This window comes from Dreissena polymorpha, chromosome 1, assembly GCF_020536995.1.
Source record: "Dreissena polymorpha isolate Duluth1 chromosome 1, UMN_Dpol_1.0, whole genome shotgun sequence".
Lineage (NCBI taxonomy): Eukaryota > Metazoa > Mollusca > Bivalvia > Myida > Dreissenidae > Dreissena > Dreissena polymorpha.
This window is the reverse complement of record NC_068355.1, coordinates 97,687,902-97,759,990: the sequence shown is the minus strand read 5'-3', so window position 1 is coordinate 97,759,990 and position 72,089 is coordinate 97,687,902. Positions and strand designations below refer to the sequence as shown.

Below are 72,089 nucleotides of genomic sequence, written 5' to 3'. Positions count from 1 at the left end.
AATTTAGCGGAATAACAATTGACAATCACGTTGTGATGGTATTAATGAACCGTACACAAATCGTTGAAAAGCATTCTACATGTACTACTGTAAAATTCATAATATGAACAGTTGATAAATATTTATACATTCATACACTTTTATGTACAATATTTATATGCTTTGTAGAGCTAAATGACTATTGAAACATAAAAAAGGAGGGACCTCAATGATGTCCTGTACTGTTGTTACTTAAATTATTTTCTGATCTGGCGTTAACTTTTGTTATTTAACCCTATTCCACTTGGAAGCACAGTGAAAACAGCATAAAACCAGAACAGCATGCTAGTAACTCGCAGTCTGTTCAGGTTTTATACTGTTTGCTGCTCATCAGTATTTAAGGGTTGGAAATGAAGCCTTTAAAACTTAAATTTAGTAATAAAGGTACTTTATTACATTTAACTTTTTAAGGAACTACAAAAGCTTGAAAATACATATTTAAGAAGTAAAGGGTTAATCTCTAGAGAAAAGTGAGACATCAAAATTATAAAAACATATTCTAGGAGCAAGGGTAAGCTTGCGAGAAATTCACAATTGTGATCTTAAATTCATATTTGTTACTATTCTTTAAAGATTGCACTCAATTTCTTTTAAATCTTTCAGTCTCTTGTTTCAGTAAAATTACTTCACCAAAATTGGATGCAGTTACACGTAATTTTCTTTCATCTTCCCAAAGTACGTTCTTTCCCTGACCTCTGGTTAATTTTTCAATACTTTGGCATTCAAGTTCATCCATTTGTAGCATATCCATCATTTTCGACATTTTATCCTTCACAGTTTCACTATTCAGATCTACGCTATCACTAAAGTTATATCCAATTTCTATAAACTTTGGTAATTTCACCTCTTCCTTCTCTTCTACAAAGTTCAAAAGCCATCCAGCTGTTGGGTTGCATATTTTCGAGTTTTGAACGGAAACTGTTCTCATTTACAGAAATCGCAAGAAGTTCTTTTCTGGTGTTATTTTCGACTGGCTCTAATTTTGACTCAAAGGTATGTTTCCGAAATGTAAATTCGCTAGACTTTTTAGGCGTTCGCTTTCTTTTCCGGGGATTATTAAATCTGTCCCACACGCATTTTTTTGAGGTTGATCTTAGAGTGCCGTCCTTCTTTTTAGCAGTGAGATCAGAAAGGGCATACATAAATGCACCAATATGGATACATGCTTCTCCGCTCCTGAAAATATATAAACATAATAATTAGACATACTTTCAAACTGCACTTTTTTTTTTGCTCGAGCATCTAAATTTTGATGAAAATTTCCCAGAAACTGGTCCATCCCGAGAATAGCTTGTGACCAGTATATAGATCTATGAAAATGATTGGTATAATGCCGATTCGGGGATCGTAACTACTAGTTCTTCTTGAATGCTCTGAGGGTTTATGAGTACATTCGTACACCTCACAACCCAGAGGGTAAATATAGCTGGGAGTTGGATTATTGCAACTAGGATTGTAACAGAGGCATGTCTCTTGATAAATTATTTATAACCTCGTTTCAATATTGCAAGAACTTATATGAAAAACTGTGTACACTCACCCGGCTGTGCAATTACATTCCGCTGAATGAACCTGTCCAGTGACCTTTGACAGACAGAGCCACACACTGTGATCTGGGTTTTCTTTCACATTTGCACTCGGTAGTGATGGTAATACTTTGCATTTAACAAAACAATGTTCCCATTTGTCACTTATGTCATGGTACAAAATACTGTGTTTATGTCTGTAAACATAATACAATTTTTTGATCTCAATTGTTTTTGTGTGTTCATTTTCAGCACAAAATAATTGTAGATGTCACTATCTATTAATGTAGGAAAGTCCATTAAGTCACTACTCAACGTTTTTAATACATCTGGATGTGGCAGCTTTTCACCGAGTGGCGTAAAAAGTTTTTCTGTTTTCCTTTTTTCATAATTTACTTCCGCATTCCTGTGCAGCTGTCGATCATTTAATCCTAGCTTTTGTACGCCTTTTGTCCTCAAGACAAGTTCATTCTTATTCCCTGACACATAATGATTATGAAATCGTAAATAATCCTTCAATTGTGCAACACTTAATTTGTCAATTTCGATGTCAGACAGATAACGATCGTTTTCTTTCTCATTCGACGCCATTGTTACTGGAAATCAATACTACCCAGCGATTCAATCGCACATTCTCGGCCCTTTCCGTCAAACATCGGATAAGTATTATGATAATCTGCGAGGGGGGTACCGAATGCCAGCGATTGAGAACCTCCAATTCCGGAGAATACTCAGGGGAGATATGCGACTTTCCGAAAGGGCTCAGTGGCCCTCCCTTATTCTAGAAGATGCCCAGGGAAGTAACTGCCGTGAGGAGTTTGATCTAAAGTTTGCGAATGGGAGATATAGGCCCGACAATTCGCGTAAAATTACATACGCAAATTTGAATAAAAAATAGTCATGAGGATGTTAAGCAGCTTTTATTAAGTGGGTCTTCAACTGTCGGGTCCAAGTGCCCGATAATCGACTTGGGACCCGACAAGCGACTAAAGACCCAACAATACGGCGGTAAAATGGACGTTTGACCCACCATTTTACCCAATCTGAAACTATATATATATATATAGAATATAGAGATATATAGAGATCTATATATAGATAGATAGATAGATTTACCAATATATATAGATAGTATAGAGATAGTATATATAGTATAGATCGATATATGACCATATATATATTTACCATATATATATATATATATATATATATATATTTACCATATATATTTACCATATATATATATATATATATATATATATATATATATATATATATATAAATTGATATATATATCAATTTATACAACATATATATGCAATTATACCACACACAAAATGAAATGGAAATATAGGACATATATATTCAAATATATCACATAAATAATATTCATAAAACATTATTCAAATAATTAATGAATAGTTCATTGGTGGTTTAAGATTACTTAATTCCATAAATATTCTTCATTTATACTCAAAATATATATGAATAATTCATGGGTGGTTTCAGAATCTTAAATTAAAAAAATAATCATAAAACGTTCATAAAAAAATATTTTATGAATAGTCCATGTGTGGTTCAAGAATATTAAATTCAAAAAATATCCTTAATTTATTTTTAAAACATTCGTTCTTACTTACGTTTGTTTGCAATTTCTTCTGTTTAATGTCAGACTTCGAATTATATTCCAATGATTTTATGAGTTGTCTATACAGGTCTGTAAAACATCCATGTTATCGATAACATAGGAATAAATCACATGGCAAGCTGTGAAAGAGGAACACAATATTCGTATTTAAATAAACATTTGCTAACACATACAAAACTATTCAAAACTACCGTTATTATCATTTATTTTAACAACGTCCCGTATCGTCAACAAACTGTGAAAAGACGCCGTAACCGTTGTAGTTATGACGCCGTATCGCGTTGTCGTACAGACGCACCTCTCATTGTAACGTAGATCAGCAGGAGTGAGATTACTCAAGTAGAACGTCAATTAATGATGTTTTGAATAGATTTACCGATAGCATTCGCAGTGTTGCGGACCCATTATTTTGTAGATCACGTGTTTATAATACTAACCCTAGTTTAACCCATTTTTATACCGACATTGATAGTAGAACACCTTATCACGCCGGGTAAGTGGATACTTTGATAACAGAAGGCACTTCGATACCAGATAACAACAAAAGCCACGCGCGAGAGTTGAGTTCTTCAGCTTTTTAGCATATATGTTCAGTTCATTTGGTTTTCAGACAAGTAACATTGTTTGGTCGATTAATGGTATAGTACTTCGTATTGCGGAGCAAGAAAGTCGTGAAAAAAGTGGATTATAAAAAAAGAGATAAAGTTTCATCGATAATCGTCATGATTTCGATGATCAGTACGTATTTCAACAAAATAAAAATACTTGGAAATAAATCAAGAACGTGCCAACTAATCGAAATAAAAGATCAATATGTCCATCAATATTACAACATGTTAAATTTTAGTTGAATAACGTATTTGAGGAAATTCAAATGTTTTAAGAGTCGGATGCCAAAATTTCATGGACACTTCTTTTACCGATCATCTCAAAGACAATGGCATTTCGATTCCAGATAACTCGACACTTCTTACCAGATATAACACAGAAATGCAGAATTCGCTGTGGAATACTGCTATAGTAAGCAGGCAATAAATAAAAATGTATGTACTGACGTAAATTAAAGACGAATTACCGAAACATGTTCTTATCCCTTTGGAATGTGATAATAAATGGAAAGGGAAGTGTAAAGGTAAGAGCTTCCTATAAGTAGAGCTCAATATAAAGGGAGTTTTCCAATCTCTTTTAAATTTTGTGGCTACGCACTAGTATCGTCTTCATGATGCGATTCTAATGAGCACCAATGACAAAGAATTTTATGAGGTGCATTGGCCGCATTAAGACCCCTTGTTCCCCTTATCTAGATTCCTACTATTAGTTCAATTGAACACATTCGTGTAAATCCACATGATCCGTTGAATTTTCAATTCTCTTAATCTCAATTTACCACTTAAAGACAAGTTTATTATTTAGACAGTTATTTTCGGTCTTCACTTGAAATATATTACTTCAGAAATAAGCATTTGAATGTTATTAAAAATATGCACTTATAATATTAATAATATAAATTAATAGTAATAAGATTTTTGAAAACGAACAACGCCATTGGTTATATTTTACATGTGTATGTAATTACGTTATGCATTGACAATGCAAAATGATTCGTACTTCAAAATGTTTGGTAAGAATAGCCATAATATGCATAAATGCATTTCGGGTGGAAGATAAAACTCGGTTATCCGAGTGCCCAATTTGTTGAAAGTCTCTGTTATCCGAAGTGCCCTATATCGGGAATCAAATATCCGCAACTTCATGAATACCACATATTAAAACATGCTCTATCTTCGTTTATATTTAATTGAATACTATCAAAATGTCAGTATTTGAAGCACAGTGATTACTCTACATGCAGAAATATGAAACAAATTCTTGCAATATTTCTAAGTAGTCTTATTTTGTTGAAATGTTTACTCTTTATCCAGTTTATGCTGTTATCCGACCGATTTTTCTATTTTTAGGGGAAAAATCTTCCATTCTTCCGTGATGTTCTTCTTTGCAATATAAAAGGATACACCATTTATAAACTCGACCATGCGCCTTGTCTAAAAAAACTAATATTTATAATATAACTTTTAAAAAACCTGATGAACTTACCTCTCGCGCGTGGCTTTTGTTGTTATCTGGTATCGAAGTGCCATCTGTTATCAAAGTATCCACATACCCAGCGTGCTTATGGAATAAACTAGCCTGTCTCCCACCTTGTTGAATATACTTTCGCATGCACGGACTACTTTTAATTCTACCACTGAATGATTATTCATAACAAATCTCTAGAGTCGAAAAAACTTTAGCTTAAAAATTATACGACCTTCATCCTTTAAATCTAGATTAAGGACATAAGTTTTCGCCATCCGTATAATGAATCAGCTGATTGATGGCGTCATAAAATGACATACTTGTTGCGTCATTTTGTGATGTCATCTTTTGGTGTACACGAAACTAGTAATACTAGCAGTGTGTAAACACCGGTCTTACTGACCTGTGTACTAACGCAAAAGGAATTGTGGGTAGCACTTCTTATACTAGTGAAAAGTGGAAGAAGGTCATGTAATCGTGCTTCTGATCATCGCTATCAGTCTTAATAGAGATTCAAAATCACATTTAAACATAATTAAATAAGATTTCTTTAAACCACATTCCGTTTTAAACATACAATAAAAGACGATTTTTCTTTCACTATTAACATTTTCATTCCTACGCAGAACTACTTTGGCGGAAGCATAATTCCCCAAACCAGGGGAATGTGATGCGTCTTAGCATAGAGGTGACAATAACGTAGTGACGTCACCATCTATGTATAGAATAGTAATACAAGAAGTGGTCGATTTCTGGGAATAAAACATCGAAGACGTGCATTTTTTTCGTGTTCATGTATCGTGGATGTTATTATGAAAAAATGCATATTCTATGGGCTACTTACCTCAGATGGAACCGGTGAGACGAAGGATTTAGATCTACATGTAGATCTAGCTTACTAGTATTCGTGTCATTGACTTTCAGAATGTGCGCGTGCCTATTTGGATGTAAAAGTGTGTGTGTAGAGTATAGTGATGAGTGTGTATTTTGGTTCAGTAGTCTATTCGAATTGTTTTGCTTATGGATGTAAGTAAACGTTAGGGTATTTTCTTTTAAGAATACACATTTTCTTTGTTATTTTATCAAAGAAAGTATATTCAGTAAGAATTACCCGTTTGCAACAAGTGTTTCAAAGCTTAATACTAAAATAATTATTACGGATAATCTTGTGTTCCGGTCGCAAACTACACGATGTGAAGGCTAGATCTAGACGCCATCAAAATCTGCGGCGTCCATGAACAAATTAGGCGAGTATAGTGTTTTTGATAATTTATGTATAGAACAACTCTGTGTGTAAATCTACATGTATGTTGACATCGACATCATTTTGTTAGGAGCTATCGCCGCCATATTGGATTTCGAAAATTTTCTTTCGAAAATAAATTGAATAAAATCTTCTTTTCGCGGTCGTAATGTGTTACAATTTGCATGCTGCGTAAAATTGAATCGAGGCATATGGTGATTTTTTTCTCGTTTTACATATTTCTTGTGAAATTTATTAAGACTATTTTGCGTACCAGAACAAATACATTCTATGAGTGCGTTTCACTAACATAGCGTATATTTACGCATCTCTAAGTTTACGCACAGAGTTTACGCCGAATGTAAATTAATGCGTACGCCGTTTAACTAAAATGTGCGCAAATTTTAGGCTGCGTGTAAGTGTTGTTTAGCCTGTCAGGTGCGCGCGGACGCTTAAGAAAGTAATCGTCTGCAAAAGTATCTACTGTAAAGCGAGATAATACGATATTTTACATGTGTTAAATTGTAATATATTAATAAGATATGTCACAATAACACAAAATAGGCAATACAAAGTATACATTGAAGACGAATTTCATAACATGCAGCAAAGACAAATTAGCGCCCGAGCCGATATTGCCGAATGTATTTCGTACATATTTTCCTACAATAACCGAAGCATTCGTCTTTTTAGTTAGTTTTCGTGTGTCGTATGAATAGATATCGTTGAAGGAATTTGAAATAAACCGTTAAACTAAATTTAGATTCAAATCGTACATGCATGATATACATGCTGGCGAATTCGTTTGTACAGCCTGGTTTAGTTAGCATTTTTCGACATATGTTCTTCTTAACTTTTATTTTAATTTATATAAAACTATATGTTTAATAAGTTTTTTACACATTTTATATTAATTAATAAATATTTGACAAGATCGTATATACTCGCTGTAAACAATCGTTACAATGGACGTGAAAACGAAGAAAAAGAAAACGAATTGGTCAAAAAACGAGTTTGAAACGCTCGTTTCCGAGTATGAAAACAAGTTTGACGTGCTCGAGGGTGATCTGTCCGTTTCCCTCACTGGTTCGGACAAACGAAAAGCCTGGTAAAGCATAATGGAATGGACGCGTAAGTGGTTGAACATGCAAAGCCTCAGATTTATCATTTCAACACAAAAATTCAAGAAACAAACGAAAATTCAGACATTAATTTAGATATAAACTTTTTAGTAACTGATGATCGATCAATTTTTCTGAAGCCCCTTTTTGAAATTAAACTGATACAATTTAAGCATGTAGTGTCATTGCTAAATTTAAGTTACAGTGTTAAATCTGTAAACATGTATTTATTATTTATCGTTTGTATTTTTTCATTTTTGGAGCTTATAACTGGTGCTGGTGGTAATAGTATAACATGTTATGAATGTTTGCTAGACTGATATTGCATTTTCTAGTGAAAATATATTTGCAACTCAAAAATCTGCGTATCAATACAATTCTGTATACTGCAGTTTTGAAACATCATCATGAACACAAGCAATCACGTTTGATCATAATAGGGATATAAAATACGTGCGTAAACTAAATTAAATGTATTGATTTATGGTATCATAAAATGCTAGATTTGTAACGATCATTATTACTAGTAAAGAGTTTTCAATATTGATATACATGCAAAGACAGTTCAATTTGCAATATATGCAGGTACCGGATGCACGTTTTTTTTATTTGAATGTTCAAATTTATTAATATTTTCATTCATTGTAAACGAAACGAAAATTCATTCAGTGTAAAATACAAAAAAAAAATATATTTGAAGATTGCGCTTTTTAGGGCTTTGTTTTATAACTGATTAAATGCACCTCTTACACTAAATTTCGATTGCTGATAAAAAATAACACTATCGCATCCACACCAATCATAATTATAATCAAATTGTTAAATGTTTTATAATTTTTGAAATATCATTTATTACAGTCTTACTTTAAGAAAGAAAACGGGTATTTATATTTTTGTTTTGTGAAATTGTCAGTATTTTGTCTACCGACGACCTTTACTCTGAAAATATGTAAATGGCCGCGATCGAGAGGTGTGACGGCCAATCGATTTTTAGTAACGGAAAACCCCTCTTGTGACGTCACGCCAAAACCTCCTATATAATGCCCTCCGGCGACAGACGATACCTTTCAACGATTTCCTTTTCGCTTATAACTCAGTCACAAATAGACACCGATCACCGTCCGATCAGCGGCCGACGTATTTTCCGTCATCGTGCTGGCGACCGGCCAATGATCGCACGGAAACCGGGTCAATTTGTAGCATTTGTAGATTAATTTTAAGTCTCACTTAAAATTTTAACCGACGTCGGACCCGGGAAGGAATCGAGTTGAGATCGAAACAAGATCGGACGATCAACGCACGGGTATTGCCCGGCGATCGCCCGACATCGGATGCAATGAATGTGTATCGGCAAAAGTAAAGGTATTTTCCAGAGGCATATACATCGGCCGGCGACTGGCTGATTGCCGGAGGACCTCCGCACGATGCCCGACGGACGCCGGACGATGCTCGTTATGATACACGTACAATGAATCCGATGTCGGGCGCACGCCGGGCGATAACCGTTCGTTGCTCGTCCGATTTGTTTTCGATCTCAACTCGATTCCTTCCCGGGCCGCATGTCGGGTAAAACAAACTGTGATATAAAATATTAATACGGACGTCGCCCGATGCTAAAAAATGTTGCTCGGATCGAACACCGAAAGCGCTCGCCAAGGCTCGCGCTCTCGGCGTTCTAAGCCTCGCAACATAAACATCTCTGTATTCAACGCTTACCTAGTATTCTCTATTTATCCCACTTTTACAGAGAATTCGGTTGATTAAAGCCGTGTTTATTAAATTTCGGCTATAATCAACGACACGGCTATAATCAACGGCACGAAATGACGTCATCAACTGCCGAACCGGGACTACTTTTTCCCACGCACCTCGTCACCTGCATTTGCCAAGTGCATCAATAATATAAAATCTCAAATGTTTGTTAATGACCCAAAAACAATTAAAAGTAGTAAAAAAACGTGTTTGTTGTCATTTATTGTCATTAAACTTCTAGTATAAGGTAAACTTAACACTATGCTGCAAATAGGTTCTGTTGGCGTTTCTCCCCTTTGACGGACTCAATTCCAGTTGCTCCCCTTTGACTATAGAAGACAATCGTCTGCGAAATTGTAACACCTCAAAATGTTTGATGAATTTAACAAAGCCAATTTCTCATTAATTTGGTATGAATTAAATAATGAAAATGAGCAACAAGCAACTGAAACAATGGAATTAACACTAAGCCAGTTCCAGGAACAATATGGGTTTGATCCATCTATTTTGTTTACAAATGAGATTGAATTGACAACTGAGATTGAAACCAGCCCCAGTAGTAACTTCGGTTCTGATGCACCATCCAGTAGCAATGCCATCCCCCAAACTTTAAATCCTATTCCAGACATGCCTGACAATAAAGAGTTCTAAGATGTTAACCTCACTGATGTTGGTGATTTCATTGTCCAAAAGGAAAATAAAAAGACCGTAGCGAAGACCTTGTCTGAAATAAACAAATTTAAAGGGTTTCTAATGTCAAAAGCTGAATCAAAAGAAATCCACCACATAGAACCAACTCTTCTTGATGAGTATTTGGCCACTTTCCTCTTGTCCCTAAAAAAGTCAAATGGCACAGATTTTGAATCATGTTCCCTCCGTTGCATCATCGCTAGTGTTGGCAGGTACCTGAAACGACATCGCTATGGATGTTCAGTCATGACAGGGACTGAAGCCCAATTTGCACTCACAATGGACACCTAAAATCCAAAGAAAAAAGTATCGAGAAACAAGTTTAATTAAGATGAACGGTTATAACTAAAAGAAATTGTCAAAATAACATATTGTATCATTTATGACAAAATTGGGATAGTATGTACGAAACTATTACGCTGGCGACATAAAGTTGCAATAAATAAATAAACGTCGAAAAGTCACATTAGCTATAATACTGTAAGCCTACGAAAGATAGCAGAGGCGTATCCAGAAAATTTTCAGAGGGGGTGGGGGGGGGGGGGCTCAACAGGGGAGGGTGCGGGAGGGGTGTCCCCTACCGTCGTCGAACTTTTTTTGAAATGGCACCTTGAAATGATGCGAATTCCTGCTATCTAATCAGCATTTTGCATGATAAAAGTGCATGTAAAACAAATAAGAACTTGAGTTCACACATCAAGTGTGACAGACACACGGACAGACAGACAAACAGGGGTAAATCAAATGTCTCACAAACCACTAAAGTGGTGGGAGACATTATCTTTATCTATAACTTTTTTAACAGAGTTAGATGGGTGGACCTCGTATTTAACCTTGTTGGATATCCTACTAGGTCAACTAAGGTACAACATTATAATGTTGGCGCCATGTCCATATGAATGGAAAGCAGGCACACAGCGGAAAACCTGTCCTGACCCATTGATGATCTTAGTTTTGTCTTAACAAGTCCTTGGGCACTGATACTCCTTTCACACTCGCATGATGTGACAGGGAACACACATGATATGGACAAAACAGTGTAAATGATGTGATATAGCTGGGAATCACAATGTGCAACAGAGCCATGAAGGGTAGTAGGTGGGTTGTGTACACCCTTCCACCTAGCCTGCCATATAAAGTGCAACTCAGCAGGCAGGGACTGAGGGGAAGGGAGATCATCATTGAACCATTCAAGGTCACTAGCACTTACAGGAGAGGAGCACATTTGTTCAGGTATAAACTTCAATCCCATGGCTGCCTTAGTCTGCAAATAACTGAATTGGGTGTCCATTTCGTTCACAAAAGTGTCAACAAAGAGAGTCGTTAGGTTTCTTGTGTAGTTTAATTTGGGTGTTGCTGCTTTCACGCTTTTAGAAAATGATTTAGTTTCATATAGCAAAGTAATTCTTCATTTTTGAGTCTTTTTAATTTCAAAAACTATGGATGAACATCAAAGCAGTAAGCCCGATTTGTAAAAAAAATAAAATAATAATTGCCATTCATTAAGTGTGCAGTTGAATTTCACTGGCAATAACTTGTTACTCAAAAGGATTATCACTCTAAAGAGCTAAAACCAATTAAATTCATCAAAAAAAATACCGAAAAAATAATTATGATTGTCCATTGCTTTCGTCTAAACTCTTTAATTGCTACAACTTGAAATATTGTTTTTCACAAGTCTCATGTGGCAGCCACTTGCAAACATTTACCTATAGCTAAATGTATGGATGAATTTCATTAGCTGAATGTATCTTCTTCAGCCAATCAAATAGCGCAGTTTATTACTTACAGTCAATGTAGCGTGCACTTCTGCTGACGAAGGTTAGATCGTCTCTGTATACATGCCTGGGGGCTAATCACACAAATCGACAGCTGTTTATGGCTTAATTAGGGGCATATGACAGTAAATACACAAGTGGATCGAAACTGTAAGGGGCTCATTTTTATTAAAAATCGTGTCTAGCCAGCCAGCTGGGGGGCTTTAACCCCCTAGCCCCCACCTAAATACGCCTCTGATAGAACACATAAAAATTTATTTGAATTAAAAAATATTGTCAAAAAGTTAAATGAAACAGTATAAGAAATATAAATCACCAATTTAGGGTTAGGGAAACCGTCCTAGGGCGGCCCATCCGCTCAGTGATACCGACATCGATCTGCTCTGGGAGAATAGTCGAATCGGTTTCTTTCTTTGCTTAATATGGAACCTAGAAATGAAGAGTACAATCAGGAAATATTTTGTTGGTGTAATCAATAGAGAAACAAGCATACCATAGATTTTAAGGATTTGCCACCTTGACAAATTTGGGAATCTTGCCTAATTTGCATAAATCCTAAATGGCCGCCGGTCACTAAATTGAAAATTTAGACTTTTATACTTTTCAGTGAATATGGCATGTGAGGTGTCTTTTTGGAGGTTTTAAGGTATGCTGAGTTCATTTCTGATGTATTTAAAATGATCGGGACTGTCAATGACAAAAATAATAGTCCAAAAATGGCTGTTGAAAGCCATTTTCGGATCTTTTTTACAGTAACATTACATGATTATACCGCATAGTGATTGATATTGCAAAATGTACGCATTTCGTATGCGTGTGTTCTTAATCCATGCTGTACCTTAGAAAATGTGCAAGGAATGACAATATACTGAGTATTCTACAAATAAATCAAAGGAACCACCATACTATATCAGATGTCAAAGATACAAATTCGACATGGCCGTCAATCTGACATGACCTTAATCGTCTCCCATTTGAGTCTCGCTACTGACCACTGGATATTGCCATAAGTATTCAATCCTTTGTATAATTCAAATTGCATTCCGTTTATAATGCCATAAAAATATGGAGCCTCCCTCAATAATTATTTTCAAAACCCAAAATACAATGAATGCCACAACATGACCACCATACTTTGTGAAGCCCCTAGCGATCATGATCAAAGCTTCTATTGACATTTCGTCTGCTTATCATCTGGTTATAAAAATGGAGTTTTATGGATAAAAGGTAACCTTTAAACATTCTTCATTAAGCAAAATCCAAAATATGGATTAAAGATTAATTTAGAAGAAAAAATAATTTTCACATGTTTTCGCGCAATTTATGTTTTAAGTTTAGTTTATGTTTAGTTTAGTCATGTCTCCATATTATGAACCCAAAATTTAAATATATATATATAGACGATTGTATTCAATTATTATATGAAGTTTCCATTTATATTTTTTATGAAAATTATGTAACATCGCAAAAAATATAATTAGGATTTTAAACAGGGTCCTGTATAATTTTAAAACCTCGGAAGCTCAAAAGTGACATGAAAATTAATTGGCTTTCTTTTTGTAAAAGTTGGTCGCCTTGTAGAATGAATGCTTTGTGTGAACATGCAGTTGCCAACAAAGAACAACTGTTAATACATATCAATCCTATTTTCAGTAATCCACAGGCCATGAAGTGGGAGGAGTGGCCCTTTTACAAAGCTGCTAGCAGCTGAGAGAGTAAAGCATACGCTATCTAAACACAAAAGAGTCTGGCTAATCCATGATGTCAAGTTGTATACTGACAGTCTGCAACAGGACACCGGGACGTCTGGAAACAAAGGCATCAGAATCAGTACATACGTTATTAAAGAGTGCTGTAGAAAGACATGATTGTGAAATTCGTGACAGAGTACACGCTATTCTAGATGCTGAAGGAGAAAAGGCAACTGTTACAAACCATCATAATTGCCATTGTACTTACACGTCGAAGGGTCACATTAAGAGATATCTTGGGAATAAAAGAAAAGACGGCGCACTTGACTATGATGATGCGCCTGTAGTAAGGAGACGTAGATCACAAGAAATAAATTTTGACTTTAAAACACATTTTTCACTTTGCAGTAAAGTTATCCACTGCGAAAAAATCGCACTCAAAGACACAATACGCTTCGAAGACATTATACTTAAAATTTGTTCGGAACGGAGAGATGAACTTAGGCGAGAGGTGGAGTTACGATGTCACGGTGTACAGGACTTAGCTGCAGAGGAGGCACAGTACCACCTTAGATGCTTGAATTACTTCAGAAAATTACCAGGTTCCTCCTTAGATTAACAGAGCGAGTGTGGCGATCAAGATATCGAGCTTCTTCTGCAAGAAATGTATCGAGATCAAAAGTTGAAAACGTGGACATCAGTCGAGCCTTGGTGGGACGTTGACTGGCAAACAATTGAATTAATTATTAATTGCAAATGTTCTAGAGCAGCTAGGAGACAAAGCTGTAGTTCTTAGAATAGCTGGTTGTGCTTCCATTGTTGGAATGCGTGACTCTGTGAGAAAAATCGTTAAAATTTCGGAATGTAAAGATGGTGAAGCCAATGAAGATGTGACTGTTCAAAGGATAAAGACCGAAGCATGTGGTATCTCGTACAAAAACAAGGACTATGACCTCAGTGAATTTACAACTGACAAAATAAGAGAACAGACAAGCAGTACTTTGTTACGGTTTATTTCTAAACTAATATCCAACGGAAAAATCACAAAGTTTTCCATGAGTCTCTCGCAGGTAATTCAATATTGCATCACAAAGCGATATAACCAAAGCACTCTTGGTATAGTAATAAAACTGAACCATAAGTTTAGAAGCAGGAAGTTGATTGATACCCTGAACGCACATGGATATACAGTGACATACGAAGAAACATTGAATTTCCGTAAGTCAGCTGCAAATATGTCAGCGAAAACAAAGCAACTCTTCATCTGATGACTGGACTTTCTAGAAGAATAGGGCCAGTGTTTGGATAGTATGATAACTTTGACCTGACCATATCCACCCCAACTGGACGACGCGAGGCCCATGCCATGGCAACAGAGTTTCAAGTTCACCCGGCAGGCATAGTGCAAACCACTGAAAGTAACAACAGCATGATGTCTCTGACGATTCAACGTCTAACTGCTAAACAGTTAAGACATGTTGAGAGTTACAATACATTGAAACTACTGCACTATACTGGTCCTAAGAAGGTTTTACTACCAAAAGTACCCTCTTCAGATAACAGTGTGGAAAACTATGCTGATCTAAAAGAACAACATGACGACTTGCCAGGTCGACTTTGGTTATATTGATGTTATAAAACTTTTAGATTTGCAATTCAATGTGAATTAAATTTTTATTAAAAACGCGACACTCTTTGTCACAGAACAATATTCTGATTTTTAAAAATGACAATTTGATTAGCGGTTATTTTTGGAACCCGGAGTAATACACTGACCTTGGTTACACTACAGTCGAAATAAAAAAGTTTACTGAATAAAAAAGTGGGATATATAGAATAAAAGGTTAGTGTTGATTATAGATCAGGTTTATCATGCTCGCCACGAAAACGAAAAAGCACTCGCCAAGGCTCTTGCTTTTTGTTGTCTAAGCCTCGCATGATAAACCTGATCTATAATCAACACTAACCTAATATTCTCTATATACTATTTTACAGCGCGTTCATAATACAGGACCAACGTATTCATAAATATTTAGTAAAATATAATTTTATGTTTGCAAACCACACCAGAACATAACAGCCTTAACTTATTTATGCCTAGCGTCTAGAAAAAGGCCTTGACAAACAGCGTAGACCCAGATGAGACGCCGCGTAATGCAGCGTCTCATTAGAGTCTGCGCTGTTTGCTTAAAATAATTTCTGTGAGAAATATTCTTAATATAGAAATAAATATACCAGACATCCCTAATTTTTGGAAATAAATAGATCCAATTTAGAAGAATTGGAGAGTCCACTAGGCATATATGGGTTAAACATGCTTCTGTCAAAGTTTGCGTACTTATACTTTGCGTTTCATGGCACATTTCTTTAGCTCTAATTTGCCGTTCTCGATGTTGGGATCTGAATTTTAGATTTTTACCGAATGTCATTATCTAATGACGATATGAGTCGCGTTCTGAGAAAACTGGGCACAAGGCATGTGCGTAAAATGTCGTCCCAGATTAGCCCGTGCAGTCCGCACAGGCTAATCAGAGACGACACCTTCCGCTTAAAATAGATTTTCGGTATAAAGGGACTTTCTTAAAACGAAAATTACCACTTAAGCGGAAAGTGTCGTCCCTGATAAGCCTATGCAGACTGCACAATCTAATCTGGGACATCACTTTACGCACATGCATTATGCCCAATTTTCACAGAACAATACACATATGGTCATCAAACAATTTACAATCTGTGACGAATTTCAGTGCACGTTTGTTAATCATGAGTTCTAGATTGGATGATGTAAAACCAGTTGTGGCTTGGATAAAATCGAATCGGGACAAAGTTGACCCAAATATTGATTTGATGGCATAAAGGGAGTTGTTGAAGATTACATTCTGCACTCGTTTACATGACCAGAGTGTTATATGATCTGATAGCGACGTAGCTGTTTATTTGGCTGGACTGTTGATAACTAACTGTAACAAACCTTACCGAATAAACATTTAATATATTGATAGAACATCGCAAGACCTTTTTAACGCTATGAATAGCACATATACCCACCACAATGACAATGATGTCAACAAATATCATCGTAGGAGTATCGGTGCCCATTTCGTTTTTCTTGTGGGTATACTCAGCAAAAACGATATAAAGAAATAAGTCACCATAGCATTCAGTATTTAATTTCATATTTTTTCTTCCGTGTTCAAATTCTACCAGTCACTTTAAAGACGGTGACAATATGCATATTTCATTAACGCATGGATCTTTCATACTTGGTGACTCGTGTGCTTTTCAGTCTTAAAGTCTAAGAACGTTTTTCAATATGTTCTTGTACGGATGTAATTTTGCATTGCACACTTTTACTTGACCGTTTTCTTTATAAGGGGAGTCCTTTTCACATAATTATAAATATACACTGATTTATAAAATGAAATATCTTGGGAAAAATGTGTCATTTTCAACGGCGGTAAATATAAAGATGAAAAAAACAAACTCGAGCTCGTCTTAAACATGCAATGCTATCTTCTGTTGTGTCATTAAATAGAATATTAAAAAAACATAATACACACTGGGACAAACGTAATCATTAAAAGAGAACTGTTTATAAATTTGAAAATATGAAGTGTATCGTGATGCTTTCGTATAGGTCAACATCAGTGGAATAGATAGAACCCGGGTTTCAAAATCGTGATTGCCTAATCAAGAAATTGTTTTGCAGCACCACTTACTGACCCTGTCGTCATATCATCAAAAACCTATAAAAGACGTTAACATTCGGGATAATTAGCATTAAATCGTCTTAGACAAAGGATCTCACGTTGTCAGCATGCAAGCTCTGGTCGCCTTCATCTCTGCCATTGTGGTGTGCCACGTGAGTGAAACACATTTTGATTTATAATTTTAGTAGTGCTTTGGGTGAACATGAATTGTGTCACATCCTTACATTTTCATATGCAATTAACGGGCATGTTTCCTTTTTTGATAATCATGCTTTAAAAAAGGAATCAGTTTGAAATTTTAAAACGAAAAAAATCGTATCTTATTTTAAAAATTATACAAAATTTGAGGAATGAGATAATATACAAGATCATCGCAACTGTGTTTGGCGTACATATTAATGTTATGCATACATTTAAATAATTCAATTTGGAATTCCTTGTTTACATCAGTGTTCCGTTGTATTCGTTGTTTTGAATCGTCGCCCTTAAACATTTATCAATGACAATTAAACGCTTTGCAAAGATGCGAAATCACGATATGAGAACACGACATAGATGCTAGATCGTTATTCATATATTCATAAGTATCATTACGAACTCCAATTGAAATGTCGTTTCCTCGTATCTTGACATCACGTTATCGCATCGTGATTGTTCTCCTTCGTAGTGTGCCCTCATGATTTCGATCTTGTAATCCATGGGTAAATAAACCTTCATACAACACAGCTGTGTGTTGACCATTTACAATCCCCAAAAGTGTGCGTTCTTGTGTAGTATGTGGACATATCTTGATCCTTTACAAGGCCGCCACCACCCATCGTCCCCACACCACCGAAAGTCACCACGGCCACATTGGCTCGACTGATGCCCATTCAACTCACGAGCCCCATGAGTACGAGACCGTATCGTTTCAGTTCCAGGGTGTGACGGTAGGTTACAAACACTTGGAATGTGCTCAAGTCTTGATATAATACAAATAAAAACTTTTGCCAACTTGAAGATAAATCCGGAGAAAGGCTGATAGTGCAGCAGTTTGATTTGATCCAAACGGTGAAGTCACTGCAGTTGTTCTATGTTGTGCAATTACAAGATAGAGGGGTTTCGCTGATGTTAGTTTAAGATCGTAGAGCATGTAACCATTTCATTAGTGATCACATTAACAAATATTCATAAGCGGATGAGCCATGCATGAAACTATTTGCTCAATAGGACCTCTCATCTAATAATAAGAGGCCGTACTGTGAAGTCAATACTTGTTCTGTTTATTTTATGCTTCTATTATGCGCAAAATATGCATGCCAGAACATGTCGCGTACGTTTACATCATTAATTATTACGTCATATATCACATTGAAATAAACACAGTGTTTAATTTAATATATTTAAATGTGTTGAATAGTATTAACAAAATTAACAAATGTTCAGTTCCACTCAGCAGGTGACTCAATGCATGAGCTTAAAGCTAGACTTAGTATCGCAATAAGATTATTTGTTGTTTGTTAACCCATTTATGCCTAGTGGACTCTCCCATTCTTCTTAATTAAATCAATTTATTTCCAAAATTAGGGATATCTAGTTTATTTATTTCTATATGTAGAATATTTCTTTCAGAAATTCCTTAAAGCTAACAGCGCAAACCCTGATGAGACGCCGCATCATGCGGAGTCTCATCTGGGTCTTTGCTGTTTGTCAAGGCCTTTTTTCTAGACGGCAAATAATCCTTTTAGCGTATAGGTTCAATTAATCCATGTTAATGTTAAGCATGAATCTTACCGATGGCTACGTGCATATGTTTATGAAATGACCTGTTAACATAAGCACTTGTTATGTGTACAGTTTAGCTATAAGTCTGTGCAGTTCCTCTTCCTTAGAACTATTTCTAACCATACACATTAAATATATGTATCAGAAGAATTTATCAAAAGTAAATAACCTATACACATGTATTAAAAAAAGAAACATACACTGGACGCGAATTAACAATCAGTTCTTTACTTAAGAACTAAACCTAAGAACTCTTTACCAATGAATTCTTTATTCTGTTCTTTTCTAAGTAGGTCGATTCTTTATCGGTATTCACCAAAACTATTTTAGCGTTCTTTACAAAGAATTATTTGTTATTGATGTAAGCGACAATGGTACACGGAATCGAAAACGCATTGAAAATCGGAACCGTTTTCGTGTCTCGTGCCCGAGACAATATAAATCCTTAATAAAAAAACAAAAAATCTTCATAACATCGCTAAATAATTATCCCTAAATTTCAATATTTGTAAATTGCACCACAGAGACTTTATATTCCATCATGCATAAGCTTAAAGGGACCGTCAAAAAGCTTGACAAAAGAAAGAAAAGCTATAAAATATCGATTTTTTTTACAAAAATAAGTTTAGTTTGATTAAAATATCACGACTGGTATATTACATTACATGACAAAAGTTCATTGTTTCAGTATATTCGGAAATAAAATGTCGCGATGTGAAATCGAAAGAACATCGCAAAAATAGGTAACATAGCAATATACACACTATAAATAACGCAGGTAGATTGATCATTATATATATATATATAATATATACAATTCACTACGCATGTACAATTTGCATTCATAGGTTTACCAAGTGACGATGATGATCTACTTGCGTTATTTATAGTTAACTGGTAGTTACCTGGTGCACTTACTCAGTTAAATTTTATTACCGAATATACATAAAATATAGAAATTTAACAACTTTCTCAAGTAGATCTAATATAATATACCAGTCGTGATATTTTAATCAATATAAAATAATAATTGTAAAAAATACGTTATTTTAGAACTTTTTATCCCGTCAATCTGGTTGACGGTTCCTTTAAAAAAAACTCATAATGCACATATTCCCATTTAGAATGTTTCTATATTACCACATAACTGTATATGAGCCTTGCTCTGGGAACACGTGGTTTAATGCATTTGCGTAAAGTGGTGTCCTTGATTAGCCTGTGAGGTTTGGAATTTCTCGGAAAAAGGTCTCGTCTGAATGAACAATCTGTTTGGGTGGAAAGCGCCGTCCCTGGTTAGCCTGTGTGGACTGCACATGCTTATCTGAGATGACTCTTAACACACCAGAATACAGTCTCGTTTTCCTAGATTAGGGCTTAAATGAGCTGTACTTTTTTATTACAGGGTCACCTCCTTGTAACGGTGCAGGCCGACAAGACAACGTTCAGCTGCTACATCGGCACCCTCACTGACGCTGAGCATGCGCAGATCCACACCGACGCCGGCATGAGGGCCGTCGAGGTAGGCGAATGAAATAAAATGGACTTAATTATGGTATCGTCGTTTACCAATATTGCCTTCTCTTGACAGACATAACGAGGAAATCACACTGTGTATAAAACAATACAATAAAATTAAGTAATATTTAGCGTCATGCTAAGATATAACTACTACTACTACTACTTCTACTACTATTACTTCTACTACTACTACTACTACTACTACTACTACTACTACTACTACTTCTACTACTACTACTTATACTACTACTACTACTACTACTACTACTACTACTACTACTACTACTACTACTACTACTACTACTACTACTACTACTACTACTACTACTACTACTACTACTACTGTTGCTACTACTACTACTACTACTACTTCTACTACTACTACTACTACTTCTACTACTACTACTACTACTACTACTACTACTACTACTACTACTACTACTACTACTACTACTACTACTACTACTACTACAACTACTACTACTACTACTACTACTACTACTACTACAACTACTACTACTTCAACTACTACTACTTCTTCTGCTACAGTAACTACTACTTTTTCTTCTTCTTCTTCTGATATTTTTTGTTGTACCATCGTACATAAATAGTCATACCTGTTTCAGTTGTGACTTCTCGCCCGGCTTTCAAGCGCAACCTTGGTAACGGACTCGACGACGCTGGACCAACATGACGTTAAAGGGTGCGGTACTCATGGCAGCATAGCAACTACTTTTTATACCATCACGGCCTGATTCGACTACAACAACAATGAAAGTCACAACAGTGTATTGTTAATTTGGAATCGATTTTTGTTTTGTCTTCAACAGAAATCGCAAAATTGTAACAACTTTCTTTTGATAAAGACGTAAAATATACAGTCAGCGTTGTGTTTATCGTGATTTTGTTTCCAACTCAATCTGAAACAATCAAATATTTTATAATTTTATTGGCGTACATTGTTTAAGAGGTATATATTTTTATTAATTAAATTGATGTCGAATGGAGAATTAATTTTCCTGTGCGCGTGGTAACAACATTATTGTACGTCGTATGCATCATCCGCAATATAGTGTAGCGTGTAAAGAAAGTATCCTTCATATAAAAAAACAAAACCATATCTAAAGCGTGTAGCTGTGTTGTCTTGTCGTTAAGATGCAAATAAGAAACATTAGATAGAGATGTGTTTTTATAATATTTTTTGTTTGTGCCTGACGCATTTTTAGCACACATTAAACATCGGATGTTAGAATGATACGATTCGAAAACAACAACAAAATATTTATTTTCGAAATGAATAAAACTAAAAAAACAAAACAAATAATTTGATACCAAGAGTGAGCACATTTTAGACACTACCAGCAGCAAAACCCCCCAAAAACGTTGCTGTTTTTTTATGTTCGGTTCAAGTGCCTCGATTATTAACTAGTCAAATGTCATACAAAAAATCATAGCCGCCAAATAAAATAAAAAGATTTGCATTTATCATATTTAGGTATTGGTTTAAAACTGGATTCGTAGAGGTATGATAACCAGAAAAACGTGTAAGAACTGTTAGTTCAAAATTGTTTAAAAATGTATCAGGCTGAGAAGGAATATAAACCGGCTCGTCAAGCCCGTCGTTGTTTCATTCTTAACCTCACCTGCTATATTGTGAACCGATACGACAGTTGCATGTTTTTTTTCTTGAATGAATAGATATGAAAGTATTTAAACGTTTCTTAATTGTATTGTAATAGTGTTTTTTTCATGACACTAGCGCCAGGTACAAGCGAAATTACGCTATTGTATTTTTACCGTTTAATCATTCATTCAAAATTAATAATAATTGAAAGGTCATCATGTCTATAATTTTGTTGCACCTTAAAGTTAAACTGGAACAGTACAAAAACAATTCTAAATCTCTCTGGGACACACTTAAGAAGTTAGGTCTTCCCACTAAAAAAGGGAACTCTTCATCTAGTAGCATAGGGCTTCAGATTGATGGGCTAGTTTCCTTTGACAAATTTACAGTAGCTGAGAAATTTAACTCTATTTATACAACAGTTGCTTCTATTCTTGTTGAGAAACTTCCAAAAAGTTCTAATAAATATGGAAAGAATTTTGTAAGTAATTACTACGCTACTAAAGGTGTTGTGCCAAACAGTTTTTTCATTTTCCATTGTGTCTGAAAATACAATTTTAAAGCATATACATAAATTAAGTGCTAATAAGACCTCAGGTTTGGATGGCAATTCTGCTAGATTTGTTAGGGATAGTGCTCCTTTCATATCTTGTCCCCTTGCTCATATTGTTAACTTGTCAATCATACAGGTTTCTGTTCCTGATGACCTCAAGTCAGCGAGAGTTATTTCCCTCTATAAGAAAAGTGTTAAGACTGAGGTTGAAAACTACAGACCGGTTTCGGTCTTAAGTATCATCTCAAAGATCTTTGAAAGAGTAATTTATGACCAAGTTGAAGGTTACTTGAATGACAAAAAGCTTCTGTATAGCTATCAATCAGGATTTAGGCGTGGCTACTCTACAGACACCTGTCTTACCCATTTATCTGATTATATTCGTTTTAAGATGGATGAAGGTAAGATGGTTGGTATGATATTGTTAGACCTACAAAAGGCCTTCGATACCGTCAATCATAGTATTTTAATCATGAAACTTGAGGCTATTGGTCTCCATTGTGACGCAGTCAGGTGGCTCACCTCCTATCTCTCCGATCACCATCAGGTTGTTTACGTATCGGGTACTATGTCCTCCGAGGCCTCCATCTCATGTGGTGTTCCTCAGGACTCCATTTTAGGCCCCCTTTTATTTTTTAATTAACGTGAATGATATGGCCGCTGTGGTAAGAAATAAAATTGTACTTTATTCTGATGATACTGGATTCCTGGTAGCTGGTAAACACATTTCAGAAATTGAATCCATTCTTTCTAGCGATCTCGAACTTATAAGTGAGTGGTTAGAGGGCAATAAACTTTTCCTACATCTTGTTAAAACAGAATCTATATTGTTTGGCTCAAAGCCCAAACTAAGGTCAAATCCTCAGTTAAATGTCTCTTGCAATGATGTGTCAATTACTCCATCAAGTTCTGTTAAGTACTTAGGTGCTATATTGGACCAGTTCCTGTCTGGTAAAACTATTGCTAGGTCAATTATTACAAAGGCAAACTCCAGATTAAAGTTCCTATACAGAAATAGTAAGTTTTTAACATTGCACACCAGAAAACTCCTTGTCATGCCCCTTATACATTGCCACTTTGACTATGCCTGCTCTTTTTGGTACCCTGGTCTTATTCAGTCATTTAAAAAAATAGGCTTCAATCTACAAAAAACAAGATGATTGGGTTTGTTCTGAATATGGATTACAGATCACATGTTGGTCAAGAACAGTTTTCACATTAAGGTTGACTGCCTGTTTCAAAACGAGTAGAACAGATCATACTTTGTCATGTACATAAGGTTAAAATGGCCTTGCACCAGAGTATATGGGTGAGAATTTTAAGCCAGTGTCTGGCGTACATAATCGTTGTACTAGGTCTAATATGGTAGCTCACCCGAGAATCTGATCATTTTGCTGAAAATTTTACATTTGTGGACTCTGGTCGTTTTTCCATACCAAGAGTAGGAAGTTTTGGTTCTAAATCATTTACATATAATGGTATCTGTTTATGGAACAATCTTCCTCAAAACATCAGGGATGTAACTAAACCTAACAATTTCAAGGGTGCCATCAAGAAACAGTTTTTAGAGTCTTTATAACTTTTTATAGTATAATTTTTAGTATGAATTTTATGTTATGTTAAAATACTGTGATACATTTTTAAGTCTTATGATCATTAAGATGCAAGGATCTCATAATTATTCTTAAACTTATAGTATGCTACAAAGTGTGTTTATTATCTACATATGCAGTGTGTAACTTTCTTAAGCAACTTCTGTGATAATAATGAACATGTGATTATATTTGTTCATTCTTAATCAGTAATATACTTTATTAAACAGTACATATTTGATACATATACATTGTTAAATATCTAATACATGACTGTTTCATGGTAACTGCCACCAATATCAAGGACCACAATGGACATAAGTGAAAATCATTTTTTCTTTTTTGTGTTATCCTTGGTATTGTGTATGCATTCCATGGTTTGCTATGTATATTGCTGTGATAATATATTTTATATTGTCTGCATTATGTAGTAACTATGTAATGTTCATATTTTTACCAAATAAAATCAACTAACATGATATTAAGCAAATCAAAGCTCACCAGAAAAGAACAAATCATTATGACATTACGGTTAAGTAATCGTCCTCGATATTATGAACTTATTTAAAAAAGAAGATAGGCCACGTAAACCTTGTATGTAACGTTGCGTATTTTATCTCTGAAACCGCTTTAATCTGTTTTCATAAAATTAAATTCTAACACAAATACATAGAAGATGAAAAACAACCTTATGAATAATATACAGGGAGATTTGACGGCTCTGATGTCAATTTGACTGTTGTCAATTGTGCTGAACAAAATTACATCTGTGTAGATTTTCAGAAAGTAATTACGCAAAATGTATCGGAATGAAAACAATGAGAACTCGCATGAAACTGACTCGAATTTGCTCAAACATATATTTCAGTTCCACACTATTTGATCCAGAAGACATTACATTTCTATCATGTATCAATTTTTGCTTAATTCGTGAACCTTATTTGCGTATATTTCGAACGGACCACAAATTCCGCCAGTGTCAAGCTTAGTTAAGATAAAAAATGAACACGAGAATCACAACAAGACATAAGAGCACTGGGCGTTAGACGTTTAGATGGAATCACCAATGGACTAACGATTATGTTAAAGTCTGCCCATGTTAGTAGCATGGGTTTGATGGAAGGGTACATCCAAGACAGAGCACTGCTTTTATGTAAAATTCTTACCAACGGCGAAGAAGCCGTCATCAAAATGCTAAGGAAACAACATGGGCTTGTGCGATGCGATGCAAGTAATAGAAGTCACGTTTATACACCAAAAAAGTTGGCTGAAAGTAAAAAAAGACATTTGGAAAAATAGCAAACCTTTGTTGTAACATAATGTTACTGAAACAGAATAGAAGGGGGGCCCTATCAAGTGTTTTGTGTATGCTGGTATGCTGACATGCCCGATGAATGTTACTCCAACCTGATTATGAGGATAGTAGCAGCAATGTTATATATTGAACCTTTGAAATCGGCCGTTATGAATGTCCTATGTCCGTTCCATCATCGAATTATTTGCTGATATAAATTAAGGTATATAGCATCCGTGAATCAATCTAATAACATGATTGACTTAAAAGATGCAGTAAAGTTTGAGAAGGGTATGATTGACCAGATATATGTGAGTAACAGTAGGCTCGATTGGCATTACTCTTTGTTTTTTTATTTTTACTTCAGTTAATGAAAATTGTCCGCCAACGTCTACCGATGCCTTCTTGGTTTCACGGCAATCTTGACGTGATTGTAATACTTAATATTAATTTATTTTAATGCTAAACTGTAAGAAATTATTGCCAATCATTTACAGTCTCATTTAATAAATTATAATGGCCAGACGCTATATGGTTCTTTATTAACCATAGAATGAAATGTCAACGTGCACACTCCTTGGTGATACGTGTTTCATGCACTTTATCATATTATATGTATTCATATACACTCTTACTCTTAATTAATACTAAAAAACCAAATAAAAAAAAGAACTTACCTCGAAATACTGTGTGGATCAGGACGTTTATCTTTGTAACGCAAAAATAAGATATAATTGATTTACAATCATCAATATATCTTATCAATATTGCATCAAGTTCCCTTCCGTTTCGTCAACATCCTGTTATACTGGTACGTCTTGTGACGTTACAATCAGTCGGTGCCTCAACCACAAATCTGGAATGATAAATAAATGAAACAATAAAATAAAAATAGTTGTTAAAGTCTTAACTATTAGTTGTCTGTCATGCGTTATTATAACTTAACTTATCGAACAGTTCACATTTCTCTATCCATTCCATTTCCCACCCTTATCCATTGACTGAAGTTAAAAGATGTCCAAACAACAGTTTAGCCTCTTTGAAACTAGTTCCATGCTGTCGACTTCATAAATGATGTCAAAATCCTTCTTTGCGGAGATAGGAAACATTCCGCAAAATGTAAGAAGGATTTATGTAATTTATTACGAAAGCTATCGTTGTATAACGATTTTTCAAGTAATAATTCGCAAAACACTACCAATTAACATGGTTATGATCGGTTAAATAATGGTTCAATTACAAAATTTTCGTTTGTTACTTTTTTACAAATTATTTAAGATCGTTCATATCTGACAAATGCGAAAACCGTTTGTCAATTACACTTTTATTCGTGCAGTTGTGTCAACGTCGTTAAATTTCTGCGTATTGACGTTGCGGGCATCACAGCAGTTAGACATCTGTTTTACTTCGTTTGCCGATCAGCGTTGAATTCATACAATAATAATCAACATAAGCATTATTGCAAATACAATTTTCTTGTGAGCTCATCTAATATTGCAATCATCACACAAAAAATCACAGATATATTACATAAAAACATGATCTCTAATAACTTTCCAGAGCAATGCATGTGTCTTCTTTAAAGGACGGACTCACATATGGACCAACTACTTTGAACAAGTATCATTGTCTATAAAACGATAGTTCGCCATTGCTTTACATATGGCAGCTTATCACCGAAGGTGTAACCAGAGTCACGAAGTATTTTAGCTGTATATCGTCCTCATCTCTGCCTAGCCTCACCATAACGACGCATGGTGTGGATAAGGAACATCGAGTTATGGTACTGTCTGGACTATGAATGAAAACATCATTGTTTTTGTTCTTAACAGAATTAAATTTATCTGAATATTATTTACTGCATACTAACCCAAGTGATCATATATGAAATATATTCGTTTTAAACATAGATAAATAAACTAAATGTGTCTATAGTGACGTACAAAAAAAATCTGCGAAACTATTTTTATGAAGGTCATAACGTTGGTCATGGGTCAAAATAACTTCATCCCACTACTTTATTTCCTTGACTGGAAGAATCACTGGTCAGAGAAATGCTTTTCAGTTTGACAACCTCTGTAACTGGTGTCACACTGCGTTATTCGATAATGGTCCTCGGGCCGTTATGTCGGAAGCCGGCCGATTATAGACGTCCGGCCGAGCTCTGCTGCGTTATCGTTTAAATTACATATCATTCTATTTTGTTCCTACACTAAAATTTATTTAAAAAAAAAACAGCTTTCCGTTAATTTACTTTTATTCAATTGATTACGCAATGTATGACGTATCTCATGAGACGTATCTGCTGCTACGAAACGCACCTGTTTTTGCTAGACTCTCTGGATTTTAGGGACAATAATATGTTTGTGGTGTTGTTGTTTAAAAAAAACTCGAACCGTTTCTAATTGAGAGCAGTTATGTTCGGTACCAGGAGCATTGTTCGGAATTAGGGGTAGTTGATCGTATATTTGTTCACCCTTTAACTTCTTTCAGAATCCAATGGAATCGTTTTGTATTGGAGAATATGTAAGTAGTGGTAAACATCTAGAGAGTTATCTCTCGTTGACAACAAGTGCTCATAACACCGAAAAACATGAACAATGGCTAAAGTGTTTGGTATTCGGAGCATCGTCTCTAAATAAAAACCTCCACGTCCGAATTGTTGTCCTAAAATCCAGAGAGTCTAGTTAGTTTCGTCACAGAAATAAGCTCACATGAGATACGTCATAAAGTGCGCAAACCGTTAAATGAAAATAAAAGTATGTTAAACTGGTTCTGTATAAATTTTAGTGAAGAACCAAAATAGTATGATATGTAATATAAACGATAACACACGGCAGAGCTGGGACAGACGTTCAAAATGGGCCCTACCGGCATAAGGGCCGTTATGTCAGCAGCGGGCCGATTAAAGACGTCCGGTCCATTTCTGAGGTGTGTTATTGTCTAGATACCATACATAATTAATACATATTATTACATATTACAACATCATTTTAATTGTTGTAGTTGTTGGTGCAATCACGATTATTTCCAAAGAAACAACATTTGTATGTGCACGTATGAAGCATTTAAGCAATATTTGTACTAAACTGGACAATTATCTGCACGTAAGGCACGATCTATATTGTAAATATGTAGGTTCGTTTTCAGCAAACATAGAAAACTAATTGAAGTGATGAATAGAAATAGCCAAGGTAAACGTAATACAAGCTAATAATGTTAATCATTGTTTCTGATTGATTGTCTGCCAACATGTAATTCGTTCAATATGCTTTGAATACGGTGCAAATATATTAAGACGATTTAGTAACAAAACATAACTGCAGAATGCTGACTACACATTTGATAAAAGTATCAGAACATTCCCACGCTTTCCGTTTTTCACTGCTTTGTTGGATACAAACAATTTTGTTTAAAGGCTTGAATGACTAAATAAATGATATCTCTCTTAAATGAACTATCACTTAAAAATACATAAAGTTCGTGTTAATGGAAATTTATTGACGCTTTATGCACACAATTTTATGTTTAATCATAGGTATGGTATTATCACACCTGTCACGTGATTGAATGCAACTAAGAGAGCAGTTTTTGAATGACTAACTTTAATCGGGGTCTTTGTCCATTACAATGTGCTGATAACGATATATGATAAGCATGACCTGTTTCCAACTGAAGGCGCAATCCAATGTGCAAATTTAGTTAAAGCGGATGGCATTCGGTTATTTAACAATGCATTTGTGATGTGTGTAAATTGCGAAATGAGTAGGCACGATATACGTGGCAACATTATCCTTTCAAAGCAGAAGAAAGTAGAATAACTGTTACTACTACAAAAATTCGCACATATACATATTTATAATTGTATCAAGATTCCTTTCAAAGCAGAAATAGTAGAAATTAAAAGAAAATAATGCAAACATAATCACACGCATATTAATGCTTTTCTTAATTTTTAAATATTCAAATTGCACGTGTTCAGAGAGCAGCATTATCTTGTCATGCGCTTTTTGTTTGAGCTCTACAAAAACGCAGCACTGATTTTGGTAAAATATTGTAATAAAAAAGACATCTGTTAGTATATGTTTAAAATAGTAAAACAGTTTAACAAGTCGTATCAGAGTGCCCACACTAAGTAATTGTTGTGAAACCTTAGTTCTTAAATAGTTTCTGCGTTAGTCAGAACATTTTAAAAGAAATATTGACGACGAGAATTTACACTTTTATTTTGTTAGTACAACACATACATGGAGTATATCTTAATGTTCTTAGAATATGCATATTTAATGCAAACACATAAGACCAGTTTTTAAGTCATTGACGAAATCATGTAATCATTTTTTAAAACTTGAAATCAATCGAAACGCTTTGGCTCACCTTTATTTTTTTTTCATAAACTGTATTTAACTCTAATTCGTATATTATAATTACGAATCAAGCCCACGCCTCATTACAAACTTTAATAAGTTTCCTTATTGATAATTACAACTTATAGCAAAATTACAAGCGCAAACTGTCATTTGTTGCACGCGAAAGAAAAAACATGACATGCGTACGGTATTTTTCAGACACACATATAATGTAACCTCATACAAAATGTCAATATAACAGTATATCCCTAAGGCATCAGATGTATGGCGATGATCATTTGTATTGACGTGCTTGCTATCGGCATAGTATGAAAAAACTCTTATAACCGTATATAAAAGGCTTATAGTTATATCTGGGATTCCAGGAGTCAAGATACACCATGTTTAGTTTAAACATATTTCTTTTAGATCTATCGCATCAAAAGCCTAAGGCTTATTTTAAACGCTCTCGATCCATTTACTTGACTAGAACCAGTACTTGTTGTCTAGTATTCGGGAGATCTAAATAACATTCCTACAGTGTGGATGGAACCCATATATACACTATGTTGCGGCATCAGCATCATCATCATCATCATCATCATCATCATCATCATCATCATCATCATCATCATCATCATCATCATCATCATCATCATCATCATCATCATCATCATCATCATCATCATCATCATCATCCATCATCATCCATCATCATCATCATCATTCACGAAACTGAGAATGTGAAAGAGTTCTTCCTCCGTCGGCATTTACAAGAAATCTACCTTTATAAATATTGGTATTCGATAGCTGCGCGAACGGAGATGCCAGCATTTACAAGAAATCTATATAAAACTGATTTCCGATAGCTTTGCCGTAAAGAGGATTCTTGAACAATATTATTTATGAATTTTTATTGCAAAATAAATATGTTCATAACATTAAATTAATTCTTAATAGATTCATGGGGCTTTCATAATGTTATAGAAACTATTATTTATCTAATCATTTTTATATTACCATTACTTATAATTTTAACTGACAGTACGAACATGAGAATTTGTAATCAATATATTTTTTTCGTATACAGGTTGGTTGACCATAGCTGCGGGTTTATCGTCCAGTAGCGACATATTTTTTACAATTTTTACTCGAATGGTTCAAATCATACTTTTCGGATAGAAACCAGCTTGTTGATGTTTCCGGTACCTTTTCTTCTAAGCCCAGTATAACCTGTGGTGTACCCCAAGGCTCAATCCTTGGACCCCTTCTTTTTCTAATTTACGTGAATGATATGTCAGCTGTGGTTAAAAATAAATTGTTATTATATGCTGATGATTCTGGAATCCTTGTTTCTGGTAAAAGTGTACTTGATGTTGAAAAGGCACTAACAGATGATATGAACTTGGTTAGCCAATTGTTGATCGACAATAAGTTGTCATTGCACTTAGGTAAAACTGAGTCAATTGTGTTTGGGTCCAAGCAAAAACTTAGGTCACTATCTAGCATTGATATATCTTGTAATGGTACACCCATTGCTTCTTCATCATCCGTTAAGTATCTTGGAATTACCCTTGACCAAAACCTTTCTTTCTGCTCAATGGCTAGGTCTCTTTTGAAAAAGGCCAATTCTAGGTTAAAATTTCTTTATCGTAAGAAAGATTTCCTTACTTTGCATACGAAGAAACTTCTTGTAATGTCACTGATTCAGTGTCATTATGATTATGCTTGTTCTGTTTGGTATAATAGTATAACTCAGTCTTTAAGAAATAAATTACAAACCTGTCAAAATAAGTTAATTAGGTTTGTTCTTGACCTTGATTCCAGAGTTCATATTGACCAATCTCACTTTAAGTCCCTCAACTGGTTACCAGTAGACATGAGAGTAAATCAAATCATGTTATGTCATGTCTTCAAAATAAGAAATGGCCTTTTTCCAGATTACTTGAGTGAACACTTTGTTTCCCAAGATTCTATGCATAATTACAGCACTAGGCTTAGTAAAAAAGGATGGGTATTGTTTACCTAAGGTCAAATGTCATGGTTCCAAATCCTTTTCTTTTAACAGCATTAAACTCTGGAACTCTTTACCTGAGTCACTCACAGAGGTCAACAGGTTAGAAGGCTTTAAGGTTGTCATTAAAAATCATTTAATGAATAATATTTAATTTTTCATATATGTGTATCTTTTCACTTTTAATAAGCAGATATTAACTTCGGCTTAGGTATTTATTTATAATAATTACTAGTTCATACTTCATAACATACATTTTAGCAATATATTTAATATAGATAATTCATGATACCTCATATCATCAAATTACAACTGTAAAATATCTATGTGTTGCAATAATTGATAACATTATCAATTGATCTTAGTTTCCAGCTCCTGTCATATTTTCTGAGCACTACTGTGATAATTAGTTTGATCTCTTTTGAACGGTGATATATATTTTTTATTTCATTAAATAATAATTTTACTATGAACATAGTTATGTTAAGGTCAACATAGTTATGTTTAAGGTCTGCCTCTTTTTGTCATGCCACCAATAATAAGGACCACAATGGAAATAAGGGCTTGCTCTTTTTTTGTGTTATCCTTGGTTTGGTGAGCATGTCATAGTTTATTGTACATGATATAGTTTTTAATAATCGCTTATTATTTTATTCTATGTTATGTTGTGAACTGTGGATATGCTTCCTATGCCGAAATCTATCTATCTATCTATCTATCTATCTATCTATCTATCTATCTATCTATCTAGCGAGCGAGCGAGCGAGCGAGCGAGCGAGCGAGCGAGCGAGCGAGCGAGCGAGCGAGCGAGCGAGCGAGCGAGCGAGCGAGCGAGCGAGCGAGCGAGCGAGCGAGCGAGCGAGCGAGCGAGCGAGCGAGCGAGCGAGCGAGCGAGCGAGCGAGCGAGCGAGCGAGCGAGCGAGCGAGCGAGCGAGCAGCGAGCGAGCGAGCGAGCGAGCGAGCGAGCGAGCGAGCGAGCGAGCGAGCGAGCGAGCGAGCGAGCGAGCGAGCGAGCGAGCGAGCGAGCGAGCGAGCGAGCGAGCGAGCGAGCGAGCGAGCGAGCGAGCGAGCGAGGAGCGAGCGAGCGAGCGAGCGAGCGAGCGAGCGAGCGAGCGAGCGAGCGAGCGAGCGAGCGAGCGAGCGAGCGAGCGAGCGAGCGAGCGAGCGAGCGAGCGAGCGAGCGAGCGAGCGAGCGAGCGAGCGAGCGAGCGAGCGAGCGAGCGAGCGAGCGAGCGAGCGAGCGAGCGAGCGAGCGAGCGAGCGAGCGAGCGAGCGAGCGATCTATCTATCTATCTATCTATCTATCTATCTATCTATCTATCTATCTATCTATCTATCTATCTATCTATCTATCTATCTATCTATCTATCTATCTATCTATCTATCTATCTATCTATCTATCTATCTATCTATCTATCTATCTATCTATCTATATCTATCTATCTATCTATCTATCTATCTATCTATCTATCTATCTATCTATCTATCTATCTATCTATCTATCTATCTATCTATCTATCTATCTATCTATCTATCTATCTATCTATCTATCTATCTATCTATCTATCTATCTATCTATCTATCTATCTATCTATCTATCTATCTATCTATCTATCTATCTATCTATCTATCTATCTATCTATCTATCTATCTATCTATCTATCTATCTATCTATCTATCTATCTATCTATCTATCTATCTATCTATCTATCTATCTATCTATCTATCTATCTATCTATCTATCTATCTATCTATCTATCTATCTATCTATCTATCTATCTATCTATCTATCTATCTATCTATCTTTCCATCCATCCATCCATCCATCCATCCATCCATCCATCCATCCATCCATCCATCCATCCATCCATCCATCCATCCATCCATCCATCCATTCATTCATCCATCCATCCATCCATCCATCCATCCATCCATCCATCCATCCATCCATCCATCCATCCATCCATCCATCCATCCATCCATCCATCCATCCATCCATCCATCCATCCATAACTTTTTTTAGTTGTTGATTCAACAACGTCATGTGTGCCATGTGTTCACGTCACAGTTAACACGCTATGAAAAAGCATTGAGCACTTCTTTGATCGAAAAAAATATTTGCAAACATACTTAATAACATTACAGTTGAACATGGTCTATCAATCCATAACTTGGGATCAAATTGTATGCATTCCATACATGTTTTAACCATTGTATATATAATTTGTTGTTTAGTTTATTTATCGGAATCCTGTCAGCTTAAAATATGACATGTAATAATCATATGAACAGGCCATACCTGGGGTTACCATGAGCAATACACATGTGTTATTTATTGAATAACCCGGGATTAGACCAAATCGACTGTGTTGGCCAATGTAGCCTTTCTAATCCAGTCCTTATTATCTTTCTTATCCGAAAGATAGCTCACTTTGCAAAATAAAAGCGACGAAGGTTGAAGTGGTTATGTTGCTCTGTTAAAAATAGCTTATAAACGATATTTGGTAAAAATATATTTCAAATTAAAGTCAACAAGATAACCCGAATCAATTATTAATGTCATACTAGACTATATATATATATATATATATATATATATATATATATATATATATAAGTATCGATTATAAGTAATTATTTTTTAAGCTAAGAATTAAATATTTACAAATTATACGCGTCGCGAAATGTTTTGAAGGAAAACTTTTCAACATTATTAAAATACGTTTTTTAGCATTGATACCAACATTATCGAAGTTTTCGGACGAAATCTAATTAACATGACGTAAAAGATAATTTTACTTTTAAAAATTTAATGCCATATATGGCTTCAAAATTCACCTCGTCAGAGTCTTCACTATCTTTCATGCTATCATGCCCCTTAGCAATTATCTCTGCGTTTCATGTCACATTAAATTTGTTTTAATGTTCTGATGGGGTCAGAATATGTGACTTCCACCATATAAAATTTAATGACGACACAGTTACTGTCTTCAATCCTTCACGAACTATCGTGTACTTCAGTCAGCAGTACACATCTGTATCGCTATATAAGCGTAGCCGAATTAGGAAGATGGGAACAATGATATCGGGACTAACTTGACCCCGATACTTACTAAATGGCAACGAGGTAGTTATGGTAGATGGCATTCGACACTAGTTAACATGGCCCAGAGTAATGATGTTACACACCAAAAAGTTTAAACATTATTAACAGAAAAACTTATCACGACCTCATCAGGGTTTTGGGTGACCAACAGGACGACAAAACGGCGCCAAATGTCACACAGTCGTAACAATCATAATTTGTCCTTCTGCTTGGTATATTCGAGAGAATGATAATTATGGCAGAAATAAGCGGCCATTCTTTTTTAGTATAAAAATGAATGTGCTGTCTTTGGTCTGCAAATCTTCAAAAACCACCAGGTCTAAAAAGTCAGTGACAATTGAAATACATTTATGTTTAATCACCGATGAATCATTCATTTTGTTTTTCAGACTGTTAGTCTTTGGGCGTTTTTTTTTTAAATAATCCATTATAAATCGACACTGATAAATAAAATGCAAATTTAAGCAAAATATTTGGTGTGTCAACTTCAACTTCATTGATTATAGATATTTGCATCGTAAAAGTCGAGTTTATCTATGCGCATATAATACTGTCTTCTTTAATGTCGTTTGATAGCACCATTAATCAAACGATAGACAATGAAACCTACATGAATATTTTCAATACATTTCTATCAATTGGGACTCATTAAGTGCATCGTGGTTTCGACACACGTTTAAACAGATATGGAACCACGTGGTCAATATCGTGATGCCAAAATTTGTGCAACCATTTTGGAACATCATTCACTGACCCTGTCGTCATATGATGGACTATAAAAGACATTAACATTCACTTTAATTAGCCTTAAATCGTCTTAGACAAAGGACATCACGTTGTCATCATGCAAGCCCTGGTTGTCTTCCTCTCTGTCATTGTGGTGTGCTACGTGAGTATAATATATTGTGATTAATAATTTTGATATATTTGTATTCATTCATTGCGTGTGACGGCATATCCTTTCATTCACGTTATGCAAGCAGCGAATAATACTCAAACTTATACTTATACTATTAGTAAAATAAATAATAATATTATAATTATTATTATTATTATTATTATTATTATTATTATTATTATTATTATTATAAGTATTATTATTATTATAATTATTACTATTTTATTACTATCTTAATTTTTATTTATTATTATTATATAGCGGGCTCGAATCACCGATTCTTGGAGTAAAAGAATAGCAATTTAACCACTCGGCCATGCGTGTTCATACAATCAGTTTTGTTTTTAATCATTCATATAAGAACTCCTCGTAGTGTCACAAAATATAACGATAACAAAAGAACTCTCCCTATAATTCAATCTTTTCGCGTTCGTTACGCCTGATAATTTTCAGGTTTTTAAATCATCAAAAGATGCACATTAAAGATATTTTAGAGCATGGTTAATGTTCAATATTAATACTAGCTCGCAAATATCATAACTACAACGAAAAGTTGCGAATCTGAAACAAATTTTTATTTAAATTTTGCCAATTTACCGAAACGTAAAAAGGTCATTTGAGGTACTTTCTCGCAACACAGGTTTTTCTTTGGTATTTGTCAGTGATCTGACTTCTACTTTTAGCTGACGCAAACGTAAATTGTCAATCGGAGTTGATGGAATGAGCAGCTTTGTGTGATGTACATAGATGAATTCCATGCATACATGTACATGTACATAATTCAATTAGGATATCGGTGTTTAATAACATGTTCCGTTACGGCCGTTTGTTCTTTCGCATATTCAATCTCTGCATTACGATGAAACCGCGAGAATACTATCTAGGAGGAAATGACTTCACGATGCTAGATCGCGAAAAATCTATTGTAATCTCTGATCATACACGTGTTTTCTCCCAAATTAACCTTTCGCATCGTGGTTTTTTCGTACTGTGTTCTTATGTTTCGCCCACGAATCCAATGTTCAAGAAGGATATAGAAGAACTGATATTTAAGGAGCTATTACAATAAGCAGATTTATAGATTTTTTTAAATTATCGTGGCTTATTGGTTGCCAAATTTCGCGCTGCAGCTGCAGACTATTTTTGGCGTATTAAGACTATGGTTACATCGCATTGAAAGTTGTTCGGGAAAGCGTGAACTTTTGAATTTATGCTTGGTGTGTCCTGCAAATTCAATACAACAAATCTGTGCGTCCAGCAAGAACAGTCACCAAAATTGTGTAGTCATTGCAATAGTGTATATATTTATTTCTTTTTCAAGTCTGCTACCACCCATCGTCCCCACACTGGTCACCACACTGGCTCGACCGCTGCCCATTCAACTCACGAGCCCCATGAGTTCGAGACCGTTTCGTTTCAGTTCCAGGGAGTTACGGTAGATGAAAAACAGTGAAATGTACTAAATCCGTAAAATGATAGATATATTAATACCTTCAGTAAGATAAATCCGGAGTAATTGCCAGTTATGCAACAGTTTGAATTGGTCCAAACGGTGAAGGCACTGCAGTTGTTCTCTAGTGCGCAATAACCAGATAGAGGGCTTTCGTTGATGTTATACCTTTAAAATATCTTTAAAGGGACCGCCAACCACAAATGACGAAAAAAGAAAAGTTCTAAAATACCGTACTTTTTTTTACAATTATTAGTTTATATTGATTAAAATATCACCCTGGTATATTGCATTACTTGAAAAAAGTTGTAAAACTTTCATATTTTCATATATTCGGTAATAAAATTTTACTGGGTATGTGTACCAGGTAACTACCATTTAACTATAAATAACGCAAGTAGATTGATCATCATCGTCACGTAGTAAACCCAGGAATGCAAATTGTGCATGCGTAGTGAATTTTATATATTTTATATATACAATGATCAATCTACTTGCGTTATTTATAGTGTGTATATCGTTTTATGTCACCTATTTTCGCGATTTACTTTCGATTTCACATCGCGAAATTTTATTACTGAATATACTGAAAATATGAATTTTTTCAAGTAATGTAATATACAAGTCGTGATATTTTAATCAAAAGAAACTAGTCATAGTTAAAAAATACGGTATTTTAGAACTTTTTTCGCCATTCGTGGTTGACGGTCCATTTAAAGATGTAAAATCCTCATAACATCGGTAAATTGAACGACATTGTGTATTTATAAATGACAATATTTAAAAAATACACCGCAGCAAGCAACTATACCCCATCATTAATAAGCTTAAAACTCATTATGTACCCGTTTTAGTTTATTTTTACCTTTCCAAATGCCTTTCCAAGTACCTTTCCAATTGTATGAGCCTCGCTCTGGCAAACGTCGCTAAATGCATGTGCGTCAAGATGATGTTCCAGATTAGTCGGTGGGCTCGGGAATGTATCGTTTTAAAACGTTCTTTTCTACATGACTAGGCTGTTTGGACGAAAATTGTCGTCCATGAATAGCCTGTATGGACTGCACTTGATTATCTGATATGACTCTTAACACACTGTAGCAAAGGCCCGTTTCCCACGATTGGGGCTGATATGAGCTATACCTTTTCTAACAGGGTCACCTCATTGTAACAGTGCACGCCGACAAGACAACGTTCAACTGCTACATCGGCACCCTAAGTGACGCCGAGCATGCGCAGATCCACACTGACGCCGGCATGAGGGCCGTCGAGGTAGGCGAATGAAATCAAATGAAAAACAAAACAACATAAAATATTTTGAAATCAAAATTAGCAATTGTTCGTTTGCCAATTAAGAAACTATTTATAGAACAAGCAAGTGCGCATATTTACGTCTAAGCAACCAATCAGAAAGGCCAATATTACGAGAAACAGTGTACACAAAACATATTGTTAAATGGAGGTAAGTCTAGCCAGAATTCTGTAAAAACAATATGCTACTCATTTGAGTTGTTGTAAAACTCCTACTTTAACTAATTTCCTGTTATACCATCGTAGATAAAATGCCACACCTATTTCAGTTGAGAGTGCTCGCCACGCTTACAAGCGCAACATTGGTAACGGACTCGACGACGCTGGACAAACATGACGTTCACTCGTGTGGTACTCATGGCAGCATAGCAACTACTTTTTATACCATCACGGCCTGATTCGACCACAACGAATATCAATAATAGTCACAATGGTGTATTGTTAACTGAGAGTCGATTATGGCTTTGGCTTAAATATCGCAACTGTGTAACAACTTTCATTTGATAAAGACGTGAAAAAAATACAATTAACGTAGCGTTTAGTGTGTTTTCGTTTCTAATGTAACAACTTTCATTTGAAATAGACGTGGAAAAAAATTAAATTAACGTAGCGTTTAGTGTGTTTTTGTTTCTAACTCAACTAAAACAATCAAATATTATATAATTACATCGACGCACATTGTTTAGGATGGGTTTATTTATATTTAAATTAACTTGATGTCGAATAGAGCATTTATTTAACAGTGCACGGCGTAAGAACATTATTGTACGTCGTATGAATTATCCGCAATATCGTGCTGCGTTTAAAGAAATGCTGATATATATAATATCCAAAACGTTGTAATAAAACCGTAATTAAAGCGTGTAGCTCTGTTGCCTATTCCATAAGATACAAATGAGAACCAGTATATAAGAATACGTTTATGTTATTTTTGAATGTGCCTAACGCATTTTGTATTACACATCTACACTGATTGATGCCGGATTTATATAATTCAGAGACAAGTTTTAAGTCTTTATTTCCGGGAAAAATGGCAAGATTTAACGAAACACATAATTTGATACCAAGAGGGAGTACATTTTAGACATGCTAAGCAACAAAAAGCCGGTGCCAATGAATCTTACTAACATTTAACAGGGATGTATTGATGGCTGTAATGTGAACTTGACTGTTTTCACTTGTGCTGACCACAAGAACATTTGTGCAACTTTTCAGAAAGGATATGTATAAGATGTATCCGGATGTGCCTTCAGTGGCATAAATTAAACATTCAAATCTACTAATGATAACAATGAGATTTCACATTTAAGTGGCTTGATCTGACCCTACTTGCCTACCTGCCTACCTAACTGTCTGTCTGTCTGTTGTCTGTCTGTCTGTTTGTCTGTATGCCTGTCTATCTGTCTGTCTGTCTGTCTGTCTGTCTGTCTGTCTGTCTGTCTGTCTGTCTGTCTGTCTGTCTGTCTGTCTGTCTGTCTGTCTGTCTGTCTGTCTGTCTGTCTGTCTGTCTGTCTGTCTGTCTGTCTGTCTGTCTGTCTGTCTGTCTGTCTGTCTGTCTGTCTGTCTGTCTGTCTGTCTGTCTGTCTGTCTGTCTGTCTGTCTGTCTTTCTGTCTGTCTGTCTGTCTGTCTGTCTGTCAGTCTGTTTGTTTCTGTCATTTGGGCTCGTAAACCGAGTCGCATGGGTAGGAGCTAAGTTTGTTATTCTTTGTTCACATTTTAACTATTTTTATGATAAATTACAATAAATAATGTATAATTAAACAACCATTACAATGTATATAGCATATTGTTTTATTCCGTAATAAAGTAACTGTATATAATAAAAGATGTAAAAGTAATAACATAACCAATTCTCATTAAATGTAAATGTTAGTCTTTCAAGTAGTATCTGAATACAAATAGTTAACTGAATGCAATTCTACATAAAATAAAATAGATGTACTGTACAAAAGAAAGTTCAAAGAGATGAACATTTTGCCAATTTCGCGTCAAAAACTATACAGCAAGCACTTAGTGCTTTTGTGCAGTTATCCTTATTCTATCGATGTAAGTTATTTTGTTAAATGCACATTATGTATTATCGTAGTTAAAATTTGGCCACGGACTATATATGAGGGTCAGGTTAAACCTTTCGTATAAAAAACAACAAAAACATGGAAACATGTTAATATACGTTGTTCTAATTATTTCGATAGAGTTTCGTTATTTCCAGCTTGATTTTGTAATACAAAAACGAAACATAAACAATGTTTATACGCATTTAAGAATCGGCATTCGTTTGCAAATGCATATTTTGAAATTTTGCGTTGTTATACTGTATGGTTCCCATTATTAGGTTAACAAAACGCGTATTTTAATATTCTCATACTTAACATATACTGTAAGGATATAACACGAATGCGTTCATGTAACATTTTGATATGTTAATGCTACTACGATTCGAGACTAGTTATTCCATGTCAAGTAAACTGAATTGCACAACTAACGCATTGTTATATTATAAGTGATAAGTATGCGTTACAAACCAGGCATATTTACGGTACAACATGATTAATAAATTGCACTTTATGGCAAAATATATAAAGTGCATATATTATTGTGAATGTATAATACAATATGTTACAATATTGAAATATATTTTTGCAGGCACGCCAATGCCCTGTCCCCTCTAGAGGATGTATTCACATATTTCAAACACAAATACATCATGATATACGGCACAAAGACAAACATGAATGATGTTGTGTTATGAATAATGATTTCACAATATTTCAGGACGGCTGAAGCAGATGTCCCTGGTAGGGAGACGACATCGTCATCCCAACATAGATACGAAACATTTTGACCCCATGGCATGACATCTGCTCTTTTTACAAAGCGGATTATTTCTTGTTTGCATTTTTAAAGGCCTTTTTGACTTTAACCCTTAAAATATTACAGATTTTTGGCAAATTTGATATGATAAGTAATGTATTTATAACAAGTTTTCAAAAAAAAAAAAAAAAAAAAAATTATGGGGTTTCCATTATTTTTAAAGTAAATGATTTACACCAATTCCTTGTGTTAATTTCGATGAGAGCTAAAACTTCTTTCTCTAGTGTTGTATCAACACTGTAAAAACGGTACATGTACCTAGTGGATCTGCATAATTTTTATAATTGCTTAATATGTGTAATGCATTTGGGCCACGAACTGTGAAAAGGTGTTTTAACGCATTTGCGTAAAGTGTCGTCCCGGATTCGCCTGTGAAGTACGCACAGCCTAATCAAGGACGACTTTTTCCGCCTAAACTTGATTTTTGTTAAGAAGAGACTTTCTTTAACCGACAAATATAATAAAAGCGGATAAGTGTCGTCCCTGATTAGGTTAAGCCCGTGCGCACTGCACAGACTAATCTGAGACGACACTTTACGCACATGCATTTAACCCCTTTTCACAGAGCACGACTCATGTATGGTACGGGCCGAAGGTCTCGTATGACAAATAAACCGAATGAGGATCAGCTTCCATATGTTACAGTTGAATTAAAAATACCTGTGAAAATATGTATAGTAATGTTTTGTCATAATACCCCAGGCAGAGTTGGTTGCTTCATGATCAATAAATAGGGCCTATGAAAAAAAGTGTTTTGTTCGGTCATATATGCAGTGGGAAGGTTTGTTATTGAATGCAAAGTGGAAATTATGGAATATTAAATTCAGCGTTCCGTGAACACAGATACATTTTGTCTATGCTAATAATAATCATATTCTAAAATGAAAAAAAAGATACCCGTTGCTTTTTCTTTTAAAAATTAAAACCGTAAGCCCTCTTGGTCCAAAAATAGAGCATACACTTCTACTCGCTGGTTATTAATCGTTTACAATTGAAGCCATTTGTCCTATGACAGCATTGGCAAAATAGGAAAACTCCAAATTTAGTGATTAACACTACATGCTTAATTGACCGGGTCGTCCACTATATTAAATTAGCTTGTTTTTGTTTGATAGGCCACTATCTGTATTTGATAAGTCATATAAGGCAACGTGACCCAGCTTTATGTCACAAAAAGTACAAATATGTGTTAAATGTGATAAACTCAACGTAAAACCAATCCATGATCTTAATCTTTAATTAATCTGCAAGAGAGCAGAGATTATGTGTGCCTACACATTTGTATTTCAATAACTTAAAGTTAAATAATGCAGTAAATGTACAGCGTTTTGTATGATATATGTTTACCCAAAGCTTAACAAAACCGATCATTTATGTTAAAGTGCTATAAGGGCCGTTAGCTAAACAAACCATTCGATTCATATTAATATGTCGCTAAAGGCATAAGCAGGCATGGATAACATGCCGGCGTTTTCTATAAATACTGTCAAAAAATAAAGATTATTGCAGTGAACACATACCTCCTACGTGTGACAGAAGTAAGTCTTTATTTTACTTGTAAAAATTAAATATAATGTAAGCTTGCCGATAAATATCACTGTATTTAAGTGTCATTTAAGTCTCAAATATAATTCAGGTTGTAAAACATAACAACATTTACAGCTTATCCGATTTAAAACGAATATTGTATGAAATAAAATAAGTTAACAATTGCATAAATGTTAGATCATAATTATTATTAAATAAGATATTGTTCATTAAGCCGTCCGATATCGCTTGTTATTTAATTGTATTTTGTAAAGCATTCATACATTTACCTCAGATTTTGAATTGTATACAAACTTATGAGGTCACAGCATCAAGCGTACAGATTCTATTTGAAAGTGTGTGGTTGTGTTTTTTTTAAGGATTAGACTTCTACAGTTCATCATGAAAGCAGCATTCTTATGTATCATGGTTGTTTCTGTCGTCGTTTCTGTGGCGATAGCTTACAAGGGTAAGTTTTGCATTATGTAGAATCTTGTAAACTAGCAAATTACTATGACATACTAAAGTCTCCATTTATTATAAATTTCGTATCTTTAAAAAACAAGCATGTTATAACATGTACCGGAATGCTTTATCATTGGCATTAGCATTTTGCAATATTGGTATAAGACTACTTGATTTACATGTTTAAGTATGTCTTAGTGAGACTTTCGCATCGATAAAACATCGCACCGTCATAAATATGACGTTATTTTCCAAATGTTGAGACGGTCATAGTTAATTATCCATTCATTTTGCTATAATAATTCGGAACGACGAACATATATTTAAGAAAAACAACGACATATATCAATTAGTCCATATTTGACTTTTTGAAACAGTCAATTATTAATAGTTAATCAACAATATCCATTTATAAATCTGAGAAAATGTAAACTTAGTGTCACTCGATTATAATACACTCGTATATACTTTTGTTAAGTCTGTATAATACGTTTTATCGTGCTAAGAGCCTTGTATCAACAATGGGCAGGAATACGCCCACGAGGTTGTGTTCCTTGACGCCGACTGTAACAAGTGCCAATGTAATGATGGCAATACAGTTTGCGAGATGAATGCGTAAGGATGTCCTGAAGGTTAGTCAATAAGAGATTACTATGCAATCTTCTAATACCACAAGCCTAAGGATCCACTATGATCTTATTCGTTGAATGTACGCCACGTTATGAAAGATACATTTCGAAAAGGCAGTTGGCTTCATTAAAAAATACATCATGTTCGTAAAGTTATAAAAGTCGTGTTCAAATTAAGAAAATGTGTTTACAAATTAAAGCTTCCAAACGTTAAAGTAATCCGTTTGGGGGGGGGGGGGGGGTAGCATAACAAATATCACAGCATCAAAGTTTACGTTCAAGAAAAGAAATCAAAATAAACAAGTGAAACTCCAGCTGCTGGAGCAGTATTGTATTATAAGTATACACAATTAGTTGGTCCTTTATTTAAAGCAACTGACCAATTGCCAAAGTACGGGAATATGACGGTGCTATATATTTGATTAAAAAAGACAAATGTCTTGGTTTTTTATCACGCAAAATGCATAGCATCGTATATTGTGCTCATTCCAAATATTTGCATCAAATACATTTAGCTGGTGTGCCTGTTTGTATTTAATAATTTGCATATTCGTTGTGTTTCCTTCTGATTAAGCCTTATTGTCGTATCAACACAACACGTTTATATTAAAAGTTCGTGAATGTATACTTCGAAGATATCACTTAAAAAGAAACTCACGTGAATGCCTCTCGATGTTGCTTTTAAAGAAAATGACAAAAACCAATATCAAAACAAACGCTTCACAAAAGCTCGGTCATAACCTCCAAAGATCCAATGCAGGTCATTGAGGAATTCAAAACAAAGTAAACGCAATCCAAAACATGTAACTAATCCCAGCATTAATGTTTGTTTGTATGTTTTCAGTGTGCGAGTACAACGGCAAACGGTACAAAGCAGGCGAAAGTTTCCCGGATGACGACGGCTGCAACACGTGTAACTGCCACAGGGGTGGTGCAGTAGCTTGCACCCTCATGTTCTGTTTAGGCACCCCCATCCCGTTGAAATGATGATCACATCCACGCATTGGTTAGCATCCGATATAATTGAGCTGCAAAGCACTTATGGTTGAATGTATTCAATTGAAAGCCGTATGATTATTCTAGCAATATATATCGTCTGCAATAAACTGCAAAACAAAAAACATGTTTGTTATTTAAATTCTTATTAATTGGTATGTACGTTCCAAATTAAGTAAAGAAAGCACACATGTATAACTGTTTTCTTTATATATTTTCTTAACGTTTCCAAGGACCAGACTTTATCTTTACATTCAGTTCGTCGTGTCTGTCCGTCCGTCTCCCCATAGTCCGTATGGATGTCATTCAGTTCGCAAAATTAGTTCAGACGATCTTGGAGTATTTACTGAAGATACGTAAATTATACCCAATATATTAAGTCAATATTTGGATAATGGAAACCGTTTTGTCCGAACGGTCCAATATATGTCGAAGTTAGATCTCTATTACTAAAACAATATATCAAAATTCTATACATGTTTTGTATTGTAAAAATGGTAAAATAAATATACGGTATTTTAAAACAGTTTATGAAACAAATTAAGCTATATGTTTAACATATATCTGAATGCCAATCCTTTCCTCTGTTCATCCTTCCGTAATTAATTGATATGTGCTAAATGTCTACGTTAATAGCTCTCTAGTGTTAATACCTGCTACGTATTTTGATTTATGCACTATGATATTACCTGAGTAAAACTAAATACAGAACAGGACATTTTTCCGTTTGAGTGACGCGAATATGCATTTAACCGGCCACAAAAATGTCATTTAATTTACTGTATAAATGCTGTTTGCATACGTCATGTAATTGTATTAGTTTCATGGAACCTTGAGTACGTTGAACGGCGTTTGTACAGAGCGGAATGTGAAACAACCTTCTGCAAAAAAGCTTACACACTAACGTTGGTAAGAGTAGGGTATTTTTAGGGAATCAAAAATAATAGTGCTTATTCCCATGTTAACAAATCTTTTAACACCAAACTTTTGCAGGAGTTCAATAAAAATAGCAATGATGACAGGCCATGTAAGAACGTGCCAGTTGTTTTAGATATACTGGTGGAAAAGTATCTCTTTTGGAATAAAAATGTGAAACTTTAGGTTCTGTTTTTTTTTTTAAATAAAAGCGTACACATAATCAAGGCCTGTTAAAATGGCATTAACTGAAAAGCACGCAACCAGACTAATTTCTTAATATTTCTTGTTATTAGGTTGTGGACATTTTATCATTACGTATCTACATCGATCTCCGCACACAATTGTTTTACGTGTATCATAATGTTTTTTATAATAGGTTTTTGAGATATATTTTACGTATTTTGTTTTGATAATGTCTAATAACGTATACCAGTCTGACGTTTCAGCGCTAAATTGAAGCACTTTAACCCATTTATGACAAGTGGACTCTCCCATCCTTCTAAATTGGATTTATTTCCAAAATTATGGATGTCTAGTATACTTATTTCTATATTTAGAATATTTATTACATAAAATCATTTAAGCAAACAGCGCAGACCCTGATGAGACGCCGCATCATGCGGCGTCTCATCTGGGTCTACGCTGTTTGCCAAGGCCATTTTTCTAGACGCTTGGCATAAATGGGTTTAAAATACAGTCGGGAAAATGCTTTGTTCGAACTGATCGTCAAATGCCGTTACGGAAATGTCACATATCTCACCATACAATGCACTATATCTATATATGGTCCTACCATTATGTGCTATGAATGGAGCACAAATGATACTCGGTAAGGCAACTTTTAGCAGATCTGTTTAAAGTTTGTCATCGCTATTGGTATATACGATGACGTTGATAACTAGTTTTTAACAACGCCCTTGATGAAGCACATGAACAAAAAACGTCTTATTCATTTTGACTGATTCAAAATGCGTCATTTCTGTTCCAGATCTACCAACTTAGGTGGACACTAGTATGTTCAATAAGCTGCTTCCCTAATAACTATTAAGCAAAATAAGATAAAACATCTTTTAAAGTTGTAAAGCTTTCGCAAATACTCCAAGGACAATGAAAAACCCGCTAACAAACTTATTTGGAAACTGTTAAGATAAAATCGTATGCTGTTAGTTATCATTTTGTACTAAATTTTAACCAGTTGGGTCTAGCTTTCAATTCTTCCCATTCCCAAATACCCCTTTTTTCTGTTTGTCTATACAACAACTTTCTATTCAACTCATCGTAAACCGTCAGTAGTCAATAGACGGTCATCACATGCATATATTTTGTTTTCCATCTGCCAGACCCCTGGAGATCCTATTTTGCACGCTTTGTACCATGGTCACATAACTGCAACTCATATTAGACAACCGCAAATCTGATATACAGTTTTGTAAATACAGTAGTTTTCTCTTCATACTATGCGTTTGCCATGCAATTATCCCTTTAGCATTTCCAAGTTGTCGTTTGTTCAGAATAAGAATGATTAATGCTCTCATCTCAAGGTCTGGCACAATGTCAATCAGCACTTTCCCCTAAAAATATGTTCTCATATTCAGCTTCATTAATATAAAACAACACAAACCGTAAACCTTTAAAACTTATCATTGAATCATCGCTAGCTCGCTTTCCTGTAAAAATACAACTGGAATATAACATCATGGGTCTACATTTTTGTTTTCAAATATTCATTTTAGCTTTTTGTTTTGTTAATACATATAACATGTTCTACGGCTAAAGTTGAGTAAATCAAAAGCATGTCTTTTCGTTTACATAGGCTGTTCACGCACAGCTTTAACATTCCTGGAAATTTCCCCATGCGCGTACTACATCCGCCATGTAAAATCATAATTATCTCGTTCATGTTATTAAGTCAATATTTCGTGACAAACTGCATGTAAAAACATGTAGTTTCAGCTCAATATTGCCTAAGTTGGTTGTATGTGCTAAATGTGTTGTAATGAATTGATTAAGCCATTTGAATACCAGTCTTAAATGACATCATTGGTATATGTTTATGCGGATCGAACAATAAAAAAACTTAACGAGAAGCCTATACTAGTATGTGTCTGCGTGTCGTTGCTATCTACGAAACTATTAAAACGCCCTTTGTGATTAAACAGATTACACCACAAACAATGTTAAGTTTCTAAAGTAAAACTGTTCAGCTAGTTGTCAGTCATGTTCCACGAAGATTATAGAAAGCTGCTCGATACTTGACAGTTCACTTATCAGGTTTTTAGTTGATGCAACTTGAGAACAGTCAAACATCTAATTGTGGTTAACGATATCAAGTAGCTAGACATTAAGTACACTTTTATACATTAACTAACAACTGCGTGTACAAAATAAGCTACATACATGTAAAATACACAAGGCAATATAAGGTAAATATACAAAAACACATCTTCGTATTTGATACTTAGAATAACTGCAAACATCATACAATATACTTGACATTGCTAAAAATTAAATTGTTTTGACAGCAGCAGTAACGACTGAAACACTTGTTTTGGTTAAAAATAAATTTTAAAACAATGCGCGTCGATGTTTGTTGGTTGTTTTGTCGATAGGTACATGCATATTCCCTATTTAAATATATATGGCTATTTTGATAGGTAATGTATTTACAAAAAACCTGATCATTAACACTGCAAATCAACTAGGTCCACGTTTATGGTATTAATTGGCGTGCCAATGAAAATGTCAAATTGTCGTGTATTGGTCAAATACAGTGTAAGGGCAACCTGAAATTGTGCGACAATTACCACACCATCAGCCATCCCAGCAAAGTGATGCTACGCATTATCCTTAATCGATTGGAAAGTAAGGCCGTTGAACTGCTTGCCAAAGTGCAAGAGACTCTCCGTGACCGCCACAAATTTATTTCCATCCGTGAAAGACCCATCACCAACTTGAAATTTGCTGATGATATTGACTAGTAGGGAACTTCACGATCTCACCAACCGACTAAATTAAAGAACAAGAGCATACGGGATGGAGGTCAGCACGGAGAAGTCAAAGATTATGGTGAACTGCACGTCCAAACCCAGCACAGACATCACCATGAACGGCGAGAAGCTGGAAGAAATGACCAGATTTAAGTACATGGGCGCAACACTGTCCAAGGATGGTTCTAGTACCTCTGAGGTCCGAATAAGAATGGCCATGGCGACGGCAGCGATGGCAAAGACTGAGCAGGTTTTTGACAAGTAGTTACATCAGCTTTCCCACCAAATACAGGCTCTACAAGTCCCTCGTAGTCTCCATCCTACTCTACGGCTGCGGGACCTGGACGCTTCACGCGGTGACATATAGCAATTTTAAAATATAGTTACTACCGATATTTTATCAATGATAGAATAAATTGTACATTTTCTTCAATACCATGATTTGAAATGATCCTTAAATGCAATAAGTTTCCACTATCAAACAGAGGGCAGATGACGAGTTATATAAAAAAAACTGTGACATACTTCGTGCTTATTTGAGCTAAAATAAGTTATTGAGATCAGGCATATTGTCAAGGCGGGAGAAGATGTGTTTAGCTGTGGAAACACTTAACATGCATTTGTTTCCCTTTTCTCACTGGATTATATAAACATATATGCTACGTTTATCAAGTTGTGTGTGTTTAAACCCAATTATGCCTAGCGTCTAGAAAAAAGGCCTTGGCAAACAACGTAGACCCAGATGAGACGCCGCATGATGCGGTGTCTTCTCAGGGTCTGCACTGTTTGCTTAAAGGAATTTCTGTAACAAATTTTCTAAATATAGACATAAATATACTAGACATTCCTAATTTTGGAAATAAATTGATCCCACTTAAAAGGATGGGAGAGTCCACTAGGCATAAATGGGTTTATATTAATAAGGTCGCAGGGTCCTACGAGAATCCCAGGAACGATTGGTGCATTTAGGGCTTAATGTGTCAACTGTATAACATATTTTGAAACAGGTGTGGCCTATGTCGACCCCAGATTTAAAATTTGAAGAAAACTTAAGAGAGGACATCGGTATGATGCAACATACTGAATACAAAACCTATGGACCTTTTAGACAAGAAGAATGGCCCTATTTAAGTACATGTATAACTGGTGACCTGGGGCGAAGCCACTTTTGACTGAAGGGGTATAATTTGTACAGATCTTTGAAAAACTGATGACCACTATTGCGTGGCTAGTTTCGACTGCAGGAGCAAGTTTAAAAAAGAACTTGGTGCAGTGCGTCTAGACGATACTACATTATCAGGTCAAATCTGGGACTTGTTTTATCAGGAAAGAAGAGTTGTCAGTATAAACCCTGTACACACAAGGAAAACAAGTAACTCATTTTACTCAATTAGCATTATTTGAATATACTTTAAAACGCATAACTATTTTGTTAGGCAGATTGTAATCGTTGCATTGACAATAAACACCAAATATATATTCAAGTCAAATATTATCTTGTTAATTTATGTTCAAAAGAAATCATTCTAGAGGAGTTGCATGATTACTTCGAGTCACTGCCTTTCATCAATACGAAAAAGGATAGTGTACCTATTGGGTCTGATGAGCTATACCTCAAGTATAAACGCTTGTATTGTCTTCGTGTTGTGTAAAGCATTTGTAATTGGTTGCTGTCAAAGCTATAGTTAACAAAAATGCTGATATTTTACTGTCCAGTTGCACATGTACCCACTTGACCTTCAGCCAGTTAATGTCCTGTAACATATGTTTTCAGGTTTGTACATACTTTTTGTAAAAACGTCTTTGAAAACCATGTCACGCTTGCATTTCACCGAAATATTTACACAGGGCCGTGATTTTCCTGCAAGATAAATTGCTTCTTTGCCAGAAATGTAATGTGTTCTGTAATAAGCATAAGGCAATATCACATTCGAATTGTTGAGTATACTCACTAAGGAGCATGGTGTTATAAGCACTGCCTGCATATCCAAATTTGCAACTTAAATACTTATATTTTGCCTTTTCCGTATGTTCTCTGTCATTTTGTGCTCTATTTGCATAGTCATCTTGTTACAAAGTTTCATTTATTGTGTATGTTACCTTCTATCTTATTCTCAATCACTGTGCATTGATTCCACCAAGTATTCGAGCTTTGTTTAGGTAAAGAAAAGTTAACGAAACATGTATTGGTTACCAACGACTTCATCGTTTGTGTCCACAGAGGCGTATCTTGACCAGTCAATTTAGAAAATTACAGTAGACACGTAAATTTTTATAACAATTTAAAGACATTATAAGTATTGATGCAAAGAATAAAAGGGCGTCGGGAATTTCAGCGTAAAAGGCATTCAATGCAGTTACATGGAACGATTTGTTTTCTACTGTAAATATTAATATATTGGCCGATAATTTTAAACAGAATAGAAAAAGATACTGGTATAACCATTATCTATAATTTTGTATTATAACCCCCACATAACCATTATTTATGATGTTGTGTTATAACCCCCAAATAACATTTATCTATGATTTTGTGTTGTAACCCCCAAATATTTCATAGTTCATTTTATTTACATAAGTTTCCTTTTTACTGTCATCCGTGTGCAGTTTTCATTAATGGAACAGAAATGTGTAGGTTTTAAAAAATCTGCTTCATCTTGTAAGCGTCCTTTTCATATTTTTCTCAACTTCAAGGGGAGATGATTCTGAACTTATTGTTACGTTGCTCATTTACGATAGGGGTTGAGCACTCATTGATATGACAACACTGTAAAAGTTTGAAAAAAAAGAATGAAAACTGTAAATTGCACGAAGAAGCTGCATTTCACAATGCTTTGAAATTCAGTAAATGATCATAATAGATTTATTGCTCCGATATTCATCATTTTCAAAATGGTTCGAGTAATACTGATATAAAAACACTAAACAAGTTTGGAAAGATTCAGACGAAAGTTGTGAAATCTTTTAAACAAGTGGAAATTGTTTATTTTGTCAAATTAAATAGAAACAAAATTTGGACTTATTGTCCCGATTAGCTTTGCATTACTGGCAATACGTGTTGTAATAAATGTTATAGGCACACATGCAGTACTTATTTACACTAATTTACGCAAAAAAATCACCACTATGCAAGATATTCTTAAAACAAACATATATACATTGATCCATAAAATAACTTCTCCTCCCATAAGCGAAAAAAAAGCATTACATACTAGTCGCCACTCTTCAGAACGACGCCAATAAAATTTGATAAGGATTAAGTAGTATATGACATATATTTTCAAAATGTTTTAACCACATGTTTTGCACATTTATGTTTCCAAATATTTCAAGTTACACAAATAATACGTAAACATTTCCGTTCGGATTCATAAACATTATCCCGTTGAGATAAGTGTATTATATAGCACATTTTTATAGGCCTAAGTCTTCCTAAGTAAGTAACATCTCCTTAATTACACATTACTTTTTTGGATTTTTTCTTTACAAAGATGATAGGCATTAATATTGTCCGGATGTCTCATAATAAAGATATATTGAGGTAAGGTATTACCAAGCATTTATTAACCGAGGAAGATTCGGACGAGCAGTTGTATTGGTATATAACTTATAGATGTACAAGTAAAAACGTCTACCCAGGAAAATGGTAAGTTAACTGACCGCCGAGATATGACTGAAATACTTCGAAAACGGCTACAAATTCCAACAAAGATGTCTGACAAGAGTGTGATTTATATAGCACGTGCTATTTTGTAACTATTGATCTTCAAGAGTATCATTACACAAAAAGACTAACTAATAAACGATAATCTTTCATATTTGTATCCTAAAAGTATTTGTTATACGGTCGCATTCACAAAAGATACCGACAAACCCGAATAAACTTGTTGAAGTGAGATACCATTAAATGTATTGTGTATATTGAATGCTAGTTAATGAATATACTTTATAAAGCCCTCTTCTATAGCGACGTGTCTAACGCCATCTTCTGTATCTACGTGACCAACGTCATCTACAATGTAAACGTGGCAAACGTCATTAACTCTATTTATGTGGTCAACGCAATCTAATATATCTGCGTGTCAAACGCAACCTACTTTATCTACGTGGCCCCTGCCATCCACTATATCCACGTGTACTAAGTCATCTAATAAATCTCACTTGCCGAACGACAACAACTTAATCAACGTGCCCAAGGCTAGTTTCTAAGTATACGTGTCCAACGCCATCTACTATATCTACGTGGCCAATGTCATCTACTAAATCTGCGTCAACAAACCATATACTATATCAACGTGCCCAACGTAATATAGTATATCTACGCGGCCATGGCCAACTACTTTATTAACATGTTCAATTCCAACTACTCAATCTACGTATCAAACGCCAACTACTATATCTACGTGCCCAACGTAAGCTTCTTTATTTACGATTCCAACATCATCTACTATATTGACGAGGCCAAGGTCATCTACTTAATCTACGTTTCCAGCGCCATCTACTATTTCTATGTGGTAAACGACTTCTACTGTATAAATGTGTTCAACGCCATCTAATTTATCTACGTGGCCACCGCCATCTCATATATCTACTCGTCTAACGCCATCGACTATATCTACGTGTCAAACGCAAATTACTATTTTTCCGCAAATTTCTATGTCTACCTGTCCAATCCCATCTACTATGTCTACGTATCTAAATTCATCTCCTACATCTACGTGTCAAACGCCAACTAATATATGTACTTGTCCTTCGCCAATTACTAAACATACGTGTCAAATGCCAACAACTTTATGTACTCGTCAAACGCCATATATTGTGACTACGTGGCATACGCCATCTACTAATTCTACGTTTCCAACACCATCTACTACGTTTACATGGGTAACGTCATATACTATATCTACGTGCCTTACGCCATCGACTATATTTATGTGCCAAACGCCAATCACTATATATCCATGTCCAACGTCATCTACTATATCTACGTATCAAACGATAACTACTATCTGAACGTGTCCAACGCCACCTTCAAAATCTACGTGTCCATCGCTTGCTTCTATATGTACTTATCAAACGTTAAATTCTATATCTACGTGTCCAACTCTAACTTCTTTATCTCAGTGTCCAACATCAACTTCTGCATATACTTGTTTAAGGTGTTTAACTCCCACTACCATGTACACATGTATACGTGTCAAATGTCAACTTTGTAAATTACTAGCCTAACGTCTTTTTCTGTATTTACGTCTCCAACGCCATCGTCTTTATCTTCATGTCCAAATTCATCTTCTATTTTAGTTGTCCAACGCCAACTAATATATGTACTTGTCCTAAGTCAACTACAAAACCTACGTTTCTAACGCCAACTTCTTAATATACGTGCCAAACTTAACATCTCTATCTCCGTGTCAAACGCCATCTTCTAAATGTACGTGACCTGCGTCATCTACTAAATATACGTGTCTAACGCTATATTCTGTATCTACGTGGCCAACGACATATACTAAATCTACATGTACGAGCCTAAGGCAATCGAGTATATCTACGAGTCTAACACCATTTACTTTATATCCGTGTCCAACGTCATTTACTTTACGTGTCAAACGCTAAATACTATATGTACGTGTATGACGCCAACAACAAAATCTATGTATCCAACGCTAGTTCATATATCTTCGTGACCAACGTTAATATCTATATCTACGTGTCCAACCCTAACTTCTTTAGCAAGGTGTCCCACGTCAATTTTTATATCTGCGTGTTTAACGTGTTTAACGCCAACTACAATATACACTTGTCAAACCTCAACTTCAATATCTACTAGCCCAACGCTAAATTCTGTATCTGCGTATCAAATGCCAACTACGTAAGTTACACTGAGGCCAGTACAGTATTTGTTGAAATGTAGCTATTACGTTCAAGAGAACGATCACCCAAAGGATTTACCGATGCACTTGGCCCGCATGATGTTCTCTAAATTATTTCTACATCATAATCTGCATTAATGACGAGCGATGTTAAATGTAAGCGTATATGCTTATGAAAGGAATGCTCCTTTGGTTTTGCATTTTTACAAAGCTTTAACATATTATCATTTGAGAAAACATATAATCTATATAATAAAAACAAATTGTAGACGACTGGTTTGCCTGAAAAGCTTGCATAATCAGTCTTGATCGTTTAAGAAATAAGGTTACGAAAAAAACGCTTTCGTGAAAATAAAAGGTGAGCATAATTTTACACAAAAAGGAAGTTCAGTCGTCTTATTGTGTTGTTGTTTTTTTTGCAATCGTTATATTCTCCAGATTTTGTTTTAAAAGTGCATCAAAACGGAACAATGCCGTTGCTCTGGTTTGTATCCAACCGCTGAGTAGTGATATGGTAATTACATAATAATGTATGCTTTTCTATTTTAATTGAAGCTGTAGAGTTATTTTGTTTTCTTATAAATGCAGTGACATGTTTTCTAAAAAAAACTATGGGGCAATTGTGACGTTTGGAGAACCTTGAAACCTGTTTAACTTCCGTATGCGTTTCATTGACCGTGTCATGACGGAATTTATTGTCTTGATTGTCGTGTATTTGTTTGTTGTATTGGGGTTAGTGGAAGCCGAGTTTTACGATCCGTCGGACAAAACCTTTGATGTCGAGGACACAATAAAAACATGTGGAGGAAGTTCCAACGCCTAATGTCCAGCGTGATAAACTGAAGAACAAGCTGCAGACTTCGGAAAAAACGATATATAATAGTTAATAGAAAATAGTTAATTTCGAACAGAAAATTGGCCTTTGCAATTGAGAGTTGTACGCTGCATTACATGCCGTTAAAGGGGCCTTTTCACGTTAAGGTAAATTTACAAAATTAAAAAAGGTTTTTCAGATTCAAAGATTTTCGTTTTAGTTATGATATTTGTGAGGAAACAATAATAATGAACATTTACCATGCTCTAAAATAGCAATTACCGGTATATGCATCTTTTGACGATATTAAAAACCTGAAAATTATAATGACTTCAAACGCAAAACGATTGAATAATTTTGAGGGTTATGTTGTTGTCGTTATATTTTGTGAAATTGCAATGATTGCTTATATTAATCTTTATATACATCCTTTATTGTATGGCCGAGTGGTCTAAGTGGTAGACTTTTACTCCAGGGTTCAGTGGTTCAAGCTCTGTTGAGGGTGACCTTTTATTTTTTTCTAAATTTTATTCTTGATTGTTTTACTGGAGCCTTTTTGATCCAATGTTTGCATTTATCAATATGAAGCATTTCATGACAAACTTTAAAACATGCCAAAATCACAGGTGGAAGTAACGTACCCAGGATAGTATTTTTTTTAGGAGCCCAATATATTCAAATAAACATATAAAATCATGTTTAATGAGAAAAAAATGTGACAAAGAGCCATGAAAAAAAATTCCCCACCCTCTGATATTGGAATCATAAAAAGGTCATTAACTAGAATTCATCATAGACCTGTCTTCGCGGGCCGCAAAAATGTCAAAATCAGCTTTAAACCAAAGTATCCCTTGATCCTCCTATGGGCAATTGGACAACCTTTCAAAAAAAGTTAACTTAAAAAAAAATCTGTCTAGCCGTTAACTCACAGTCGGTCGATAATCAAGCAATATTTCCAGTCCGTTTGTCAACCCGAATAAATGTTCGACAGACTTTCAAACAATATTTTTTAGTTTTTGCCCCTTAATCGATAGCTCGCGTCCTATTCCTTTCAAACAACGAGGCGTGATAAATAATGCATGCATATGTAACCACTTACCCCTAAAAACTAATTCCAATACAATCAGTATGATAAGTATTTTTCATTTATTTACATTTATTAAAACGTCGTTGTTGTTGTTGATTGGATATTACTGTGCCTGGCTTGTCAGTGTAATTCACTGGTAAGCCGGGTTCAAGAGCGATGGCTACTTTCGTTTTCAAGTAAATCAAATTTAGACTTAAAACAGTTGTAGCAAAGAAAATATAAACTTTTGGAATTAGTTTTTAGGGGTAAGTGGTTGCATATGCATGCATTATTTGACGCTTTTCGTATTTTTAAAGGAATAGGACGCGAGCTATCGATTAAGGGGTAAAAACTAAAAAATATTGTTTGAAAGTCTGTCGAAGATTTATTCGGGTTGACAAACGGACTGGAAATATTGCTTAGTTATCGACCGACTGTGAGTTAACGGCTGGACAGATTTTTCTGAAGTTAACTTTTTTGAAAGGTTGTCCAATTGCCCATAGAAGGATCAAGGGATGCTTTGGACTATCGCTATTTTTGACATTTTTGCGGCTCACGAAGACAGGTCTATGATAAATTCTAGTTAATGACCTTGTTATGATTCCAATATCAGAGTGTTTTTTTTTTCATGGCTCTTTGTCAAGTTTTTTCTCTCATTTAACATGATTTTATATATTAATTTGAATATATTGGGCTCCTAAAAAAATACTATCCAGGGTACGTTACTTCCACCTGTGGCCAAAATCTGTGAAAAGGCCCCTTTAAAGTGTCACAAAATGTTCACCTTCCAAAGTTTGTGGATTGATTATGTGAGAATTTTTTCCCGCAAATAGTTGTATGATATATGTAAACCAAATAATGATTAAACTACAATCGAATATGAATGCTTTAACCAAGGTAATACTTCTTAAAATTGTTATTTGTGTTTTAAAACACACATGCGTACACTGTGATTAGTAGGTATTGATATTTAGCAATGTCAATGAAAAATGGGCTACACAATACTATGTCAATACCTTTCTATTGGAAAATGTTAATCCTTTAAAAAATCACTACAAACAAATGCTTTTCAAAATGTGTATTTAATAATCAGAGACAGGGTGAAAATCGATTAGAACAATAAACTTCTCTTTTTTTTATTTTGCTATTTAAGCATAAACATTAAACACAACTATGTGCGTATTTTTCATGGTGTGTTCATTACAACTGCATTACTAAATTGCTTCTTACGTGCCTTACAATGCATATACATATTTTAGTCGCAATACCTTTCTTCCGTTGTGGACGGAACATGCTTTCATGTTGCTATTGAAATAAGGAAAAAAAAGTAAACTGAAGCTCCAGAAATATTGTCTATAGAAACATGCTTACTATCCGCTAGTTATACATTAAAAAGGAGTATATACAATATAGCAATACTTGCACTGAAAATAAAGACATGCCATTCGAGTAAACACACAGTGTCACATGTGTAGTTCGTTGGTGCACAGCGGCAACTGGCTGCTAAAATAATTTATTCTATCTATGTGAATTAACTAGCATTACTGGTATCTACAAATGGCAGTCGCTACTGCTGGATCTTGAAATGTTAACCATTGAAATCTATAAGGGCTGCACTAGCAACGCGATAATTTTAAACTAAAATATAACATACAAATTATTTAAATAGATAACGCTAACAAAAAGCAACAATAAACAATTATCGAAACAAAAGAACAATGCCTGACCGTCTTATGAATACATCGGTCATGTTGACAAGCAGATAAATTTGTATTGTACCATCTCTTATCAAGGTCTTGAATATAATTAACTTTTATTCATACAATTTAAATCAATGCAATAATATATTGTATTTTAGTGAAAATACAATCAATTACTGTATTTATCAACTATTCCCATCAAGGCGGAAGGGAGATTATAAAAATGCCATTTGTCCGCCCATCCGTTCGTTAATCCGTTAGTGTTATATTTTTGTGATCGCTCAAAATCTCCTAAAAAAGTTGACGCTTTGTTCTGTACTTTATTTCAAAAATATGGTAAAAGATTTTAATGAGATTCCCCTTCAAATATTAAGAGCAGATGATGTGCCTTATATTTAGGTTATAAAACGTACTCAATGGCAAGGTTATATTTCAATGTTAAAATTTTGAGCATATATATTTTCCTGTGCGGTCCATTTTCCCTATACATATTGAAGGGTCAAAATACTTGCTTGAATGATCAATACTATCGGCTGATATGTCAAAGTAACACTTAGTTTAGCTTTCATTTGTATTTGTAAATTCTTCATATCTCTGACACTCATGGAAGGATTTATTTCAGTTAGTGTCATTCAAACGATTTCCGGAAGCAATGGGCTTCATCGTCACCTAAAGGGCAGTCTCTTGTTCCGTCGCAGACTTTGTTCAGACGGAGGCACTGCGGGGTCAGACTGGTTGTTGGATAGCGGCTACACAGGAAGCTCCCGGGTCCGCATTTGCAAGACCCCGCTATTTTCAATAAAACCATAATGCAAAAATTATAATATATAATATTATTTATTTGCTTATGAGTCCACAAATCTATATTGGCTTTGGCAGTAAACGCGCTGTATAAATAAGAATTATGTAGTAACCGTTCTAGCTCAATGCATCATCTTTACTACTTTATATAAAAAAATAATTAATAAATAAATTAATCGTACAAACACGTCACTGTTTATTAAAATGTCGTAGGTACTTAACATGTTTCGGAATAAGCCTTCATCGGTAGTACATTAATATAAACAAATACAAAGGAAGTGACGTCAACGTCATACAATAACGTAACGTTGTTTAGTGGAAAATATATATAGTACATAATATTACATAATTGGCGTCGCACTGGATCGCGGCGGCTAGTATGTAATGCGTTTTTTTTCGCTTATGGGAGGAGAAGTTATTTTACGGATCAATGTAAATATTTTTGTTTTAAGAATATCGTGTATAATAGTGATTTTTTGTATAAATGAGTGTAAATAATTTATTGTCAATAATGCAAGCTAATTGTTTAAATTAATAACTGATCACAGGGGAAAGATCACAGGGACTGGGCAAATACGCGAAACGTTCTGGTTTTGTATAAATACAAAACATTATCAAAATAAATTTATATTGTGGTTTTTCTAATAATAGCGCAGGCTTTTGCTGTACGAGTTTTGGTTAGGGCGTATTTTCTTCAATTTTACAAGACGACAGCGATTACACAGTTTATTGCTTATTGATAACCGTTACACTACAGTCACTTATTAAGGCAGTAGGTGCCTAGTGAGATCGTGAATAGTCTGTCGGTATTGCCGTATTCGGAAAGCCTTTCGGCTATAAGCGATATCTACGGTAAAGTCCGGAAATTATACTCAATACACGAAATAAATTTGTATATTTTATTTAAGAGTTAAATTGCTTATCTCTTCAAGATTTAATATCTATACAATACAAATTTAAGTTAAATTAATTCGTTTCATAAAATATTCGTGTTCTTGACGTCACGGCTGTTGACATTTTCTTAGCAAAATGAAAGTGCGTAATAAAAGCGATCGATTTGCAAAATCGAAAAAGAAGCAAACGCCGATCGACAACGTTGTGTTCGATAACAATTATTCATTTACCGAGCTCTGCGATGGTGATTTGTGTGAAAATGACTCACGTAAAAGCTATTCGCATTTGCTTAATTGCGTGAAAAGAGTAAGCAGAAGTGGGTGGGGGAATGGAAGAAAATTGATTGACTCGTTGAGCTGTAGGTTTTTTCTAAACAAATTACAGAATGGTCAGTTTTTTAATCTGTGTCCCATTCCTTTGACAATATATAACATTGCTGGCGAACTACAAAATGGCCTCAGTGCTTATTTGTACGCTGTTTGTAAAAACCCTGACTGTAGAAAAGTCAACCGAGTTGCTTATGGAAAGCAGCACCATCTCAAGATCAGGGCAATGCCATGCTTTGACGTAAATACCAAGCTTGGAACAGGTATGCATGTCTTCATTTTTCAACCTGCCATTTCTATTAATGTTTAATCATTGCCATTTATTATTAAATTACTTGAAAATGGTTCATATTTTCAGTATATTCGGTAATAAAATTTCGCGATGTGAAATCGAAAGAACATCAAGTAAATAGGTAACATAACGATAAACACACTATAAATAACGCAAGTAGATTGATCATTATATATATAAAATATCTATTATTCACTACGCATGCACATTTTGCATTCCTGTGTTCACCAAGTGACGAAGACGATCAATCTACTGTCGTTATTTATAGTTATCTGGAAGTTACCTTGTAGACATACGCAGTGAAATGTATTATCGTATATACTGAAAATATGAAAACTTAACAACTTTTTTCAAGTAATGTAATATACCAGTCGTGATATTTTAATCAATATAAACTAATAATTGCAAAAAATACGGTATTTTACTACTTTTCTTTTCTTGGTCGTCGTGGTTGACGGTCCCTTTAAATGTGTGTTCAAGTATCATCGATAACCATTATTTATCTAAATATGGATCACTATATGATCGGCGACTCAAAGCTTTAATTAGTAAAGAGTAAAGGCTAAATGTGTATAAAAAATTGCATATTTTGCATATTTTTGTCCAATAAGTAGTTAAAGTAATGTTCGATTAGGGTAATTGGGTATTTCTTAATATAGTGTAGGCTATTGGCTATTTGAATGATATGTGGGCAAATAATGAACGCGTTATAAATTCCGGCGTACATTATGTTCTCATCATTTGTTCCTGTAAGGTCCGACGAAATCCAACTATTTCATGCTGCTGTCATGAAACACACATTTTTACACAAATCCGTCCAGGACGTTGACTGTTTTTTCAAAGACCGTTCCTCCTATAGGGGATACGCTTCAAATAAATGTTGGATGACAGCTTTAAATTAAAATAATTCCTATGCATTGAGAATAAGCAACACGTTTATATTTTTTTAACAGAACAGAGAGTTTATTCATATAATTTAAACATTTTCAGTTCATCGTTACATATACATAACTGACAAAATATAAGCAATAAGCACATGCATAGTAATGCGAAAGTAACCAAAATAGTACATAAAAAGGTGTTAAAAAATGCACCTAGGCCATCATATCACTCAACGTTTGCATTCAATTTATCAGTTCTCATTTTAAAAGCATTTTTACAATATATTGCGAGTTTATTTAGGACTTTGGTTTTAGTGTTTGTTAACAAAAGAATAAATTTATGCATACTAGTACGGTTATAATAGAATTTATCAATATACATTTTTCTTATATCGGTAAAAAGAGGACATACAATTACAAAATCGGTATTCGACTTCAATATCACCTGAGTTACATATAATACATTTGCGTTCGTTTTGAGGCATATTTATACGTCTCCCAGATTCAATTTTTAACATGTGGGACGAACGTCTTAATTCTGATATGTATTTTCTTAAATTAAAGTTTTTGGATTATGTTAAGGTAATCAGATAGTCCAATTGCACGTGGTTATATTCCTATGTTTCTTTATATTCAATATATGTAAATTAGTATCTCTGTTTCGTAACGGTCACGATTACGGTCTGCCTTAAAAGGTACGAAAATCAATGCTTATTTTGAAGATATTACTGAAAGAAAAACAATATATGCTTGTTTATGGCCAAACTTCTTTTCAGCCTTACATACTTTAAATGTCGACGTGCACAATATATAATTATTCATATAGATTAAAAAAAATTAGAACAATAAACAACAAAATGAAGTGTTACCGTCAACTAGCGTTTGTCGCAAAGTATATAATTTGCTTCATATTTAATTGAATACATATTTTCAATATATCGTTAAGGTTTCTTCTTGATTGTCTGCCAACTTTGATTTCGCTCAATACGCTGGAAATCAAGCTGCGTATGAAGGCAATTATTTTTTTGAGAAAATACCCCCAGACTGCTGACAACATACAGAATTGGATGTAACTGAAACATCTGCCAAACCGTCTCACTTTGGTAAAATGATTATATTGGATAATTATGTATCAGATTGTATAACCAATCTATACTAGTATGATTCCTTTGACGTTGATCCTTGGTATCCTTAGGTAAAATTTCTGACATTTCTCAGATGTCTTAAGAATGTTCTCGTAGACAGAAAGCGTTTTTGCTTCTCATATCACTCGGCTTAAACGAGCAGATTGTTTTTATACACGCAGGTCGAAATAAAAACAGCATCTGATACATTTTTATACAGTCGTAAATGTTTCTTTATTAATTTATTGTTCTAAAATGAACTGTCAACGAACAACTGCAATTTGACCGGAAAGTTTGATATATTTTATGGTTAATCCGCAAAGTAAAGTTTTAAGTTATGTCTCAGTAGTGGGCTTAAGTCAAATTTGTCTACTCTACAACCATAATAGACTGCTGTAACAAATATATGAAATGACATTTGCACAAATAAGAAGGAAATATTTGACAATTATAAAAATACAAGTAAATGAAGGATTCCAGCAGTATTTTAACTGTAAGCTTTGCGAGAACTTATCCAGTGACGAAAACTATATATGCAAATGTATCAATCCAGTAAATACTTAGAGAAAACAATTCAGATTCGCAAAGGAATACTCAAAAATGTTGAGCGACTGCACTTCAGTACTTCCTTGAAGACGATTGTATTTTGTCGAAGTTCTGCAGAAATTACTTGGCACGTATAACGGTACTTTAATATACACCGATACAGATACAACATTTACTGGAAGTAAATTAATTTTCTTTAAACAAGTGACCATGAAATTGTCTTCGCAACATCTAATTGAAATATGTACGTCATATATTACTGTTCACTCAGTGTTGTTCTGAGGAAACGAGTTATATTATATGTTTACGTGTATGTGCATTTGTACTTAAAAATGAAGCATTGTTCGTAAATGATACAACATACATACATTGTATTTCCTTAACTTTAACATGCTTGACATGTTTTTACTAATGGATGACATATTGAATAAAACAATATTCAAATCAATGACATAATGTACTACTCATACTCGTAGCCAGGGGGGGGGGGGGTGCGTTGGGTGCGTTCGCACCCAATCTATTTGGACGAGTAAAACAATTGTACTCTAAATTGCACCCAACTTTATTGGACACAAAAACGGTAATTTATTTTTATCCAGAAATCCAGTGAGTCTTCGTATTTAAGCGTTAAAATAATGTTGAATTCAATATGCAACCGACATGTATCAATATAATTACTTTTTCGATTAAGTCATTTCCAAGATAGCGCGTGATTTTAATAACAAGTTTTTACCGTAGAATAGTTGAAATCATTAGAAGTTGTTACAGCAAAATTTGAGAAGATCTAAGAAGCCGGTCCCCGAAAAATGGAATTGGAATCTTTGTCAAATATATATTTGTTTTCTGTACAATGCAACATTATTAACCTGGCACTCTAATGCGTATAAAATCGATACAACATCGATACTTATTTATAAATATTTGATACTAAATGATTGTTTTGTAACTTGTATAATCGTTATTATATATATCTATCCGTCTATATATATATATATATATATATATATATATATATATATATATATATATATATATATATATATATATATATATATATATATATATATATATATAATGACTGTTAAAGCTAAAACTGTAATAGATGTCATAACAAATTGTTGAAGCCTACTTATTGTGGGTTGAAATCCCAGTCCAATAACCTTTTCCGACAATTATCTAAATGGCTGGAAAAACAGTTGGATTAACTTAAATAAATAAATAACCTTGTAAAAAAGAAAATACATTTAAGATGATTATTAACGGAATGTTATGTCAGCATCCTAAAATGACTGAAATCAAAGGACATCCTTCGACTATTGCCGAAGACTAATAAGTCACTGGTTAATATTTTCGCATTATACCACGATTTATAACAACAACACATTGTGAACATCATTTTCGACGGACTTCGCTGTCTTTTTGCTTCATCCCCGTACAACCAATTTCGGATCCCCTAAAGGGTTTTCCAGCAAAACATATCAGCTATGCTCAATTCATGATATTTTTTTGTTGAATGACAAGCAAACATATCATTGTTAAAAGCAATGTAGCTTTTTTTGGAATTTACCAACACTTAATTGCATCTGTTCTGCTCCCCATACAGAACTTTCCACAATGTTTTATCATGTCTAACTTGACACTAGGAATGTCATACTTTTAAACAGTTGTTAGAATGAATTTAAGACGTTATAACATATGATCAGATAGACGTTAACTTTAAATTTTCATCAACTGTGACTGATCTTGAGCATATCATTGGCAAATAAGTACATCTTTTTTCTTCAGCGTCCTGGTATACATTGTTAAGGACTTTGAGACCATATGGCCAGTAGTTTGTGGTTATAGGGTCTTAATGAAGCCTACAATGTTCGTATGTTTCTGAAATTCGTTTAGAAAAAAAGTATACCAGTTATACCAATTTGATTTCTTTTAAGTATTGATGCAGATTTAAGAAGACCCAGTTTTGTTAACCAGTGTTTGTTGTACAATACACTATATGCACGTTTAGAGCTATGCCTCTGGTACCATCCATTGTAGCAGACAAATAATTGTTTTGAAAAAAAGTCAAATATTTCCATTTCTTTTGCTCGATTTATGAATGGTAGAATGTTGGAATGGTGTAGAATGTTGGAATGGTAAAACACACCAACTTTATCCAAGATTCCAATTCATAATGATACTTGATACCGTTCTTATTGTTGATTTAACATTTTATAAATTTTGTTGCATCTGTTAACAAAGTGTGTGCGCGCATACTAGTGTCGGGTTAAACACCGTATAAAATTATGTATATTCGTGACTGGTGGGGAATACATGTCTTTTATATCATATTCATGTCGATCAGTCACTGAGTACGGTCAATAAAAGTGAAATTTCATATAAAAATGCTCTATAACTTCAGTACAGTTAAAAAGTGACTAGAATGCAGGAGTTAACGTTTCAACACCCCTCGCACATACTACCTTCGCCACTTAGTTGCTCAATAACAATCGTCTATTGCAAAAAATCGCAGCCCACTTTTCAAAACCCTGGCTACGGGCCTGACTACAAATCCATGCATATGATTCAAATTGTTTCTATTTTTGTTTTTTTGATTAAATGAAATGTAAAGTCTGCAATAAAACACTTAATCTGTTAAAAAAAATCAATCACAACGCACTTTGAACACAAGATATTATTGGGATTATCATCCACACACAGTCCAAACTGACAGTAAGATGTAAACTTGGCAAGATCAGGTTACATCTGCATTTGCAAAGTTCCATTGGAAATATATGCAAGTATAAAAAACAAAAATGACTGATACCTTATAAGCAATCTTCAACAAACACATAAATAATATATCACACAGGCGTGATAATTGTAATAAAAGTAAGTCTAGCGTGTGATTGTGGCTCACATCGTTACTTTTCTTATCAACCTTATTCTTTGTGAAAATAATACAAGAAATTATTCATCATATAACGTTATCAAAAGAAAACAAAAATTATTGTTTCGTATATTATTCACTCTGAACTCCCTAGAAATGCATAGTGAACATAGCAGATTAAATATGTTGAATTTAAACAGTAATTTAAAGTCTATGCTTATTAATTACTTGATTTTACATGAATTGGTTGCCGATTCTAAGGTATTAAGATTAGTCGGTGCATTGTTTCATCCTACACTTACCTGCATGTCTTTTAGCAAATATACGTCAATGGGATCAATGACCCAAACATACACGTTTTTATGTTTATTCATAGATCTACACAAAATAACATATTTGCCATATTCTCTCCTATTCATTCCAGCTTATATACGGTATATACACACAATCGTGAAAATGTGAATTAGTCGAGAACGATCTAATGACGTCACGAATTAGTTGTGTAATTGATCATGTGACTGCTAATTCATTTGTAATCTAGATGCATCGGTTTGAACACAGAAGTTGTCAAATACACCTTTTTCAACATTTTCGTTTTGCCGATCTACTACAAATACATACACAGTCGAATAAATAACATGTTTATATGATCATGATTGGTTTTAATCCTTTGAGTGGCCTTTTTTCTTAGTTGTGTTGTAGATTTACATTTCATTTCAATAAGTGACACAGCAATTAAACTACGTTCCTAAATCCGATATTAGATTTGCATGTTCTAATTTTATTTGATGAGTTCCTTTTTAATTTTTCTAATAACAAACATCAGGACACAAATTTAAACCATGCATATAAATAAGTGTGATGGGAGAGTCGTTTTATACGTCATGTGTTGTGTACAGTTAATTTATTTTTAAATTACATCATGTGAATCTGTCATTTGGTTATAAGTCTATATAGATCTACTGTAAAAATCTTAAAACTTGATATTCACCGATGAATAATAGTTATATAAAACAAGTATGTGTTGTTACCTTTGTATTACCTTAAATTTAAAAAAAAATGCATCTTATTTTACTGCCAATAAACTTTTATAAAAGTGGCAAATGTGTGTGGTAGTTAAAACAAAATTAACACTGCAAGTTTTGGAATAACCTACAGAAATTTTTTGAAATCGATGTGTCTTGACGAGAAACTTTGCATTTATCGCGTGAAAACATTGTCATATAAGATCGTTGCATCAAGTAGGAATTGATCCAAAACAAAAAAAAGTTTCCCAGATGACGAATATAAAATTGAATAAACATGAATGGTTATTTCAAATACAACCGGAAAGTATTGCTGTCACACGAGAGCAGACAAACTCTACTTAACCTTCAAAGCCGACTGTCACCTAGAAATTTCATTCGGATTATTACAAAAATTTCAATGTCAGGCTGTCGGTTCCGCTGTTAATTCGGGAACAACTTCCGTTCAAAGTGCTGCCACAACTCTCGTATTAATTTCCTGTGACATGTCAAATTTCCGGATACTGTCATACCGGTCTTATTTTAAGTGCATTAAAAAAATGCCACTTTCACGAATACTCTATGTTCATTTCGTTCTTGACAAAGTGATGAAACCTTCAATTTAAATTCTATCGACGAATGGGTAAAAATTGTGACAGCTTATAACGCATAAAGCGGAGCTTTAGGTGGCAACTGCTCTTAGAAGATATGAAAAATTAAACAGAAATAAGCGATTAAATCAACTGTATTTTGCTAACGAATATAAATGCCCAATGCCAAGTAGTGAAACCCTATTATTCAACTTTATTTATGTAACATACAAACATTATTTGAATTTAGTAACGTAGTAAACATCGAGTCAAATAATGACAAGCGATGGAAATGAAGTAACTTTTTTTACCCAAATAACCGATAATGTATAGTCCGTTTTCCAACATATTTGTATCGTTTATGTTTTCTGATTTCTTTCGGTGTCCTTGTGTATGCAATGGACTTAAATCAAATTACTTCAAGTATTAAATCGGGGCAGAAATCGCTATGTTTTATGCTGACGCATGCGCATTGGGATGGGCATAGTAGGGTGCACAATGTCAAAATATTTTGTGTAATCGTGTTTTATTCGGTATGAGTGAAACGTTTTACATATTCAAATATGCATATATATATATATATATAATATATATATATATATATATATATATATATATATATACATATATATCGTGTTTTATTCGGTATGAGTGAACGTTTTACATATTCAATATGCCGTATATATATATATATATATATATATATATATATATATATATATATATATAATATATATATATATATATATATATATTATATATATATAGCTATATATCTATAGCATCGATCTGTAGTCTATTATATATATATACTGTGTAGTATATTCTCTCTCTCTCACCTATCTAGTGTCTCTCTCTATCCTGGGTAGTCTCACTAGTTCTATATATATGCATCTATATATATATATCTCTCTACTATAGCTCTCTCTATCTCTCTCTATCTCTCTCTATCTCTCTATCTCTCTCTCTCATCTCGCTCTCTCTCTATCTCTCTCTCTCCCCTCTCTCTCTCTACTACAACTATCTCTCTCTCTCTCATCTCTCTCTCTCTCTATATATATATATATATATATATATATATTCACACATATGGCCAGTTACGGGGTCTCTGATTTAGAAATAGGTTATGGGGTTCCCACTTTAAATACATGTATCTCCATACCCTTTTTTATCCGATATAAACACGAATTAAGGTATATAGGGGTACCTACTATTATTATTGTATATAAATACGTCATTTATTTAACGTCTTATACAAGGAAATATATAGCGAACTTATTTGCGAGGTATATACAATTTCAATTTCAGACCTGATTGTGGTTTTCGATTTAAGACCTTATTGTGAGATTTGATTGCATTACCTCCCCTACACCCCCCTCATAGTAATTAAAGGAGCCTAGAATGCGGGGTTGTATATAGACCCCGTTTTTTATATTGACCTCGTAAGTACAGTCTGAAAACTACCGAGACCGCGTAACTGGCACTATATATTGGTATATATATATATATATATATATATATATATATATATATATATATACATACACATATATATATATATATATATATATATATATATATATATATATATATATATATATATATATATATATATATATATATACACACACATATAATATATATTGTGTACATGAAAATTCTTCTTGTTGAAATATAGATGGGACATATCTCTATAGAAAATGAATATGGCCATTGTTCTTTAATTTAAGGAGTGATGATTTTGTCTTAATATGATATAATGTATTGTGTTTTATGTATCATGTTATATTATATGAAATGTGTATGTGTATTTTCCATGTTGGCCATATTAAGAAGATTGTGGCTTATTATCAAAGACAATATCCGCGTTCAAGCTATTAAGATTATTATTTGTTTTTAAATATGAAGAGACAAACAATCTGATTTAACTATGATTTCCTATAAATAAATAAGCTATCACTATAACTTATTGAACAAGGTCATGAAACAACTACATGGGTAAGTTTTCGGTCAGGTTAACATAAAAGATTTTCGTGTTTCCCTAATTTTAGGTCTAAACAAAATTAACAAAATGCAATGTCCGAAAATGAGAGACAGACTGAAGATATACATAATGGTCTGGATGTGTTTATTTTTCTGTTTTACTAAACGAGAACAGAACAGCAATAATACTGTACTGCTACGACACATAATGCTGATGCTTTCAAAATATTTATAAATTATTTATTGATAATGCCTTCATGGTAAAGTAGATGTTTTGAGGTAACAGTAAATTGCGATTTATTATTGTAGTTTCTGAAACATTAGTTTCCCCTACAGCGACGTCTATGTCTCAAATATCTAATTTAAACAGTTTACATGCATAAATTTCGATCAATGTCGCTTCGAATATTGTCATGCATTAACATGTAGATCTATACTGTTTGGTTATGATTTGTCGTATGTATCATACTTTGTAATTGTTAATACATAGAGGATATTTGTTGGATTCGGTGGATTATCGATTTTAATTCACGAGTGATCATAGAAAATAATATTTTCACGAGTGGCGCAGCCACGATGGAAAATATATATTTTTTATGATCGCGAGTGAATTAAAAGCGATATTCCACCGAATCCAACAAATTTTCTTTTCATTTTATGCCTTTGTTTCACAGTTTATATACATTGTAAAAGAGTTTAACTAAAGCATTTCGTTGGGATAATGACGTCATTTCGTAAAAAATGACGTCATTTTACAGTAAACAGTGGAAATTATCGATAATTTTCACTGTTAATTTTCACTGTATGAAACAGTGAAATTATCAATATTAATTCACTGATACTTCTCTATAAACCACCGGAAAGCATAAAATAAACGCAACTAAATGGTTGATACAAATATATAAGCATGGTTATAATATTGGCGATCAATATAATTGATTATAATAACAGTCGAAACTTTATTGGCCTTGTAACATTTAAGCAAAAAGTGCTTTATTATTTCACGATATCAAAATTTGATGATGATATACTTTTCAACCCTGTTACATTTGAATGATTGGTTGTCTATCCCAAACGCACACATAACCTTCTTTTAAAAATAGCTGTATTGCCTTGCAAATTTCGGAATGAATATATTACACGTGGGAATAATGTAACCGAACTCAAACAAATAAGTATATATTTTTTATCTAAAATGATACAAGTTTTTTCATCTCTTACTGAAATGTTCATAGGATATTATGTTTTCTTTCATTCACACATGCATGACAAAGTTGTTAAATATTTCAAATCATGTTGCACTTACCCGAGCGTTAGATAGTCGCCTTACCGTGCTGGGTTGTACTTAACAGTCTCAATCTGATGAGAATATTATACAGCATCCTACATTATCGATTATAACATAAAGGTCGATTGGACAAGTGCATCGTCTTCTTCCTAATAATCATAGTCTTCTTTATCATCATCTTTTTCCTTGTCATTCTCGTCCACCTTATCTGCCTTTACCTTCTTATCATCATCTTACCCTTATCATCATCTTCCTCCTTATAATCCTCTTTCGTCCTATCATCAGCTGTCTATTATAATCGTCTCCCTCATACTCATAATGATCATAAGCGTCGTCGTTGCCAGCATTATTATATTTGATATATATTACCAATATTACCAATATCATTACTGTAGTCGTCATCATTATCATGGTTTCGGCATTGTTATAAAATTATAAAACAACTATTTATTTTATGCTTTCCGGTGGTTTATAGAGAAATATCAGTGGATAAAAACTGATAATTTCACTGTTTCAAACAGTGAAAATTAACAATGAAAATTATCGATAATTTTCACTGTTTGCTGTGAAATTACGTCTTTTTTGTCGAAATGACGTCATTATCCCAGCGAAATTCTTTCGTTTAACCCTTTTACAATGTATATAAACTGTGGAAAAAAAATATTTAAAAAATTTCACTCGTGAAAATATAATTCTCTTTGATCAATCGTGAATAAAAATCGATAATCCACCGAATCCAACAAATATCTTCTAAATATTATTTATTATAAATCGTTATAAAGTTTACAACGTAAGTCGCACACACTTTTGTTATTATAAAGCTGCACTGAAAATAATAACGCATTTTGCAAACGTTATTTATTAACGTGTTGCAAAACGATTAAGCATAGCTATTCATTT

At 34.3% G+C, this 72,089-nt stretch overlaps 1 protein-coding gene and 1 long non-coding RNA gene across 2 annotated transcripts; both read left to right on the top strand.

Annotated features, from left to right (window-relative positions):
* Positions 1-35,809: 35,809 nt before the first annotated feature.
* LOC127841772 (uncharacterized) lies at positions 35,810-39,360 on the top strand. Its single transcript, XM_052370835.1, has 4 exons — positions 35,810-35,977; positions 37,308-37,421; positions 38,589-38,705; positions 39,014-39,360. Exons 1-4 carry the CDS (start codon positions 35,933-35,935, stop codon positions 39,140-39,142), a joined length of 405 nt encoding a protein of 134 aa, XP_052226795.1. The 5' UTR covers positions 35,810-35,932; the 3' UTR covers positions 39,143-39,360.
* Positions 39,361-42,654: 3,294 nt separating this feature from the next.
* On the top strand, positions 42,655-45,318 carry LOC127866606 (uncharacterized). The gene is made up of 4 exons (XR_008043047.1): positions 42,655-43,157; positions 43,527-43,615; positions 44,118-44,243; positions 45,085-45,318. It is a non-coding gene; the product is annotated as an uncharacterized LOC127866606 (long non-coding RNA).
* Positions 45,319-72,089: the final 26,771 nt, after the last annotated feature.

What these genes read in the sequence shown, in the direction of transcription:
- LOC127841772 (XM_052370835.1), top strand. Translation starts at nt 35,933, where the DNA reads ATGCAAGCCCTGGTTGTCTTCCTCTCTGTCATTGTGGTGTGCTAC. An exon ending in CTGTCATTGTGGTGTGCTAC is followed by an intron (nt 35,978 to 37,307) that starts GTGAGTATAATA and finishes TTCTTTTTCAAG; the next exon opens with TCTGCTACCACCCATCGTCC. An exon ending in TTCAGTTCCAGGGAGTTACG is followed by an intron (nt 37,422 to 38,588) that starts GTAGATGAAAAA and finishes CTTTTCTAACAG; the next exon opens with GGTCACCTCATTGTAACAGT.